The 71,188-nt window shown below is 32.0% G+C and overlaps 5 protein-coding genes across 10 annotated transcripts; 3 read left to right on the forward strand and 2 right to left on the reverse strand.

The window, feature by feature from the left end:
• Positions 1-1,579: 1,579 nt before the first annotated feature.
• Positions 1,580-21,600, forward strand: LOC140040911 (protein LMBR1L-like). The gene is made up of 11 exons (XM_072087183.1): positions 1,580-1,836; positions 2,383-2,476; positions 8,606-8,779; positions 9,676-9,779; positions 10,334-10,460; positions 11,708-11,776; positions 12,454-12,636; positions 13,361-13,596; positions 14,528-14,601; positions 15,388-15,545; positions 16,401-21,600. The coding sequence occupies exons 1-11, from the start codon at positions 1,765-1,767 to the stop codon at positions 16,670-16,672; spliced, it is 1,563 nt and encodes a 520-aa protein (XP_071943284.1). The 5' UTR covers positions 1,580-1,764; the 3' UTR covers positions 16,673-21,600.
• A 545-nt stretch (positions 21,601-22,145) lies between these two features.
• LOC140040914 (glucose-6-phosphatase 3-like) lies at positions 22,146-24,848 on the reverse strand. Its single transcript, XM_072087188.1, has 4 exons — positions 24,446-24,848; positions 23,942-24,051; positions 23,566-23,835; positions 22,146-23,167 (listed from the first exon to the last, which is right to left on the reverse strand). The coding sequence occupies exons 1-4, from the start codon at positions 24,661-24,663 to the stop codon at positions 22,686-22,688; spliced, it is 1,080 nt and encodes a 359-aa protein (XP_071943289.1). The 5' UTR covers positions 24,664-24,848; the 3' UTR covers positions 22,146-22,685.
• A 68-nt stretch (positions 24,849-24,916) lies between these two features.
• LOC140040912 (uncharacterized) lies at positions 24,917-50,746 on the forward strand. Of its 4 annotated transcripts, XM_072087184.1 has the most exons (20): positions 24,917-25,104; positions 26,805-26,993; positions 28,240-28,275; positions 31,225-31,339; positions 31,667-31,781; positions 32,158-32,280; positions 32,409-32,601; positions 36,026-36,099; positions 36,429-36,486; positions 36,914-37,021; positions 42,534-42,583; positions 42,773-42,901; positions 43,261-43,369; positions 43,604-43,630; positions 45,298-45,501; positions 46,328-46,506; positions 46,706-46,837; positions 47,030-47,128; positions 47,444-47,569; positions 48,636-50,746. In XM_072087184.1, the coding sequence occupies exons 1-20, from the start codon at positions 25,056-25,058 to the stop codon at positions 48,681-48,683; spliced, it is 2,163 nt and encodes a 720-aa protein (XP_071943285.1). In that variant the 5' UTR covers positions 24,917-25,055; the 3' UTR covers positions 48,684-50,746. The 4 variants fall into 4 exon arrangements, with proteins under 4 accessions (XP_071943285.1, XP_071943288.1, XP_071943286.1 ...); XM_072087187.1 differs by lacking the exon at positions 47,444-47,569; XM_072087185.1 differs by lacking the exon at positions 43,604-43,630 and having other exon boundaries at positions 24,918-25,104.
• An 822-nt stretch (positions 50,747-51,568) lies between these two features.
• On the reverse strand, positions 51,569-56,724 carry LOC140040921 (alpha-ketoglutarate-dependent dioxygenase alkB homolog 3-like). 2 transcript variants are annotated; one of them, XM_072087199.1, is made up of 8 exons: positions 56,660-56,724; positions 55,796-56,045; positions 55,381-55,428; positions 54,826-54,926; positions 54,308-54,399; positions 53,487-53,693; positions 52,868-52,966; positions 51,569-52,008 (listed from the first exon to the last, which is right to left on the reverse strand). In XM_072087199.1, exons 2-8 carry the CDS (start codon positions 56,020-56,022, stop codon positions 51,934-51,936), a joined length of 849 nt encoding a protein of 282 aa, XP_071943300.1. In that variant the 5' UTR covers positions 56,023-56,045; positions 56,660-56,724; the 3' UTR covers positions 51,569-51,933. The 2 variants fall into 2 exon arrangements, with proteins under 2 accessions (XP_071943300.1, XP_071943299.1); XM_072087198.1 differs by lacking the exon at positions 56,660-56,724 and adding an exon at positions 56,398-56,469 and having other exon boundaries at positions 51,570-52,008.
• On the forward strand, positions 56,500-59,374 carry LOC140040923 (BLOC-1-related complex subunit 5-like). Of its 2 annotated transcripts, none has more exons than XM_072087202.1 (5): positions 56,500-56,581; positions 57,013-57,137; positions 57,263-57,494; positions 58,444-58,543; positions 58,704-59,374. In XM_072087202.1, exons 2-5 carry the CDS (start codon positions 57,035-57,037, stop codon positions 58,932-58,934), a joined length of 666 nt encoding a protein of 221 aa, XP_071943303.1. In that variant the 5' UTR covers positions 56,500-56,581; positions 57,013-57,034; the 3' UTR covers positions 58,935-59,374. The 2 variants fall into 2 exon arrangements, with proteins under 2 accessions (XP_071943303.1, XP_071943304.1); XM_072087203.1 differs by lacking the exon at positions 56,500-56,581 and adding an exon at positions 56,599-56,688.
• The last annotated feature ends 11,814 nt before the right edge of the window (positions 59,375-71,188 follow it).

Consider the following 71,188-nt stretch of genomic DNA (forward strand, 5'->3'; position numbering starts at 1 on the left):
CTAAACATATAATAATTTATTAAAAAGGTACAATAAAAACAAATGCATCAGAGGCGTAAAGAACCCACGGTCAATATCATGTAAAATGTATATGGTATAAGTACTGTGGAAGGGGTCATTATTATTAAACTGGAAAATTCGGCTTATCAACAAATAAATACTTTCGTTTAAAATGTAAAATAAGACTGCAAAATTGGGCTTATCAACAAATAAATACTTTCGTTCAAAATGTAAAATAAGACTGCACAATTGGGCTTATCAACAAATAAAATACTTTTTTTTTCAAAATGTAAAATTAAGACTGGAAAATTGAGCTTATAAACAAATAAATACTTTTTTTCAAAATGTAAAATTAAGACTGGAAAATTGGGCTTATAAACAAATAAATACTTCCGTTCAAAATGGAAGAAAACTTTTTTTAAATATAATCCTTAAGCTCTGTCTATACTATCAAACTAAATATGATGTGCCCATATTATATAGACATGACGATGTCATATCACTACGATAATCGGGCATATCACTACCATATTTGGGCACATCACACTTTTTTTGTTAAACTAGTTGGGACAGTGTAGACACAGAACTATGTGATCGAAACATAAGTCGGAATTGGACTGACGCGATTGATTTAATTGGGTATTTTTATTAATGTAATGATTCATTAAAAATAATACCGATACGCGTTATGTATTGATCAATGGTGCAAAAAACCCTGAGAAATAATGTTATAACGCGATTTGGTGATAGCTTAGCAATAATACAACCCATATACTATTATTATAAATACCTATTACAAATCCATTCATATAACTTTTCATCGCGAACCGAAAATGTATAAATGTTATTCTACAGACAGTAATTACATATTCAAAAGCCATATTATTATTATTATCAATACCTAAATGCGATAGTAATAACCACATACATTATTCCCAATACAAGTTTGTGCGTTTAATTCTAGAAAGAAACGACTGTGCTGACAGGCCAATGACATAAATCACAAGTCCCAATTGTTCACTTGCGTTTTGATTGGCCGACCTGTTATATTAGATTAATGAAGACTGTTCTTACAACTGTCCAGTCAAAAAGTTACGCGGCGTTTTTTGTAAGAAATATTTCTTGTTTTATATGTGAATAAATATTATTTTTTTGTTACAGAAGTCACGTGAATACTCAATTTCTGTCACTTTAGTTAATTTTATTGCTAAGGTCAAATCTGGGGGTCACTTCATCACCCGAGATATTTCAATTGTGAAGTATCCTATTACAAACACAAACTTTAATGGACTGTTTCGATAATAATTCAATGAATATCTGACAGAAATGCTTAGGGATTTGTAATTTTAGCATGACATGTCCTAATAGACTCTTTCCCAGACGTTTTTTGGGTCTACTGTAGCAGCTGGAAGAATCAATAAATCATAGTGGAGTTTCCATTTTCACAAAACTGTCTGTCCTTAGAACTATAACTGCTGCTTGCTTTAGCTTCTGATTGAGTAGTCCTAATGGGACATAGCGGGCTAGAGCAGCAGCGTGAAAAAAAATAATGCGGTCGAGATGGTTGAGGAGAGAGAAAAGAACGAATGGATAATACGTCTAGCAGTGTCAAGGGTCAGATATTTATTTACATTTCAAAATCGTTCCAAAAAAATCTGTCAAGTTGTGAAATACATTCAGCTAGAAAATGTTAATAATGTGTGCTGTACCTAATAGAACCGTCATTTTAATGAAAAACCAAACTTAGGCTAGGTTGCCAACAGAATGGCGGGTGTAGAAGAACGAGATTGGAACCCAAGTGAACAGGTTTTCCACGATGCTGTCCGAGAGAACTTGGTAAGACACGAGCTCGCTAGCCTAGGCCCTAGGCCTAGTAGTATAAGTTAGCCTCACTCAAAAAAAGGGGAGTAGGCCATCCGCCTCCTAGCTAGGCCAAGGCTTAAGCCTAGAGTGGAGACCGGAGAAGCAGGCAGGTTGGAGCCTGCCTGGCAGTCAACTAGTCTTATGCCCTTAGATAGCCCAGTATACAGTCAGTGATAGTTTATGTAACTAGACATTAAAGCTTAATGATTTGATTATGATGAAGGAAAGTAACATGATGCTTCCCCTAATTAATAAATAATCAATAATTATAATAAATAAGCCTAGGCCTAGGCCTAGTATTATCTAGGCCTAGCTAGCCTACTGTTGTTATAATATTAATAATACAGTACTTAATTAATAGTTTATTTTATAGGTTAGAGAGGGGCTACTAGAGCCTAGCTACAACAAGTTGTTTTAAAATTATAAAAAGCTCACGCATGCACATTATTTATGCAAATAAATGTTAAAAAAACACAATTAGTTTCTATGCCTCTACAATGTGTTTCTCTTTTTTTTTAGATTGATTTCCTATTCTTTGCATTCCTATATATGGTGTCATATGCAATCATTTATAAATTCAAGCGACGCCCAGATAAGGAGGATTATTTCTCATGTGAGTATTTAGAAAAAAAGTTCATTACAGCTCAGCTCATACAGCTCAAAAAGGTTGCTGCCTATCTCTGTTCCATTTCTTGACAAATATCGTAAATAATAGTTTCTTACACTTTACAGTCTCGTTTGTGCTACATTTTTTGCATTCAAACAAGAGAATTTATTAAATTAAAATACAATCTACCAATGATGCACTTGTCAATTGTATGACCCACTATACGACCCCCGGGAGAGGTGCGTCATTTACAAATAATTACTGACGCAGGGGTGCGTCAAAAAACCTAGATGGTACGTCACATCAATAAACAAGGTGTGTCAATGTCCGTCACTTTACCACCCACCATATCATAAACAACATGGTCAGAGTGCGTCAAAATGGGTGCGTCATGGTCACCTAAAGGTAAGTCACCTTTTTGACGCACGGGTGCGTCATGGTATTTAAAAGTATGACGCACATCGGACAAATGACGCACCTCTCCCGGGGGTCGTATAGTTGGTCATACAATTGACAAGTGCATAATGATAAAGATTTTTAAATATTTAAAAATATCTAGGAAGACATATGAGTTAACTGTATGCACATGTTGAGGGACGCAATTTATTTTTTAGTTTATAAAAGATGTATTGCCCCAAAAACATGGGGGAAAAAGAGAGAGAGAAAAGGACAATTGGATAATACATCTAGCAGCAGTGTCAGGGGTCAAATATCATATCGAAATCACATCGTTGATTTTCTTATGGACAGATTAAATATTAACTTTATATCATTTATTTGACATCAACTGTAAACTTGTATCACATACAAACATTCAATACATAATTGTTAAGAATAACTATAGGAAGAACCCAACTACCTTTTGTTGTTTCAGTTCATTTTATGTACTGTATATTGTAATTATCAAATGTAAACAAAACATACAGAGAAATAACTTTTTTTTATTAATGCAAATTAATAGGTTTTCTGTGTAAATGTTTTGTATGTGAAAGCAATAAATTACTGCCAATCCATTAGTTTGGGCACTTGACTGAATAAAAAATACAGACGATTTAAATGGTCTAGCCTTAGGCAAGTTTTACATTTTTACTGGTCGCATTGATACAGAATTTAGAGTTCCTTTTTTATTAATAATTTAATAACATAATTAATCAACAGCTATTTTGATTTCAAGTGTAAACTGTTTAGTTTGATGCGTTGTTGGTTAGATGCTACAGTACCACCAATGTGTAATTGTCGGAGTACTAAATACTAATAGAATCAGTACACTCTAAATTTGTGACTTTAAGTATGTATACCCATCTGTATTAATTATGGGTAATTTTCCATGGAATTTAAATTTGAAACAAAAGGCCCCTATTTTGTTTTCTTCATACTCATCCAACAGCAAAAACTGTAGTGTAATTCTCTAATTTACAGGATGGTTGGATAGCATTATCTTTCTTTCTTTCTTTCTTTATTTACCCATAAATATAAATTATAAACATTGTAATATACAAATAATAATAATTATATCAAGGGAAGGGCTAAAAAATAGTTAAAACTAATCAAGTTCAGCCCCTAAACATTGAAATATAAATAGTTATATAAATAAATTAGGGCTACTTGTCTAAAATAAAATTAATATACATAAACATTTTTTTTTTTTTTTTTTTTAAATACACTTTCTCTCAAATATATACAATATAATTCTCTTATAAAATAAATAAATATCACTATACAAACAAATAGTATGTTTTCATTTCTTTTTTGAATTTGCTTTTTGTTAGAAACCTTAAATCATCCGGGATTTCATTCCAGAGCTTTGCACCAGAATACTTGATGGAATGTTGTCCTATGTTTGTTCTATATTTTGGTACATACAACTTTTCTCTAGTCTGAGACCTTGATGAATAACGAAAATTAATATACAAAAAATATTTAGGAGTTGTATCTGGAAATTTACCATGTAAACTATCATGAACAAATAAAGTAATTAAATACTGATGCTGCTGATAAATATTTAAAATTTTAAGTTCTTTGAATAATAATGATGTTGGTGCTAGTCTATCAGAATGAGTCAATGTGCGTATAATACGTTTTTGTGTTAAATATACTGGTTTTAAATGAGTTTTATAAGTGTTACCCCAAGCTTCTAATGCAAATGAAATATGAGGCAAAATAAAACAATTATATAAAAGCACCAAAATTGATTGGGGTACAACATATTTAAGTTTGTACAATAAACCAGCCTTAGAACTAATAATTTTATTAACCTTATTAGAATGCACTTTCCATGTAAGTCTATTATCTATATCTACCCCAATGTAAGTTGTAGCTTCAACTTCATCTAATTTTGATTCCTTTATGTATATCCCCCTTTACTTCAATTATTGTATGCCGATTACGAAATATAATATAATTTGTCTTTTTAGAATTAATTGTCAACTTATTAACATCACACCAATCTACTATATGTTTCAACTGCTCATTTACATTTGTTAGGTCAACAATTTCATGTGGATTAAAAGAACAAAATAAACTAGTATCATCTGCAAATAATCGTGTATCAAAAAAGTCAGAAGAGTTTACAATATCATTTACATAAATAAGAAACAATGTAGGTCCTAAGACCGACCCTTGTGGTACTCCACAAGTTATTGAATTCTCATTAGACTCTATTCCATTTACACTGATACATTGCTTCCTATTATATAAATAATTTTTAAATAAAGCTAATGGCAACCCTCTTATCCCATATGCACTTAACTTATCCAGTAGTATTTGATGATTGACTGTATCGAATGCTTTCTTTAGATCTAAAAATATTCCAACAACTATGTTTCCCTTATCTAATTTCTCAGACAAATTTTGTACTAACTCAATAATAGCAAGTTTTGTGCTGTACCCTTCTCTAAATCCATACTGTTGATGATATAATAAATCAAATTTACTTAAATAACATAAAAGTTGCTTATTTATAATTTTCTCAAATACTTTACTAAATTGTGGCAATACAGATATTGGTCTGTAATTCCCTGGATCTGATGGCAGACCCTTTTTAAATAATGGAAATACCTTTGCTTTTTTTAAGTCATCAGGGAAGATCCCTGTAGATAGTGACAAATTAATTATATACGTAAAGGGTCTAGATATATAATCTGCTGCATATATAATTAATTTAGGATTAATTTGGTCCAAGCCTACAGCTTTATTCTTATCTAAACCCTTTAAGATATCATTTACTTCTTCATCAACAACATAATTGAAAAATAATGAATTCTGGGGTACAGTTGATAAATATATATTATGATTTACATTTGTGTTATCAATACATTCTTCTGCAAGATTTTTTCCAATTGAAACAAAATAATCATTAAAACCATTAATTATTGCTGTTTGATTAGTTTCTATATTAACATTGCCATCACATGATTTAATTTCTAATTTATTAGGTAATTTCATTTTTTTCTTACCTCTTCCTAAAATATCATTAATAATTTCCCATATTTTATTTGTATTACCACACTTTTCTTCAAATTGATCTGAGTAATATTTCTGTTTTGCTGTTCTTAAGGTGTTTGTAAGACAATTTCGATATCGTTTATACTTTGCTAACATATCTACATTGTAATTACTTTTTATTACCTTTGAAAATAACCTATGTTTATGCTTAATTGATTTTTTTATACTAGAATTAATCCATGGTTTCTTTAGTTTCTTTCTTGGGTTAACAGTTTTTAAAACTAATGGTGCATGTTTATTACAAACTTCTAGAAATAACCTTTTAAACTCTGTGTAAGCAGAATTTACCTCTTGACTATCAAATACTTCAGACCAATTTACACTCATAAGATCATGTTGGAAGTGTTGGATTTTAAACTTGGAAAATTTTCTAAATTTGATTTGATCAGTCTGTTGGAAGTAGTCATTAAAGTTCTCTAACATACAAAAAGTAGCCAAATGGTCTGATATATCTAATTCTATGGTTCCTGAAGTTAAAAATCTAGAATGGATATTTGTATATACATGATCAATTGTTGTTCTTGAACTACTGGTTATTCGTGTATATACATTAATAAGTTGTATAAAGTTTAAGCAAGACAAGCTATTTTTTAGACTTAAAGCATCTGCAGCATTTAAATTACTTGCATTAATATCAAAATCCCCAATTAATATGCATTCAGTACCTTGTTGTTTAATATTTGCAAGTGACAATTCTAGGCTTTCAATAAATTCCTCAACGTTTGTATTTGGTTGCCTATATAAAACTCCAACTATGAGGGATTTATTTTGACCAACATCTATTTCCAGCCATAAAGACTCAGAATGATGTACATTATAATCAATAGCCGTATAATTAATTGAATCATGTATGTACGCTCCTACTCCACCTCCTCTTTGATTAATACGACATTTAGTTTCCAACGAGTAATTATTCATTTTAAACAAATCCTTGTTTGTAACTTGCCACACTTCCGACAAGGCTATAATTTTAAATTTACTTTGAACCAATTCCTCATAAAATAATTTAAATTCTTCAAAGTTCTTGTTAAGCGATCTAATATTAATGTGAGATACTGAAAACACTGATTGAGATTTATTATCAAAAAAATTACAAAATTCAGATGACGAATATGTCTTACAGATGTAATTGATAATCTAGATTTTGGTTAGCCATTAAAACCATATAAATAAATATTTAAGTACAGAAAAACTATTAGCATTATTATACAATTTTACCAATATCATCTTCACTATTAATAACAATCAACATTGAACCCTGTTGTTTGCGTACATAGATGCGCCCATTGTATGTCCACAAATACTTATAGTTCTTTGTCTTCCTTATATCGTTTATTTTTCCCATAAGACTACGTTTCTTTTGAGTTAAGTTTTCATTAACATATATGTGGTTTTTACCTGTCTATCCAAGCATATCAGTAGTTGTATTCCTAATCTTTTTCCTGTCATTATATACTTGATCACGCTTCTTTCTGCTGCAAAATTTGACAATTATTGGTCTGTCTGTTCTATCTCGATTACCAATCCTATGTGACGCCTCGATGTCCTCTTTTTTTATACTAACTGTCGATTTCCTTTAGAACTTTCAGTGCAATATCTTCAGTATTTTCATTTGCAATTTGTGATATACCTCTTATTTCAATATTCTCTCGTCTGCTATACTGATTCTGTTCATCCTGCTCTTTCTCTAATTTCTCCACTCTTCTCGTAAGATCTTCGTTATCTTCTTTCAGTTGTTTATTTTCTTGCTCAATGCTTTTCATCTTAACACAGTTTTCTTCAATTAGTTTGTTAAAGAATTCCATGGACGATTTGATTTCCCTCATATTTTCTAAGAGACTGGGTATAAACTTGACTTGGTCTTTTATATCAGATAGTTGTTTCAAAACTGCATCTGTTGGAATATCATCTGCCGAGTCTTCATCTCCAACTATTAACACCTCATCCTCTTTCCCTTTTCCTTTAACGGTCTTAGGTCTAGGCATCCTTGTTTGTTGTATAGCCTATTCCCACGTGTACTCTTGCTCACCTCACTCAGCTAGTCACTAGAGTGAACACTGCCTGGCTAGTAGCTTCCGGTTTGTGGCCTAGGCCTAGCTTTTGGATAACGTGTTAACATCAGATTCAAACCAAACCAGGTGCTAATTTTACAGAATCCCAACATAAATAAGATATAAATGACACTTAACCACAAATTCTGTTTATAAAATAATTAAAACCGGATAATTTTGGAGCCCTTGAGAGAGCAAATGTCAAACTCTGTTTATACTACTAAACTTTATGTGACAAAAAATATGTGATGTGCACATATGGATGATGATGTCATATCACTACCATAATTGGGCACATCACTCCTTTAAGTGTCATTTGAGAAAGATTTAAATTTTTTGTCGCATTCATTGAGAGAGTGGAGACTTAACAGAAACTATGACACTACAGACAGTAGGTCAGGATTGTTCAACCATGAACCTTGGGATTGGAAGGCAAACATCTTAACACTCTAAGGGCCTGTTCAGACCTATGGACCGTGTACAATACGAAAGCATAACTTTTATTTTGTAGTTAAATATGAAATTGTGTCAGTATAAACACAACTAGTAAAAACAACTTTGACAATATTGATTCTTTCAGATGATGTAGAGGATGCCATGGTATACAAAATCTCGCTTTGGATTTGTGTGTTCACTTTAGCAGTGTCATGTGGCGCAGTCCTTTTGCTACCATTTACAATTGCTAGCAATGAGGTACTGCTTCGATACCCTAACAGCTATTACATGCGATGGCTCAATGATGCTTTAGTTCACGGTAAGTAAGATAAGATTTGATAGTTATATACTTTCATAGGTTCCAGAGAAGATAGATGTTTTAGAGATTGTTTTTCTTTTGTATACAATTACAATGAATTCTTTATCATAAAGTTTCTTTAATTCATCAACATAAACATATAGTAAAAAGCATAAAAACAGCTGTAGTATTTGCTTTAGGTTGGTATAGATTTCCCTTACATTTCTGTCTGGCTTCATATGGATGGGTAATACATACTACTGCAGTGTAACAATTCAAAATAATGTGAAATATTATAAGATAACTGTATATTGCATTTATTCAAATCTGATTTACATACAAACAGTATGTCATGCAGTAAAAGCATAATTAAAATTCAAGGCTAATTATTACGGATAGTAGGAGTATTAGTAATTAATTTTATGAGAGAAATGACATTTTAAACAGATGACTCTGAGTTGGAATTAGAGATATTTGCAATTTCATGTGTTGCCTAATAAAAATATGGGTTTAAAAAATTATGCAGTATTTATTGAAAAGCTTTTTTTATTTTTCAATTGATATAGAAAAGACTTTTCTAACCGGTAGAAAGCTATTTCTACACTGACAAACCTTATGTGACAAAAAAATGTGATGTTGCCCATATATGGACATGATGATATCATATCACTGCTAAATTTGGGCATATCATTATCACTACCATACTTGGACACATTCACACTTTTTTTGTCAAACTAGTTTGACAAAAAACATTTGGATGTTCATCTAAAAATGTGTACAGTAGTTCCTGTATTATTCTGTTTTAATCCAAAACCAATGATTATAATTAATTAAAGGCAATAATTAAATGTTTCTTTATATAAACAGCGAGAAATAATTATAATAATTATTTATGTCCTTTTACTTATTATTTTCAGGGCTTTGGAATTTAATATTCTTATTTTCCAACTTTGCCTTATTTGTGTTGATTCCATTTGCTTATTTATTCACTGAGTCTGAAGGATTTTCTGGATCAAAAAAGGTATAGCTATTATTTCTTAAATCAACAGTCAATTCTCCAAAAATAGCTGGGCTCAACACCTAAAAAGCATTTGCCGAAAATTTCTGTATACGTACAGTATAGTGTTTAAAATAGGTACAAAATTGAGACCTTTTGGATTACGAAATGTCTGGGTTTTTGGAAAGTTCATTACAATACATATTATTATTCATAACAACTGTTCTTCAGATATTATACATTTGAAAAGGACATAATGCTTTGGTCCTGTTTCTGCTGCATAAAAAAACAAAATAACGATTATTCATTCACCTTATGTCAACTACATTGCAGTAACGTTTGAATTGACCGCCAGAGCCCATTGCATTTTGGGTAATGCTAATGATTTCTGTCAACAATCACCCACTGATTTAAGCAGGAGAAAAATTGAGCAGAAATGCAGTCGATATAAAAATTATATTTTAAATCTACTTTGAAAATAAACTGTTTATTCGGCACCATGCAGCAGAAACCTACCCTTTGTGAACAAGTATAATTGTTGATAGAAATGTTAATAGTTTTTTTGTCACCTTCTATAGGGCATCATCTCCCGCCTGTATGAGACACTCATAATGCTGTTTCTATTAGCCCTATTGGTTTTTGGGCTTGTCTGGATAGCCACTGCACTTTTTGATGGAAATGAAAAAAGCAGGGAATCTTTTACAAGTGAGTTAACTTAAAATATTCATTTTTTCAAGAACAACTTCATACAAATTTCAATGCAAATTTCTCTTACTTCAACACTTTTGAAAATTTATTGTACAGTATCTTTGTCCTTTTGGAAATTTTTGGAAAGGCAGTTGTGACATAAACTAGATCCCATAGGAGACCAAGATTCATAGTTATATATTATTATTAATATGTTGTCCCCCATCTAAATGATATTTTAATAAAATAATATTCATGTCATATATACTTTTTAGAGTATCAGTATTTTCCATCTGTTTTTCATGTCATTTCATTATTCATAGAGTTGGTTTCCAATCTTCAGCCTAGCTATTAAAATATTTATTCCATTGGCCCAAAATATTAATAAATAATATTAATTCATATACTGTAGTGCACATGAGCAGGCTCCCAATGCACTGTAAGTAAAGCTCTGTTTACACTATCAAACTTTATGTGACAAGAAAATGTGATGTGCCCATATATGGACATGATGATGTCATATCACTAACATATTTGGGCACATTGCACTAGTTTGATAGTATAGACAGATATTAAGGCTGCTCATTAGACTTGATATGATTTTATTTTATGTAAAATTGTCTTTGGTCTGTGTGACAATTTCCAGTCAGAAACGTGGAAATGATTATAATTCATTATTAGTAGACAAATTGCTGAAATCGCTGCAATAATTTGAACAATGAACAATACTTTCATTTTTATCTTATGTAATAAACTACACATTACCAAATGTTTATTCTGTATGGTTGGTTGACATATGGAGATATTTAAGTTAAATTTGTTTTATAAATGACCTTCAGAACCTGTCAGTTTTATATTAATTGTCTTTTACAATGTCATGTTTCCTTTATACTCCTATTGTTAACTTGATTGATTAGATTAAAATGTCACATATATTTGATTACCTGACTTTAGTGTTTTTAAAAATTCCTATTTTAAGAAGTTTATAATAATTGTTAAATTACGAATTTCCACTGGTTTGCATACTATTACTATACTGATCATTCAGTTATTAATTTATACTGTTCACTGTTTTTAATTATTCACAATTGTTTATTATGCATTACAATGAGTTAAGTATTGTCTCATGATTTTAATAATCTAGTAGGAAATAATAGTCTGGGGTGGATTCAATGAGGGCCAAGTCGGCCCAGCCCCCTCTAATTTCACAAATTTTAATGCAAAGATAGGACATTCATTCATTTTATGTACATTTATTTTTACAGGTGTTTGGAACTACTATCTTCCTTTCCTTTACTCATGCATATCAATATTAGGCGTACTGATGCTACTTGGTAGGTTGGTAGTTCTTCAACTTTAACATCAAAATTACATTTTTGCAAATAACTTGAGTTGAACCTGAGTAAGCGGTCACCCTCAAGTCTGGAAAACGTTTCAGCTTTGATTATAAACACACAATATGTTTGAATGGTTGATAAAATGACCAAACACTGTGGAATCACACACTTACTTATCCCAGGGTCATTGGTTCAAATCCTCGAGTCTTCATCTGACACTAATAGCCAAGGCAGTGTTAATCTACCTTGCCTCACACACATGAGACTTTGGTTTAGAAAGCATGTGTTTCTCATCCTGTAATTGGTGTAATTGTGTGCTTGCTGGTAAGTGTTAGTGGTGTGAAAATAAAAAAATTTAATAAATTAATTTGGAATTGAAAAAGGAGTTGGGTAGCCGAATGGTTAGGACACTCAACTTTCATACAGATAGACCCGGGTTAAATTCTCGACAACTCCTAGCCCACTCAGCTGTAAATGAGTACCTAGTTGAAAATACTAGGGAGGATAAGGCGGCGTGGAAAGGAACAGGCCACCATATCACATAATTCCGAGGCTTAGTACAATGAGCTCCTAACAGCTCATTCCCCTACGTTCAGAATAGACTCGCCTTTTCCTTTTACAACTTGAAAATCAGTATAACAACACATAATGTTCCTCATTTTATTTTTGAATAGTTTCAGCCCCTTTAGGATTTACAAGGATGTTTTCAGTGATAGGAGCCTTAGTAGTAAAACCGTTTTTTATTGAGGATGTCAAAGAGAAACTTTACACTGCCCAATTTGAAGAAGAGGACTTACAACGGAAGCTTAAAGGTAGTCAAGCGCCCTCAACATCTGATGGAAACATTTGCACGGAATGTAATAACACATGTTTTTTTTTAACCTCACAAATAATCACCACCATTTACTGTATTAATTCATATAAATAAAATATTTTTAATTTTTTTTTTTTAACCTCACAAAAAGTTTTATAATTATTTAAACCATACGCATTTTGGAACATAACATGTTATGACTGTCTTAATTTTAATTTTACCTGAATTTTATTGTTTTCACTATTTTTCATCTAAACCTCATTTTCAATCATCTGTATTTATAAACAGTATCACTTATATTATCATCGTTTTAAATGTTTAACTTTTTAATTGTTTTATGTAAACACATCATAGTCTTGTTTTATTTGGTGGCTTGTTTGGTATTTTATTGGATTGTACCTGATTTGTAAATATTTATTTGTTGTGGTGTTTTGTAATATTTTTCACTAAACTGTAAACCTTTTTAATTTACATTTGTCTATTCAGACCAAAAAAATCTTCTAATTCCATGGCTCTGTTGGTAGAACGAGTCTTCTGGTGGGATAAGGACTATAAACCAGTGTACATATCTGGCTCTTCTGCACTTTAAAGAACCTAGTACATCTTTCGAGATAAGTAGGGGGTTACTGTTGCATACAGACACTTATCATAACTGATCAAGAGGGCCCCTTCATTGTTAACATACACTGTTTAGAGTCACCCTCTATAAATAAGGTTAAATAAATAAAAATAAACAATTGATGATATTTTTCATTTCAAACAAATAGTTGGAAATTATGCAATCAACATGAATCATGAAGAGTTGCAGGAAAGACTATATGTAGTGAATCGACAACGAAAGAACCTGGAGAGACGGGTACAATCATCAGCATGGCAGCGTAACTTAGGTTACCCATTGTTGTGGATCTTGTTGTTTGGTTTAACGTTGATTTCCTTATCAATGGTTTGTTGGAACGTCTTCCTTATGGTATTCGGTCTTGACACGCTGCCAGTCAACATCCGTGTAAGTTTAGCTAATAATTTATTAAAGATCTATTGTCCCCCAAAAACATGAAAAATGAAGATTAATTAAATCAGACTTTGAATAGGTTATTTTGTAGTTTTAATTAAGTTAATCACTTCCGTAACAAAAAAAAACAAATAATGTTTTCTCATATAAAATGACAAAATAAATGGTCAAATTCAACCAAAACCCCATTGGCTGCCAGCCAATTTGACTATTTTTAAATACATTTTTTTTTTCAAAGTGGATAACTATTTTTCAGGGGGAACAATACATCTTTAAGCTTCTGATGAATTTATTGAAAATGCAAATAATATATACCAAAGATACTGTATACATTAAACAAATTCTTTATTTCCATACAATTTATAATTTTGAAATTTTTTAAAATTCAATTTTTGGTCAAGTGGATAACTATTATGTGAAAATAAAATTGCATATTCAACAACAAAAAATTTAAAAAATAATTGTTTCAGGGGGACAATACATCTTTAAGCTTCAGACAAATTTATTGAAAATGCAAATTATATCTACCAAAGATACTGTATACATTAAACAAATTCTTTATTTCCATACAATAAATAATTTATAATTTTGAAATTTTTTAAAATTCAATTTTTGGTCAAGTGGATAACTATTATGTGAAAATAAAATTGCATATTCAACAACAAAAAATTTAAAAAATAATTGTTTCAGGGGGACAATACATCTTTAAGCTTCAGACAAATTTATGATAATGCAAATTATATCTACTAAAGATCTATATATATATACTGTACATACAAATTCTTCATTTCCATACAATAAATAATTTTTGAATTTTGCACAGATTCAGCATATAAAATGATGTTTTTATATTACACAATGTTGCTGCAAATAATTAAAAAAAGAGTTTACTTTATATCTAATTTTGATACTTTTCTTCCTCCAGGAGGCAGGACTTGGCAAAGTTTCCTTCTCCAAGCTGGGAGCATTTGGATCTCTTCTTGAGGTTATCCTTATATTGTATCCTTCCTTTTACTAAGATTATAATTTATAAAAAGCAATTGATTATTTATACATTTTAAAACATTTTGCAATGTTTTTTTTTTTTTTTTTTTTTTTTTACACGATATTTATTGAGGGTGATTCATCCAGCAATTGCTGATCATTAGGGACCCTCAAAGGTTCACAAGACAAACATATACACAAGATGCTCTACATAAACAAAGTCTTTGGGAGTGGAGTTGTAATTTTGTCCTTAGAAAAAATCCTGACATGTGACGGGACTTGAACCAAGGACCCTTGGAGTGGTAGCCAAGCATCATAACCACCAAGCCACAACTCGCAAAGACAAATGTTACCATTTGTACTAGCCAATTACAAGATGTATAAATTATATCATGTTTATAAACTAAGTCTCATTTGAGGCTTAGCTTTGTCTACACTATCAAACTATTTTGACAAAGAAAGTGTGATATTCCCAGATATGGTAGTGATGTGCCCAAATAGGGTAGTGATGTGCCAAAATATGGTAGTGATATGCCAAAATACGGTAGTGATTTCACATCATCATGTCCATATACTGGGCACATTTTTTGTCACATAAAGTTTGATTGATAGTGGAGACAGAGCTTTAGGGAGTGGAATAGTCAAACGGTCATGAGTTACAACTCTGAAACTAAGTCAAGATTGAATCCTAGATGTTAGGATTGGAAAGCAAGCATGTTAACCACCAAGCTACAGTACCACTACAGTCTACTACTACTATTTTGCTATTTTTTTATTTGTTTTCCTTCAAAAAATGTTCAGATATTTAATGTTAGCTTCTGTGGTAGGATTTTACAGTGTTCCTTGGCTAAGTTCCCTTGTACCCAAACACAAGGAGACGCCTATGACCAAAGTGATAGCCAATTGTATCGTATTGCTCATTCTGAGTTCTGCTCTTCCTGTCGTCTCTAGGAGTCTTGGTAAGTGTGATGTCATCATAATAATAATTGTTAACATTGTAAGTAAAGGTGCAGTACACCTAAAGCTTGATTCCCACTATGAATGATCTCTATAGTCTGCACTTTGAAACAAGTAAAGCTTGGTTCCCACTATGAATGATCTCTATAGTCTGCACTTTGAAACAAGTAAAGCTTGGTTCCCACTATGAATGATCTCTATAGTCTGCACTTTGAAACAAGTAAAGCTTGGTTCCCACTATGAATGATCTCTATAGTCTGCACTTTGAAACAAGTAAAGCTTGGTTCCCACTATGAATGCTCTCTATAGTCTGCACTTTGAAACAAGTAAAGCTTGGTTCCCACTTTGAATGCTCTCTATAGTCTGCACTTTGAAACAAGTAAAGCTTGGTTCCCACTATGAATGCTCTCTATAGTCTGCACTTTGAAACAAGTAAAGCTTGGTTCCCACTATGAATGCTCTCTATAGTCTGCACTTGGAAACAAGTAAAGCTTGGTTCCCACTATGAATGCGTATGCACTTTTAAAACAAGTAATTTTCAATTTTGATACAGTTTAATGTTGTTCAGGGGCGGACCCTTGCGGGCATCCTAAATTTCACAAATTATTATGCAAAAGGTATTATATCAAATTAGGCTCAGCCCTTCATTGCACCATTTTTAGGCCCTGGACCCCCACCCCCTATTTCAAAATCCTGGATCCGCCACTGAAAATATTTAACTTTAAACCCAAAAAAGGTCATTAAAAAGTCCCATTAAGGTGTAGAAGGTACAATCACACTAGAGCCTAAATTATTATTATTATTATATGAAAATAAATTAATAACTTGACATTTTAACCTTAATTTGACCTTTACAGGAATCACAAACTTTGACCTCCTTGGAGCATTTGGAGAATTTGATTGGTTGGATAATTTTTATTTCATTATCGTTTACAATGCTCTGTTTGCGGTTGGGACATCATTATGCTTGGTGAATCGGTTTACAGCATCTGTGCGTAGTTATATATTCCAGAAGGCTCTTCAGTACATGTACAAAGTGCGGAAATCGAGGGCATCTGGTTGGATCCCGAAGGCACCAAGACTTTTGATGTCTAATGGAAGATTACCGCATGTTGCAAAAGGTGAATAAAAGACACCTGCTTGCAGTTTGACTTCAACACTTACTCGTGTAAAGAGCTACGTGACTGACCTCTTTTCAAAAGTGTTTGCAGAGAATAGCATTACTGCAGTAGCTTTGTTGATCATGTTCCGAAAATGTTGACTTATGTGTCAGTAAAGACTGAGACCTCGTCAAGATGGCCAGTAATATTTCCACGGTACCAGAGAATATGGACACATGTGTGCGAACAACTCCAACCTCAATGTAAAGGCTGATTCACACACTGAATTTGATGTTAAACAAACAACAGATTCACATGGTGGTATGATTGCAGCTTTCATAGTCTGGCGATTGATGTATTAAGTATTATCACTAGAATGGTGAAATTGTTTTTGATAATAATAACAATGAAATATTTGTTTGTTTGTAATTTTATGCAAACTTTTCCCAAATATTCTAATCACCTTGTCTGTTTGATCATTCCAACGATGTCATTGGTTCATGATGATGTCATTGTTTTGTGTCACATGCGAGTCAAAAAAAAAAGTTACTGAATATTTGTGTAGGGCGTTTATGATCATGATATTACATGCTAGAAATGTGATAGTATCATACAGATGCAATATTTTAAAACTAATTAATGACTAATTAAAAGACTAAAACTAGTTGTTAATTGGGTCATTAATTGGAAGCATAGTATTAGCTTTTAAAAATATATTATTGTATTTGGATGCATGGCTATATTTTGCTTCAAAAACATGTTTAGCAAAGAAGAATTAGAATTCTGGAAACAAAATATTTTGAAACGCTGTTTGTGAAAAAATTGTATGTGTTGACAATTATTATGTACTGTATGGAAAAACAAATAAATTACACAAATGCTTTAAACATTTCAAAATTTTAAATGCTGCCACCAATGTTAAACAGATAAATATTAGTTCTGAAGTATATTTACTATATTTAATGCCATGCTTTATTTTGACCAAAGTCAAAAAACATCAAAATTATGTGATTTAATATTTCAATAAATTAAAAATATATAAGTATTGATTTTTGACAATGAGGTTTAGAGTACAAAATAACAGTAACAATGTGGTTATTATGCTGGTATTTAAGATTACTGTAAAAAATGTGTGTTTTAGTTTTTAGCGCATAAAATGCATACATTAGGTATCAATAATATTAAAGTACAGTATTAGTGTGTAAGGTCTGCTATCTGTTCATTAAGTGTAAATTAAGGGTATTTTTAGGCTGTGTAAAATGGGTTGTAATGATATTAAACTGTAAAACTATGCTGCACTTTAGATAAAGCCATATATTCACACCTTAAGTTCATGTCGGAGCATCATAGCTGGGTAGGGTCTAATCCCTGCTGAGATCATGTGTTTTAAGAGAACACATGACTTTTTTTTTAGCAGTAAATTTTCGTAGGGCACATAAAATGCATTAATAGCAGAGCCATATCTGACCCATGTGTCGTCTGTTAAGGTCGCCGGCTCTATAACTATATTTGAGTCCTTTGCAAAACCCCCAAGGGCCTACCCCCTATGCTATCACACCCCCTATGCTCTCCCCACCCCCTATGCTCTCCCCACCCCCTATGCTCTCCCCACCCCCTATGCTCTCCCCACCCCCTATGCTCTCCCCACCCCCTATGCTCTCCACCCTGGGCCTATGAACCCAAAGCACTGACCAAAATTGTTCATATGTGTGTGAACTAAGATTTTAAATTTATACTGTATTATAATATTTTTTTTATTTTGTCAACTTTCATAAGCAATAAGTTTTAAATTATTTATTTTTTCTTTATTTTTGATCATGGAGATAAGAACTTCATGATCTAACCAGGGAGATGATTTATTTTACATCTCCCTGATCTAACTAAAGGTTGTAACACACTTACAGTATTCAATACAATTACTGGGAGAAGTGCAATTTAACATGATCTCAAGTAATTTTCTGAATGTGTGATTAAGAATTTTGTGGTTAAAAATTATTATGGTTAATTATATTTCAGTATAATATTGCATATTGAAGGCATCTTTGGGACCCAAGAAAGTGTCCCTTTAATAGAGGTTCACTGTATTGTTACTGCAAGAAGGTGTTCTACTGCAGCACACGATATTTAAACTTCTATAATCTATAATCTAGTAGACACTAACACAATAACAAACCATCCTGCCATAAACAGAAAAAATGGAAAAAAATTGTGGAAAGCGTAATGTTGGAAGACGGAAAACGTTAACAACAACAACAAACAACAATCTATAATCTTCTATATATTACTTACAATACAATTTTTGCACGCTTATTTTTTATTGATTTACTTTATTTCTGAAAATGTATGAATATATTGAAAAACACAATTTCAGGTTTATTTGATTGTATGTATTATTAGGTCATTTTATATGTTTAAAGTTGGTTACTTACGATACAATGTTTGTCATGCTTATTTTTTATTGATTTACTTTATTTCTGAAAATGTATGAATATTTTGTTAGTGTCTTCCATTCAAGGTAACCAATCATTAGTGAACTCGCAACTAAACAACCAATATGAAGGATTTATATATCTTATCACTAAAGTCCTGTCTACACTATCAAACTAGTTTGACAAAAAAGGTGTACAAATATGGTAGTGATATGTCTATATATGGGCACATCACAAAGTTTGATCGTGTAGATGAGGCTTAAGGTTTAGTTCTGATTTTTCCCTACAAAAACAATTCATTATAGAAAAATGTGTTTATTAAACCTGAAAGAAATTTACAGTTCTTTGTACTTTCAGATGAAAAAAATTGCAATTATTGAATTTTGTACCATATACCAAAAGTAGCTGTTTTTATTATTATTGAAATGAGTTGTTTTTAATGTAAATCATATAATTAGTTTTTCAGTTTATAATTTATAAAAATATGTACATTTTTTAATTATCATCATCATAATCAAGTTATACTTTTGCTGTTTACAAATTTATATAATTCGTGTTTAAGTTTATTATGAATACAGTTCAGTTGATATTTATTTAGTGTTTATATTATTATGTAAATTTTGTTTATATCATATACATTATGTTTACAACTGAGTTCTAGTTCTATTATTATATAAGTTCTTCTATTATTATATAAAGTGTATGTGTTGTGTACAGTAATGTAAGGTGTCGGAATGGTCAAACTATGGGTCTATAAAATGTGAAACATTTGAATGGCTACAGTGTCTAGGCCTACTATAATGTTATTTAAGGGCATAAGCGTTATCTATTATGTATTTGGATCTAAAGTAAGTGTACTGTAGGAAAGCTTTTTACAGATATTTCTGTCCTTAAAAAGGACTGGACTTGGTATGGTAAAAATATCTTAATAATAATAATCTTTTTGTCTGCAATTATTTCCAAGTTATTAATAAGCAATTTGCAGTACAATTATATTGCTATATTTTTGTTCCAAATTCCAAAATTCTAGATTGTCAACTCTACAAATGTTGTCATAAGAATAAAAAAAAAGTTGTCACCTTCTGTGAAATATGCATTGTATTTAAAGGCACCTTTTTTTGTGAAAGCATAGCAAGCAGCATTTTGCACTAAATTTGTGTTTTTAAATGAAAAAAGCCGCCTATTTTTATACTTTTTGTTTACATTTTGTATTATATAGAATTTCAAATTATATTCCAAATTAGAAATATTTAAGTTGGTTTTTAATTTTATAATGTAAATGAAATACTTTTGTTCTTGTAAAGTTAAGTTAAAGGCCAGGTGCGGGCAAAAAATTTCTATTGATCATACATTCCAATAATTATCGATCTATAGTTTCCCCTATGTTTCATAATTTTTGGGATTTTATTTGTGTTACACGAGCTTGTTGAAAATAAGCACTTTCTTATCAGTGGGGGGATAGTTCAAATTACACAGTAAAATCTCTATTCTTTTGTACACAAATTTTGTAAATAGAGAGGCATTTTAAAAAGCTATGAAAAATAAACAGTGTGGTAAAAAATGTTATCAGATGACTAAATATAGGTAATATAGCTTGAATATTACATTTCTGATATTTTTATTCAACTTCAGATTTTTATTTTCATGCTATAGCAAAAATTATCCACCGTATATCCACCATATTTTTTCACCTTCTAGGGAGTCACCAGACATGTTATTACATTAGGTTAAGTACCTAACTACTGAAAAAAAGTCTTCCTGGTTTTTATGGAAGAATTTTGCCAAATTTTGTATTTGACTATATTAAGGGAAATTCATGTTTTTTCGTCTCGATTTCTGTTACAAATATTTGATTTATGTACAGTTAACCAAATACTATATTTAAAATTCATGCCTGTACCTGAGCTTTAAGGTTATTTTCGTTGTATAAAAACTTGTATATTTTCATGATTTTGCAATATGATAAAATAAAACTCAATTATCCCAAATTAAACTTGATATGAATGCATCTTTCATATTGTCATGACGAGGCTCCTCCCACTCAGGCTTGCCTTTTGGAGGTTGCCATCTTCTTTTGCTTTCTGTTTTTTATTATACAGAAATATTTTGAAATAGAAATTTTGACTTTCTTTTATGATGCTCCGATGAAATTATTTATTTGTGCGCTACATTTTCTTTATTAAACCTGATTATGTTTCATTGTTTTTGTTTTTATCTTTTCTGCTTTTGAAGGAAATAAATGTTTATTATATGATGTGACAAGTGAGTGGTGGGCGGGGCATAACCTTTCAAGCATAATCTTTTTTTTTTCATCCTTACTAGATAATAACTACCACAAAACTACAGAATTACTACAGAAATAAAAGTTTCCTGAAAACCACACATGTTCAACAAATGTTGACAATTCTGATCATTTTTCAGGTAAATCAAATGTATTTCTTTTTTCTTTATTTTAGAAGTTTTGGCGGAGGTTCAGATGATTCTATTTATAACTGTATTTGAAAAATTTTTTTTTTTAACCATATTTAATGAGGGTGATCCATCCAGCTATTGCTGATCATTCGGGACCCTCGAGGTTCACAAGACAAACATATATACAAGATGCTCTACATAAACAAAGTCTTATTACAAGTCTTTGGGAGTGGAGTTTGTAATTTGGTCCTTTGAAAAAATCCTGACATGTGACGGGACTTGAACCCAGAACCCTTGGAGTGGTAACCAAGCATCATAACCACCAAGCCACAACTCCACTTGAGTATTCACTCAATAGTCTGCAATTTTTGGACTATATGGTTTGTTTGTGTATCCCACCCCACACTTGGGTTCTAAGTATGGCCATGCTTAGTGTTAGTGGATATTTGTGTTCTGTGCAACTTTGACCCCAACCATTGTGAAAAATGTTGAGTGTGTAGCATTTGCTCTTTCTTTTATTGTTATGTTATTTGTATTCATGTGTAATTTGCCTATATAATATAAATCATTTTTGTACAAATACAAATTAAATGCAATGCAATGTATAGTTTTTTGTATAATTGACGAGTTCTGACCATACATAAAAATGCAAAACAAAAAATAGAATTCTTTTATTTTATTATAAAAAATTAAATTTGGCATAATAATTGCAAACTGGTTTGTAATGGCATTTAGTATAATGATTTAGTACTGATTACATTCTCAGGATTATATTTAATTGCTTAACAGAGCTTTTAAACTCCTTGCTAATTACCTTGATTTCAGGTTTTGTGAGGTTTAAGTAATTAAAACACAATCAATACAATTACTGCATGCATTTTATAGAAAACCCATACTTTGGGATACCCTTATTTAGAGTGTTAGCAAACACTTTCTTGAGAAACGAACGAAGGTGAATATGTTAAAACACGACAACCAATCCTTATTTATGGGACACCTCTAATTGGTTGACACTTTGTTGGGTATTTGTATTTTTTAATAAAGTGTATTTATAGCTGGATTTCTAGATTGAATACTAAGACGATATGATCATAGGTTACACTAGGGTCAACCCTTATTAACAGGACATCTCTATTCAGGGGACATTTTATTGGTTCCCTATGGTGTCCCCTTAATATGGGTTTTACTGTATTTGTATTTTTTAATCCTTTTTATCTTTCATAAATAGCTTCACTAAGATTGAATTAATTATGATAACGCATGAAGCAATAGCGCCGTATTTCAAAGCTCCCAAACAACAAAACAATGTCGAGTCTTCAACATCCAGCGGGACCATTTCTATTAATTGACAAACCGACACCGAAAAAACCAAAGCTAAGAATTTTCCAGGTGATGACAGCGTTTCTTTTGGTCGTAGTAAAGATTGCGTCAATCCAACGAAAAATAACGAACCAAGATCACGCGAGATGGCAAAGAAAGCAGTTGTGTCGAGGTGCACCCATTCTGATTTAGGGCACCATTTGGCGGCTAGTTTAATAGACCATGTTGGATCATACCCAAGCTGTTCCATCAATACACACTGGCCTACAACTGAACCACCGATGAAGATGGTGACCATTGTGTAAGTCTTGAGGTCAAACTTTGTCACATCGATTTTGTTTATGGCAATACCAATAATCACTCCTAAAATAAAAGAAATATTTTGGGTTCTGGTTAAAAATAGACACAAATTAATATATATATGTTCATTAGTATCTTTGAGCATCATTATAATGTTGCAAGTTTTAGTAGAGTTGTGACTTGGTGGTTCTGATGTTTGGCTACCAATCCAAGGGTCCTGGGTCAAAGTCCTATCATATGTCAGGATTTTTGACAAATTACAAATAAGACATTGTTTATGTAGAGCATCTTGTGTATATGTTTGTCTTGTGAACAGAATTTCCACCTTTAAGAAGGATAGTGAATGAATTTTCTTATGGATATCCTTGGCAATTTGCCTAAATACTGTATATAAAAACAAAATGAATTTAGAACAAACTAACTAATAACAATACTAAGATTGCAACAGTAACTAAACGTACCAACAACAAGGCCGATGATAGTCTGATGAGGAAAGTGTGTTGCTATGAAAACCCTTGAAAGAGAGACAGTGAAACCCACAGCTGCTAACAATCCCCATGGTATAGCTGGACTTATAATCTTCTTGTCTGCTTCGCGTTCTTCCTTCAAGTTTGCCGGTTTTGGCGCCACCGACTGTTGAGCGGTAACAGTTTTCTCTAGATCTGCCGCTAAGGCCGCCATCATGATAAACCAGACAGCGATCGTTACCATGCAGTGGCCAGATGGACTACCTACAAAATATAAAACGGGTCAGAGCTAAAAGGTATGCAAGAACGATCTGTGTGAAGCACTACACTTTGTATGTATATACAATTAAAAATATTTGTTGTATTATACCTGGTCCAGTTTCACAAGTTTGCTCATATATTTTTAGATGAGGGCGCTCTCCATCTGAATATACATCTGTTTCCTGGACCCACCAATATGGACGTTGACCAAATAGACACCTATCCATAATTATTAATAAGAGTATCATTAAAAAACATAACTGAATTAAATATTATAAATCATTCAACATGTTCCAATAATTTAAACATTTTAGATCTTAGGCCTATTATTAATATATATGATATAGGCCTAGCCTAGGCCTTCAATAAATCTTGCTAAATTTCATGGTGGTCATTTGCATAATTCCCTTCAAACCACCTGGCTTGGTAAGACCATGGAGGTATGGTAAGACCCCTTTGCCTGGTGAAAATTAATGTATTTTTTTAAAAAAGAACACAAAAATAAAACCATTTCAGAAGAACTTTTCTTCACAATGAGTAAGCTTAGTAATTATTATGGCAATGTTTCTAGGCCTATTACTCAGAATCTAACAACATGAAATGACTGTCTTACAACTTTAGAATAGCATTCATCCATTCAGAAATTACAGCGGCCCAGAGAACTTTCAGGCCAACGACCTGGTTCAGCGAAAACACGATCGGAAAATAAAACAAAAACGAGCTCGGAGGGTCGCTTAAATGCGAAATATACAGCATTGCTGTATCATGCTTCGCCAGAGTGTTTTGTAAATTGTATATTACGTCGATTTCATATGAACACAAGTCATCCATAATGTATCGAAACACGAAATAATATGCTAGGCCTAAATACTGCACCGGAAAGTATCCCAGAGAGAGAAGTCTATCGGTTGTGGGAAGACGGAAACGGATTTCCACGTCACCACCACTACCAACGCGAGGTCAGAGAGCTAGCACACTTTGCGCGACTTTAGACTCATTAGATGATCTGCTGGATTGTGAAGTCTAACAAAAAGTAAAATTATTATTGGTGGCGCTATCCTAAAAACTAGTAATGCTGCCTAGCAACGTTTACTTTGTGGTTAGTTCTTGTTTGCTCAGCACACACATCGAGTAGACGTGAGAAAGTGCTTATCTGCTGCAAAGAGTGTGTGATCTCTGGTTTTCCATCTAATGAGTACGTTGACAGAAGCAAAGTGTTGACTATGAAAACGCTCGATTCAGTTCGAGCCCCTCTGAAACTGGCACATGATGGTTTGTATTTTGATTTATTTACCTTGTAAAATCGTGCCTGTTTGTTGTGTGACTGACTGTTGTGGTTTGTTGTTGTTTATTCACACTCTGTGACTGTTCTGTGTGTAACATGGAGTAAGTTAATCCTGTCAGGTGCGTGTTGGTATTCAATCACAGCGTGAGAATGGGTTGCCAATCATTTTATAACAACACATTAATATAGGCCCTTGTGCATAATACTTACTCGGAATTGTCCCCGAATTATCTTTTTTTTTTTTAATATGTATTAACTATTACCGGTATTTATTAATTATAAATAAATAGGCCTATGCCATTTATTTAAAATGTTGCATCCATTAAGTCTGCTCATTAATACTAATAGTATTTTAATACGCCGTGGCTAAAGATACGGTACCGTATTCTAACTTCTGTTTACTAAAGGTACGGTAAAATTGCATTACGTCATAATCAGCCAATGGGGTGCTGGTACGTGTGTGACGTCATCGTATAAGGACTTGGGATTTTTTTTCATATCGCGTCTGTTGTGTTTGTTGTGTAGAGAATCGCTATCGGCGGCGGCGCCAGGCTGCGTGGATGTGTGTGCGCTGCAGATGAGGGTTTTATTTTTATTCCAAATGGCCTATTTAGGCCTATATTTTTTATTAAACTTTGTTTACAATGGTGACCATAAACAACAAGCAAATGCAGACAATAAAGGGGCCCTCAAATACTATGATTTAGACAGTAGCCCCAGGGCTAACGAGTCACAGAAATCAGCGCACACATGCAGCTGGCCCCAGCCTGGAATCGCTTTCCCTCTACACAAACAAACTCATATAATGAGGTTATAGTAGGCCTAGCCTAGGCCTCTTTTGAAACGGTTTTCTGTATTCTAGAATTAAAATCAACATGTTTTGGCTTTTCAATAATAATAACAGACGTAGGCTACATTTAGTTTTTGTCACACACGACGGCGATAATAGCGATAAATAAAGCATAAAGAAAATGCGGTTGATCACTGTTTTCGCGATATGAAAAAAATCCACAAAGTCCTTATACGATGACGTCACACACGTACAGCACCCCATTGGCTGGTTATGACGTAATGCAATATTACCGTACCTTTAGTAAACAGAAGTTAGAATACGGTACCGTATCTTTAGCCACGGCGATTTTAATAAGTACAGTATAACAGTTATTCAATTTAAGCAAAAATAGATTAGGGAAAAAAAATATTTTACCTAATGCAAAGCAAAAATAAATACAGTAGTCAACTAAAAGTCACCTGCAGTCTGTCAGAATTTGTTTTTGTTTAATAACATTAACAATGATGCAAAGACATTTTTTTTTTAGCCAATCACATTGCAATAGTATAGGCCTAAGTAATGTTTTTTTTTAAATTATATTATTTATAATGATTATTTACCCCTCGTCAAATTTGTTTAGAAAAACAATTTCTATAAAAAATATTAATGAACCAACATAGGCGTATAATATTGTTTTAAAACGATTTAATAAAAAGTATTAAATAAAAATGTTCAGTCTCTGAAGCAAAATAAGGAGACAAGGAGTATTAGATGTTTACGTTTGCAGGTGAAATTTTAAAATTAAATTCAAGTGCAATTTTCTTGTTCAAAGTTATGATATTAATAATATACTGTAAATAGAAATCATATTCTTTATGACATTGACAATACAGTACTTATGTATGTTTTTTGTAGATACACCAATGGATGTGTCAGTTCTAATGCTGGGCCAAAATCATCAAATTCCTTTCAGAGATGAACATCGATTCAAAGGATTTCCGGCTCATAACTTCAGCGAAGCTACCAAGCCATTGATAGGTCCACCCCCAGAGGATGATGACTTTCTGAACCGAAGCTTCAGGAAGAAACAACACTTTGTCAAGGGTATGGAAACTTTGATATTAAGATAAGCCTAGCGTTTTATCACTTCGCTCTGTTTAAAAATAAGAAAACTTGGGTGTACAGTGAAATAGCATATCCTTTTATTTCAGTAATAATGTACTACAAAACATACTGTATGTACAATTTGCAATATTTGTAGAATTAGAATTCACAAACGTCTCGCCCAATAGTCTATGTTTGCAATTTCAACACAAAATCTATATGTACAGCTACAGTAAGAATTAAAGTATGACGGATCATTTCACCACTGCCATTTAGCCCACCTTATTTTCAAAATTATTACACTTTAAAAGTTGTTTATTATCTGTAATATATAGTGGTTTTATTAAATTTAGCTACAAAACAAAGTAAAATTAAGAGAAAATATTTTTTTTAATAAACACTTTTAAATTATGTCTAGAATCTGCTTCGCACGTCCCCTATAAATCTGGATAAAAAAAATTATCCTACCATAAGGAAAAAAAAAAATCGGGAAAAGAAGCGTAAAAAAGAGTAAAGTACTTTCACTTTTGATTAAAATACATTGTTTCAGCGCCGTGCTAATTTACTTTTTATTAGAGGTCACCATTGCCGTTGCTGTTGCTTGCGATATGAATTGCCTATTTTCACCTGAAAAATAAACGCATTTTGTTTCCTGTAACATGATATTGACGCGTGTATCGTACCGATACTCGGGGCACAAACGATTCGTACAAAGGACAACGCTATACAACCGCGTAGGCCTACCTATTGTTTAAAGATCTATTTCAGTTCAAATTGCAAATCGTATACAGTATACCTGTATGATCAGATTCAAATATAGCTTTTCTTCTTCTGCTATTTTTAACGTTGCTTCTTTTATATAAAACTTTACTTTACTTTGTATAATAAGTTCCCTGTCCACAAGTATATGCTATCAATCAATATTTTTACGTATCGGTATGCAAATCTCATATATGATCAGATTTAAATCCCTCTTCTTCTTCTGCTATTTTTAACATTGCTTCTTTTATATAAAACTTTACTTTACTTTGTATAATAAGTTCCCTGTCCACAAGTATATGCTATCAATCAATATTTTTACGTATCGGTATGCAAATCTCATATATGATCAGATTTAAATCCCTTTTCTTCTTCTGCTATTTTTAACATTGCTTCTTTTATATAAAACTTTACTTTACTTTGTATAATAAGTTCCTTGTCCATAAGTTGGTAGGTATTTGCTATCAATCACTATTTTTACTTATAGGTATGCCGCCAAACACAAAACATGAAAATGTTCCTGGTAATTATTTGTTAAATCACCTTTTAATTAACTGTTTGTTGTTTAATATCTAACATGACTCCCACAATCACTCATTTCAAATGTGTTACCTTTTCACTGAGCATGCAAAGTAAATATTATGCCTTGACCGATTCTGGTACAGTGCAATCAGCCGCCGTTCATTTCAGCTATCATTTTACCCCAAAATACCAATCCCTAGCTACGCAATGGTGAGTAAAGACGATAGTGAGTACAGTCTGTCTAACCCATGTACTCATTAATAATGATGAGTAAAGCTCTGTCTACACTATCAAACTTTATGTGGCAAAAAAAATGTGATGTGTCTATATATGGACATGATGATGTCATATCACGTCCATATTAGGGTATATCGGTACCGTATTGGGTCACATCACACTTTTGTTTTGTCAAACTAGTTTGACTAGTCCACCTTTTTTAACTTAATTTCTATGTATATTTTATATGCAAATGACAATAAATTGAAGTAATTTTCCACTGATGAATGAATGAATAGTGTAGACAGACTGCTTTAAAGTTGTGAATTTATGCGTTCAACTTGTGGCTGAAATGACGCCAATTGAGATATTCATTACTAATCCATTTAAATATTGTTATATCATTGCACTGTCTAATTCATCATTCATTAACTGCATCCAGATGATTTGAACCTAACACTTTAGTCACTACGCAATATTATTGCAAGAATCCTATATTGCATTGAAATTCCTTGCCATTACTCAGCCAGCATGAGGTATAAGGAAAGGAATGTATCTATTTTTTCTGGACTACCTGTATATAGAAACAGATACTAGATAGTATAACAGGTTACCGAGTTGGGAATAGATTTTCTCGGGCACTTAAGGCGTGAAATTTTATTATTATTTTACACTTTTTAAAATTTATAGAAATTGTAACTTACAAATAGTTTGTTTGTATTATTTCTCTGCACATACACATATACATTGAAAAAACAAAATTAAATTAGTAAAAAAAAATATTAAAAAATTTAACTGTATTACTTATGATTATAATACAATATATTTTGGACCAACAGTATTTAATTCAATTTCAATTAAAATTTATTCATGTTGTCGTACACTTTTACATTGTATACAAAAAAATACTGGATAAAAAAAAAACTTGTCATAAAGCTAAAACATACATTTACTATAAAAAAAACTTTCTCAAAAGACTAATCAAACTATACAGAATAAAATTGTCACCAATTTTCAAAAGAAACAAATTCTTGCTGTTTTCCATTTCTATTTTGATTTTCATGCATAAGGCATATAGTTGATATTCTATTCTAACCTCATATGCCAACACTAACTAAATTTCACAATTATGTCCATATTTGATCAGAAGAAGATTTGACATTTGTCTAAAATATTGATTGCTTCCATGGTGTTGATAAACAACTTAGACATAATGATTGATTGGAGACAATGCAATTAGTAACAGTTACACAGTTACACAGTTACACAGTTACACAGTTACAGATTTTGTATCTTCTTAACAATTTAATTCTCTATTCATGATCAAAAACCTACTAACACCATTCGATATCAAATTTATTTATTATGAATAATAAGAATTAATAATATATAACATTTTCTCCATAATTTATCATAAATCACTATTAAGCTGAGCAGTCTACACTATCAAACTAGTTTGACAAAAACAAAGTATGATGTGCCCAAATATGGTAGTGATATGACATCATCATGTCTATGGTCACATCACATTTTTTGTCACATTAAGTTTGATAGCGTAGACAGAGCTTAAAACCTTTCGATATCAAATTTATTGATTGTGATTAAAAATATGAATAGTAAATCACATTTTCTCCAAAATTAATCATAAATCACTATTAAAGTATTTATTTATTTATTCTTCTTTCGTTCACAGTAATTGGAAATATCATAAAAAAACATAATTAATTAAAGAAAAAACGAGATCAAAATTATAAATAGAGAAAATATACATTAAAAATAGAAATCAAATAGAAATTAACAAAGATGTATTGCTGTATAAGAATCAAATTCCAACTATAATTTTAAAAGTGTACAATTATTTTTTCGAGTTGATTGGGGAGAATGTTTTCATGAGTTGAAAGATTGATTGTTTAACTAAGCTGAGTTAAATGGAATAGTGACAAGGATACATTTACTTACAATGTGTTATGATATATTAACAATCAAGTTGCTTATTCACCTAACCAGTGGCGTAACAGCTATGAGCGATCACTGGCTAAACCAAGGGGCCTTGGATCCTTATGGGGGCCCCAGAGGAAACAGGCTAAAAACGCCTGAGGCATCCAACTTTGGAGGGCCACACTTAGGGTTCCTAAACAAGTAGCCTCGGGCCTCTATGTTACGCCAATGCACCTAACCCATTATTTTTACTAATAATACTTCAAGAGGGTTATGTTTTGAAGGTACTGTTTTGTATCACCACTTGCATGCCATTCCCATCTCCCTTAAAACCATAACTTTTTGTGTTTATTGGGATTCTTTTGTAATAATTTATTTATTTTTACTGCCTATTTTATATTGAAATTATGTTTTCTGTAAATGGTTACAGTATTTTATGATCTCACGAACTAATTAAAGGTTTTTTGAGTTTACTGCCTAAAAAGATGGAAACAAATTTTGGACCGAGTAATGTCGGAAGATGTAAAAGGTTAAGAAATGGAATTGACTGGTTTTTGGACTTTTATGTGTTTTTATGTCAATGTTACAAAGACAAAACATTTCAATTGAACACTATCTTTTATATTTATTCAATTATTTTGAATTTATTAAATTATTCTAATTTATTCAATATTGTATTTAACAATTTTATAATTTATTTCTATATTTTAACATATTCACATTTTTATTTTATTTAATGTTCTTATTTTCAACATTTTATTATTTCGGGAATGATTAGATATAAATTTTTTTACAGGACGTGTAACTGACCCAGTGCCAGACAACACTCTAGAATACGGTTCTAATAGATTGGCACCGAGTAGGGTCGAACCAGTCCCTTTGAAGACCTTGTTCTACAAGGAAGGCGTCACGTAAGAAAAATATATACATATAACAATGATGATAACTTGCACTGATAAAAGCACTACAAATTTTTTTGGCTGTTTTACTTTACTGTTGTGATTTAGCTTTTTGCTTATTTATCTTGTATCTCCATTGAGATCCAGCCACTGATAGTAACCATAGCATTGTCATTTTTTCAGTAATTTACCTTTTTAAAGAAAACGCTGTGTAATTGTTGTATTTTACACAAATGTTTTTACACAAGTCTTTATCTATCCATCAACACTGGCTGATTATGATCATTACTTTGGAAATATACAAATTTAGTAAATTTTAAAACATTGGATAATTTTCAGGTCAGCAGAAAACAGGAAAAGAGAGGCACAATTGAAAGATGCAATGGAAGATATAGCAAGAAATAAAACAGTTAAGATGGAAAAACAACTGACAGCTAGAGAGGAGAAAAAAAGAGTATGTAACTTAAAACTAATAGATCATGAAAATATAAAAAACCTAATTTGTTCACTAAATAAAATGAAATGTAAGATATTTAGGACAAAGAGGTTAGTTAGTTTTCGTTTGCATTTTTGCAATAACATTTTTTTTTATACAGTACAGTATACTCAAAGAATTAAATTATCAATCCATCGTCACAAACTCTGAACGAAAAATTTCTCCAATCAGAGCGACTTATTCATTTTTCTTTTCGTATAATTTTCTATAATTTTTATCTATGTGGTTTTGGGACGTCCTCTTGGTCTCTTGACTCTAGACAAAGAAATTATGTTCTGATTAAGTGTATTAAGTTTTTGCAATTTTGCAATATCAAAATAATTTGTTCATTCAGGACTTACAGATGTTAATAGATTACAAGCCATGGGGGAAACCTGGAGGTGGAGCGCCAAAGCCAGATCAGAATATTAGAACTAAAGCTGTTGATGCAACGGTGCTACACAATGGGAAATCAGTGGTAAGCAGATATTTTAGTTTGGATTTTGATTTACATTTACAAAATGCCCTGGGTGCCATGCCATAGAGGTATAACATTTGATAACTTCAGATTGTGACGTTAAACAATTTATTAATGTTTTTTATCAGGAGAAGTTTCTTACGTTTGGAAAGCCAGGACACGGGGCACCGTTACGCACAAGTTCCGGTAATCCCATCACTAGTATTCGCGCTAATAACGATATTAGATTCTGTGATCTTAAAGGAATGAAGGAAACCGTTAACAATCATGCACGATACGCCATGCCCTGCAAGGACGTACAATCGTACGCCGAAGAGCTAGGTAAGTTTCTTTTCTTTTTTTAATGAATCTACTATTTATTGATTCGCACATAATTGTTTAATTTAAAAATGGAAACAGGAAAAGAATCTTTAGAATTCAAAATAATATGCAGCTGATCAAATTATTAATAATACTTCAAGAGCTTAAATGTATATTATGCTGACAACAGCCATGTTTACCGATGACAATCAAAATATTGTTTAAAATTAATCAGGTGCACTTATTAATAATTATTAATACGTCTTGACAATGTACATGGCTGTAGTAAGTCTATTGTATTCCGAAATTAATTAACTGAAGTTAGTTTTATGGAATAGCTTAGCACGCAGAATATATAACAATAGTATATTTTTTTAATTAAAAATAAGAATATTGCTTTATTTATTTAAAGTAAACGGCAGTTAATTGAATTGAATTTAATTTAATTTAATGGAATATTGCTTAGTGCATAGGATATTACAATTTATGATATATTTATTTATTTTATTTTATTTATTTTATTTTATGATATATTTATTTAAAAATCAAAAACTATGAATACTGTTGTATTTATTTAAAGGAAATAACACTGTTGACAATACTTTTTAATGATGGAATAACTTAAAAGCATAGGATATAGTACAATATACGGTATATATTTAACAATAAAAACAAAAGTTTTGTTTTATTGATGTATTGTCCCTTGAAACACAAAAAAATGAAGGTCAAAATATACTAAATTTTGATTAGCCATATCAAAAGTAATATTAAAGTTATTCACTTTAAGTCGAAAATTCGAGCCAAAAACAACAAGTTTACGTAATTTACAGGTAAATTTATTTGATTACATTTCGTCTGGAAAATCATCGCGAGCGAAAGTAAACAAAGATTTCAAACTACGAGTATGTATTATGCATGATGCTAATTAGGATTGTTTACAACTCGTCATGGTTGAGAAGGTATTTTCACACAGATCGCGAGAAAGTTTTATGATTATGCATACAGAGTAGCCAAACAAGCGCGTTGCATTATAAGATATGTTTTGATCCAAAACTTTGACTGGACAAAAAAAAAAATTTTTTTCGAATAATTTTTGGTGAAAGTTAATACTGTAACTATTATGATACTTCAAAATGACCCACTTTTTTTCGAAAACTATTTTTTTAATTTTTTTGGAATTAGTCAAAGGGACAATACATCTTTAACAAAAAAAAAAATAATACTGTTTTATTTATTTAAAGCAAATGGCAGTTTTATGGAATAGCTGTGACGCACATGATATACTGTATTACAATATACGGTATATTTATTTAACAATGAAAACAAAAGAATACTATAAGATGGTCATAAAATAATGTGACATTTAATTTCATTTCTTAAATCATGAATACAAATTCATCTTCAGCTCTTTATTTTGATTAATATTCAAACTTATTGAAGTAATGTTAGGCAGCTGCAAACCATTCTAATGAGATATAAATAAAAGCTGCATTCAGACTTGTTAAGCTCTGTCTACACTGTCAAACTTAATGTGACAAAAAATGTGATTTGCCCATATGAAAATGATAATGATGTCATATCACTACCATATTTGGGCATATCACTACCATATTTGGGTACTGTACATCACACTTTTTTTGTCTATTTTCACGCTGCTGCTCTAGCCCGCTACGTCACATGAGATGACTCATTCATTAGCAGCCCACGAAATTCAGAAAAAAGAAGGTCGGCAAAAAATTGCCGACCTTAAATTCGCCAAGGTCGGCAGTCTCGGCAGTTCTAAAAATAGAAAATTCACCCCAAGGCCTAAACCTCTTGCTAACCTAATAAAAGGCCTAGCTAGGCCTAGCCTGCCTAGCTATATGTTATGCAAAAAGAACTAGCAAAAAATAAAATATAAAAACCTAACACTAAAATCTACAAGATAAATTCTATTTAATAATAATTGCTGAACATCATGGTTCTGGAGCTTGCCGTACACAGAGCATAGTTGCTTGCTTGGCATAACAGGGTATTCCCCTACACAGGTCTGTGGCGCCCAGCGCTGTGCCCAGCCAGCTTGGTTGATAGGAAAGCATGCAGCTCACACACAAAATGATGTAATGGTTGAGTGAATTCAGGGATCATCTTAATTCCATGGTTTGTTAACTAAACACAACATGGTGGTGAATATGCCTGTTAAAATTTCAATGATACGATCCCTTAAAGTACCATGTTGTTGCTAGGAGGCTTGAAAGGAGGGATCTAGCCTAGTTTCTAGGTCGGCAATCTCTTGCCGTCCTCTGACAATTTAAGGTCGGCAATAAGGTCGGCAATTGCCGATTGCCGACGTGAAATTCGTGGGCTGCATTAGATGAAATCAAGCAGCAGTATAGTACTACACTTTGACATTTTTGTTAAAATGGAAACTCGACTATAATTTATAGGTACCACCTGTTGAATCCAAAAAACGGCTGGGAAAAGAGTCTAATGACAAATCCCAGAGCATTTCTGGTATTTATGAGTCCCATGATATTACTATAATTCACTGTCAGATAATCATTGAATTATTATCAAAACAGTTCATTGAAGTTTTTGTTTGTACTGTAATAGGATACTTGAAGTATCTAGGCGTGATGAAGTGACCCCCAGACTTGACCTTAGCAATAACAATAAGCGAGCAGCGTTTTTTGTAAGAAATATTCTTGTTTATTTTATTTTTTTTTTTATTTATTCGACTTCTCACTAAGTTAGTGAAGTATCTGGACCAACAGGTGGTAAACACCTGTAAAACGGTCCAGTCCCAATTTGCACAGTGGCTGTGTGTGACAGTGGCTGTGTTTGTGTGGACTAGTAGTACACAGGGGTAACCCCTACTTGTCTCGAAAGATGTACTAGGTTCTTTAAAGTGCGCATGAGCTATGTGTACACTGGACCTACGGTTTATAGTCCTTATCCGAGAAGACTCGGACTAGTTTTGTCAAACTATAGTTTAATAGTGTGGACAGAGCTTTATGTTTTACAGGGAAAATAATAGAGAATTATATAAAGCAAGATAATGGTCCGTCTTCCATTCCAGGACATGCCGAAAGTGTGAATGTACAGTAGCTGTCTGAGTATTATATCTGATTAAGATTTTGGATATACTGTAGTAATAAAACATAACATTTGTTTTCCAGAGATAAATATAATATGTTATTTAAAATTAGTATTAAAACAAATGTGGTTAAAAGGATGAACATTTTTTAATTTAAATGATTGTTTTTGGTTTAGATGTACAAACATGTTCATTTTACAAAAAAAAATATATTACTCATTATAAATTAAAAATTTATTTTTATTTGTAATTATTTAAACTATTTAAATGTTATTTAAAATTAACAATAAATAAATGTGTTGGGATTGTCTTTGGTTCAGATGAAAAATATTTTACTTATTAACTATGATAAATTGCATTCATTTTCAGGAAATATGGCACTTGCAAAGAAAACTCAAAGAGAAATAGAGCGTTACCAAGAAAAACAAGAGGAGAAAGAAACGGTAAGATTGTCATAGCAACCATTAGACTACTCAATCATTGCATGGAGGATGATCATTGTATATACTACTTTCTGAAGTATGTTTTTGTAAACTGTAGTTGTTGCTATGGAGATGAAGAAAGGTTGGGGTGAACCATTGTTATGCATCTAAAAATAGATGTCAATGTTTATTAATAAATTACTTTATTACTAAGTTAGTAATAAATCATTTTATTTTGGAAAAGACAACCAATTTTACCTGAAATTTAAATTGTTGAATAAATTTATACAGTAAATATGTAATTACATATATTGTGAAAAATATTTTTTAAAAAGTTTTTTTTATTTCAGTGGAAGCATGATCCTTTTGGGATGCCTGGAGGTGGAGCCCCAATCAAGACTAATTCAGGTACAGGTCAAAGTTCAAAGCACATTTTTATGTCTTTAGGATCAAGTTAACAAGTTGTGAATGCCAAAAATTAGAATATTAATTTATTAAAAAAGACCTTTTTTAAAGAAATGTTATCTCTATCCTACATGATTTTCAGGCCACAAGTAGTATTAAGCCTTGTCTACACTATCAAACTTTATGTGACAAAAAAATGTGATGTGGCCATATATATGGACATGATGATGTCATCACTACAACCGTATTTGAGCACATCACTACCATATTTTGGGCACATCACACTTTTTTTGTCAATCTAGTTTGATAGTGTGGACAGAGCTTTACACATCATGTAATGAAATGTGTAGAATCATAAATGTTGGTATTTCTATTTTTATAGTAAATGCATAAAATTGATTTTCATTAAAATCAAGTTCTATTTTTAAAGGCAAACTGCAAACTCGTCATAACATAACATTGATTAATGATCAAAAGGAAATGAGAGATACTGAAGAACGGCATCAACGAAAAAATGTAGTAATGTCAAATCGTAATGGTGAGTAAAATGTACAGTTTTTAATAAAGGTCATGGGTCATGTAGACTATGGTGATAATCGGCAAAACATTAAAAAAGTTTACCTTTCAAAAGAACTAAATTAACCACACATTCCATATTGTAAAGCTCTCGTGTCTATATTATCAAACTTCATGTGACAAAAAAATGTGTACCCATATATGGATATGATGATGTCATATCACCATATTTGGAAATATCACTACCATATTTGGGCACATTACACTTTTTTTGTCAAACTAGTTTGATAGTGTAGACAGAGCTTAATAATAAGTGAGTAAGACTAGATTGGCTGGCACATGTGTATAACCTGTTAACATTAAGTTAATGCGTGTGTGCTTATGTGATTTAAATCCGGTGATGAAATTTTACTGAACAATATAATGTATTTCTCCAGAACTTGTAGTTGAGCTTTGATTATTTAAATTAATGAGCATATAAAAGAACCAATTAGGTTAGTATAAAAAATAGAGAGAAAAGGAAATTCATCAATTTGGCAATTCTGATATTTGTTAGGTTTCTACGACAACTTAGTTGACACGGTATCCATGACAACAGTAAAATTGTATCATCTGCATCTGTTCTGTTGACAATAATAATCCTACAGCCACCTGCAAATTGTTTTTTATGAGGCGGTTTATCAATGTAATTTGACTAGCAACTACCCCCAACTGCTCAAAATTAAATCAATCCAATTTGAACAATACTAAATTTGATAATGTAAATACTGAAAGTGTAATTTCAAATGAAGAGGAATTGTGAATACAAAACAAATAAGAAAAATTTCTTTACAGAAATAATTGCATAGTTGCGTATTGTTGTTTGTTTTAGCCGCATGTTGGTTGTTTTTGATGTGTTAGATGTGTTGTATGTTGCTCCGAATCAACTGGCTAGTGGTTTGAGATTGAAATATACCATTTGTGTTGAATGGCTGTAACATATAGTTTATTAATTTGATGTACATGTAAATCTCTGTCCACACTATCAAACGTTTGTGACAAAAAAATATGATGTTTTGAAGAATTTGTTAAAGAATCTCTTTCCAATATCATGAAATCACAAAATAACCTTGAGAGTAAATTAGCTGAATCTATTAAATTCAACGAAGAAAGAATTATTGCTCTAGAAAAGGCTCAGTCGCGATACGAAGCTAGGCAGGCGGAATTCGTCGACGATTTGCATACAGCTCACAACACAATTGCGTCTATGCAGGCTGAGCTAAACAAGGCTGAACGCTTCTCCAGGAGAAATAACATTCGCATTGTAGGAATCGCTAAATCTGATAACGAAAACCCAATCAACATTGTTGAAGATTTCTTAGCCACTCATTTTAAAATTAAACCGACGATTGAGAGAGCCCATCGAGACGGTCTAGGATTCCAAGGAAAGCCGCCCCATATACTCTTTAAAGTGCTATCATATGTTGACAAAGTAGCAATCCTCAAAAACCGACATAAACTTGCTAGTCCAGGTGCCTACATTATAGACGACCTAACTCGCACGGACAGGCAAGAAAAGAACAAGTGGAAGACCCAAGTTAAAGCCCTGTATGATCAAGGAATCAAGCTTAGGTTCAGAGCCGGGAAATGGCGTTCATCAACTGGTATCCCACATGTGTTTAAGTAGTAACCTGTTTGCACAATGATGAACTCTATCCAGCTTCATCTATCCAAGAAGAACTTTTTTTTTCCTTGACTTTACATAATTATATCATTTTAAAATATGCAATATCGTTTTTCCGTTAGCTGTTCATTATTACTATATTACATCGTATTATTATATCGGGAGCTCCTGTTTTAATTTGCTCCTGTTTTAATTTACTTCTGTAAATGCACTCTTATCATATCTTGTTTTTTTGTTTTGTTTATGTATTATTATTATTGTTATTATTTACTATATTGTTTCCTATTACCATTTACTTTATATTCAGTGATGCTTCTCAAATTGTTAAATCGCTGTCAAAATGATGTCTGAGAATTATTTTTGTCATCTCCCATTCCATGATTTTATTATAGATTCTGATACTATTAACCATAGTGATATATCTAACATTATTATAAACCCCCTTGCTCATACTGAATATGATAAATTTGATGAACATTCCGAGCCTCTTGCCAACCAATTAAATTCTAGAAATTCGACACTCGAGGATTGTATATACTATGACACTAATCATTTTAATACCACTTTTAGAAATGTTTCAAATTCCCTAATTTCTCTCTTTCATGTTAACATTAGAAGCGTTACAAATAAAACTGATTCCCTTGAACAATTTTTAAATTCAATTAATTTAAAATTTTCTATTATTGGTCTCTCTGAGACGTGGTTGAATGACACGTCACCTACTCCCTTCTTGCATAATTATTCATTTATATCTAAAAATAGGCAATCTGGTAAAGGTGGTGGCGTAGCTTTTTTCGTAAAAAACGATCTTAATGTTAGAGTTCGTCTTGATCTATCGATTTCTCAACCATATGATTCCCTTTTTCTAGAAATAGTACATCCTAATAAAAAAAATACAATCGTTGGTGTAATTTACCGTCCTCCAGATGGTAATATTGATCATTTCTCCAAATCCTTCGATGAACTCTTAAATAAAATAAATTCTGAACATAAACCCTGTCATATCATGGGCGATATAAATATTGATATCATAAAATATCAAAATCATATTCAAACTAATAATTATATTGATATGTTACTTTTTCGCTCATTTTATCCAACAATTTCAAAACCTACTCGAATCACACCGACTACCGCCACCTTGATTGACCATTTTTACACCAATATTATTGATACAAAAATACATTCTGGTGTATTTATTTTTGATATATCCGACCACCTTCCTATCTTTCATATAGTAGATGAAAAATTATACCATACTGACACCAACAATGTACCATCTCGTATAATAGATATTGATGCTTTGTGTGGTGATTTGGTTGAGGAAAATTGGTCTGAGGTTTACGATTGTGACCAACCCGTATCTTTTGATAAATTTCTTAACACATTCTATAAAATTCATAATAAACATATTAAAAATAAATATAATGTATCAAATAAAATTAAAGCAAAACAGTCTTGGATGACACCTGGCTTAATTAAAAGTAGCAAAAAGAAACAAAAACTTTATAAAAAATATATTTATTCTCATGATATTCAACATAAAAGTATATACACAAATTATAAAAATATGTACACTAAACTCTGTCGAACCGCCAAAAGAATGCATTATATATCAAAATTTCAAAATGTAAAATGTAACCTTAAAAAGACCTGGGCTATAATAAATTCTGTATTAAGACCAGAAAATCGAAACAATTTCCCATCCCTCATAAATAACGGTTTTGAAACAATTACATCAACTAAAGAAATATGCGATTCATTTAATAAGTACTTTTCAACAGTTGGTTCAAATTTAAATAATTCTATGCCTGACCCTCATATTGACCCAATCTCATATTTACCAAATCCAATTTCTCAATCCTTTTTTATAAATCCTGTTACAAAAGAAGAAATAATAATTATTGTCAACAATTTAAATCCTAATAAAGGATCTGGTGACGATAATATCACTTCACGTACGATCAAACAAATACTGCCGTACATAATTGACCACCTTACCTTCTCTATAAATTGTTCATTCTCATCTGGTGTATTTCCAAATTTATTAAAAATAGCTAAAGTTTTCCCAATCTTTAAGAAAGGTGACAAGGGCCAAGTTAAAAATTACAGGCCTATCTCCCTTCTTAGTGCTTTTTCTAAGATCTTAGAAAAACTCATGCACCAGCGACTCTATGATTACCTTACTAAATTCAACATTCTTTATACTCACCAATATGGCTTCCGTCATAACCATTCCACATCCCATGCAATTCTGGATCTTGTTAACAACATCACCTCATCTCTTGACAATAAACAATTTTTACTCTCCGTTTTTATAGACTTGTCAAAAGCTTTTGATGTCATTAATCATAAAATTCTTCTTGGTAAATTATTTAATTATGGCATTAGAGGAATTGCATTAAACTGGTTTGAAAGTTATTTAGTAAACCGTAAACAGTATGTTGCGTTAGGCTCATTTAAATCATCAGTGGAGGCTGTAAATTGCGGAGTGCCTCAAGGGTCGGTTTTAGGACCACTACTATTTTTAATTTATGTAAATGATCTTTCTAGATCAAGTGACACTCTGAAAGTCATATCCTTTGCTGATGATACTACGATTTTGTTTTCTCATTCTGATATCAATGTCTTATATAACACCGTCAACACTGAACTAAATAAAATGACTGACTGGTTCATCTCAAATAAGCTTATTGTTAATGTACAGAAAACTAATTACATTTTATTTCGTACTCAACAAAGACAAATTGATTTCTCTAATCTTAATATTTACATTAACAATAAAATTATTGAACGTAAACCTGAAGTACTATTCCTCGGAGTTTATCTACATGAATACTTGAGATGGACCAGTCATCAAGCGTATGCATCTAAAAAGATATCTAAAGTAATTGGCATCCTTTGTAAATTAAGACACTTTTTTCCACAACATATCTTACTCTTGTTATATAACACCCTTATACAACCTCATCTTCTTTATTGCAACATTATTTGGGCAGCCGACTACCCATCAAATTTAGAAAAACTTAATAAACAAATTAAACGTGCTGCCCGTATTATTACTTTCTCTCACTATCTCGCCCCTTCCCAACCTTTACTTAAAAAACTCAATATTCTTAGTCTACATGATCTTTTTACAACACAAATTGCTTCCTTTATTTTTCAATTCTTTAATACCAAACTCCCTGTGACAATGTCTAATCTATTAAGTCATCATACAAAATCACACAAGTACTATTTACGTATCGACAATAAATTTCAGCATCTTGATGTACCTCCTTTTAGACTGAAAATTTCCGAATATTTTATTTCTGTTTCAGGACCGCGAATCTGGAATGATCTTGATGATAAACTAAAGCATTTTAAATCTCTTTATACTTTTCGTAAAAATTTTAAAAAATATCTTATTTCTTTATACTAATTTTAATATTATTATGATTGTAGTACACTGAAAGTATCTATTTTTATTTCATCGTTTTTGTTTTTATTTATTATTTTATGTAGTAAATTGTATTAGTTTAAATGTATGTGTATTGTTTCTGGGGTCTTTCTCGAGACAAGAAACTTGTTTTCTTCTAGAGAAGACCCCAAATGATGGCTCATTACTATGTTTTCATTTATATATATATGGACATTGTACAGTATTTATATTTCGTTTTTAATTTTCTTTGTATTGATGGCAGCAATTGAATAAATAAAAAGAAAATGATGATGCCATATCACTACTATATTTGGGCTGATTTCGGCAGAGCTTTAGAGCTCTTTTTGACAATTTTAGAAATTAGTATATTATGACTTTTATGTTTGTAATAGTATGTTGATTTTAATTGTTGTTATTAATATTTTGGAATTATGTGAAATTTATTTTCAGACACAGAAGTTGATTCAACATTTGTTAATAAGCGGCGTCCACTTTACGAGGTAAGTTCAGCTTTCAACTAAACTTTTTCTTTTAAACTTGAATTAACTATAAATAATTAATTATATTTTTTTTTCATCAACATCTATAAATCTTGTTTTGGACTATATCTGTATGTTGGATGAATTGACCTTTCTGCTGTTTCTAAACATTACAACTTTTTAACATTTTCAAACTATTTTTATTTTCAGAAAGAAAAACCATATGATCCTTGGGGTAAAGGGAGTGGAGCTCCGAAACGTGATGAGAAAGGGCGTTTAATGCGTCACACTTGGGGAAACGAATTAGGAGTTACAGATTTTATTGACCCCTCAGCAACAGTGAGTGGTATTGATTAACCTCCCAACGGAACTATATAAATAATTATTTACCGGCAACTTCAATTCATAGCGTCTGATTGCTTAATTGCCGATCTATACAGTAGTTATTTCCATGCTCTCGAACTATAGACCGAACTGTGCATGTCTGTTTCCACTATCTTCAATACAGTCGAATCCAAACATGCTATATTTTTAACCATGGCCCTTAGCCCAGTAAATATTTGTTTACTATAATATAACTATTATTTTATTGGACTCAACTTTTCTATTGTTATCTCTTTCTATAAGTTATTTCTTGTTTGTAAACTGTTTTAGCTCTGTAGACAATAACATGTTCACATTAATTCATGTTTGTATAGGGTGGTGCATTAGAAACAAAGTCATTCGGAGGTGGGGGCGTCAACGTCGATGAAAGAGGTGAAAAAAGAACAAAGTTTTCTGTTACTTTAGACCATGACAGAACTGGTGGTAAGTATTTTGAATTAAGTATTTACATTTAAATTCCTATACACTTTATACCATAGAGATATTATTGCTATGCTAATACACACACAGTATAAACATATTTTATGTATTTGACACAAAATACGGTGCAGTCCAGTAACAAAAAAATCCAGAAAATGAAAACTTAGGTAATTAATTATACTCAGTCTAGAATATTCTTAATTATTTAAATGTAAATCATTATATTTTTTTCTGAAGGTTTTCGTAAAGCTGTTGGCCAATCAGGTATCAATTTCTTATAATTTGCACATCTGCAAGGCACTACTTCATATTCATGTGATTTCTATCATTGATATAATGAACTTTCTACTACTGTGGTATAGTCTCATACTATCCTCATAATTTATTATCTATCACTTTCATTGTTGCTGTGTATCTACTGTTATGACTGACGACACACTAAAGCTCTGTCTACACTATCAAACTTTATGTGACAAACAAATGTGTCCATATATGGACACGATGTCATATCACTACCATATTTGGGAATATCAATACCATATTTGGGTATATCACTACCATATAATACCAAATTATCACTGGTTGCGCATGCCAATATTATATTATGATGCACTTATCTAAATGCTCACTTCAGGTACATCAGTCTTAACTCTCAATTACAATTACAAAATATATTACTGTTTTTTTATAACAAATTTGCATGTATTTCCAAACTTTTGTGAATGGTTTCTAATGAATACAGACAGTCACAAAATGTTTTCCTCTTACTTACAGTAGGACCTGCTTCTATTAACACATTTTAAAAATTGAATTCATTTCATTATTTATTCGGTCTAATTCAATATATACATAACAAAAAAAACTGAAATTGGGGAGACCAGGGTCAACCTAAGTGAACTTAATCACTGTAGCTGAGCCGGAATGGAATAATAATTGTTGCATACTGGTTGTTTTAATGTAAAACAACATTATTATGTCAGCCATTGACCTTTGGGTCAACTATCTTGACCACCTGAGCCCTTAATGAAACCAGTGATACACTTTTTTCATTGTACTACAGTTAACTCTCCCAATATCAATTCATTAAAAACTTGAAACTCCTAAAAGATTCTTGAAATTTAACATTTCCAAGGTGGAATTAACTCTTTCTCATAGTTTAGTTATTTAATATAATACACTTTATATAATACCTAAATAAATTCCTGTCATTTGATTGGATGATTGTGGGTCACATGATGTGCAATAGTACGCACTATTAAACGATCGTACAATTATTTGTACCATTACACTCATAAACATTCATTATTTGTATAATAGTATACTATAGTAATAGTATAGTTATAGTATACAGTATTAAAAGTGTTTTGCATCTTTTTACTAACATTTTTAAAATTTTCTTAAATCTAATTCAAAACAGGTTTTTTTTTCACCCATTAATTTGTTGTGGTTTAACATAATGCACTAACTTCATGCTTTTATAGTATTCATACAAATAATGTGTACAAATGTAACTTATTTATAAACGTTGGATCTTCCACTGAACAAAAACAAGAACAGTAGGTTAATAAAATTTATTGTTTAGTAAGTGAGTGGCCGAGCGGTTAAGACAAGAGAACCGTAATTAAGTAGTCATAACGTTTGCAAGGGTTCGAAGCTCACTCGCTCTATGGTTGGTGGTAGAACGAGTCTTCTCGGATAAGGACTATAAACCGTAGGTCCAGTGTACACATCTTGACCATGTGCACTTTAAAGAACCTAGTACATCTTTCGAGTGCGGGGTTACCTGGTGTACTTAGTACATCACAGCCACTGATCATAACTGAGCCCTCTGGGAAACCAGTCTTTGACTGAAGAGGTCACCCAGTATAAAATAAAATATTTATTAATGATTCATAATATTATTTAATCAATATACTATGTGTATTTCACAGAACCAATTCTTAAAGAAAGTGATCGGACAAAAGTAGCAGGAGGCTTTGACCCTTGGGGGAAACCTGGAGGTGGTGCTCCTCTGAAGGATGAGAAAGGTAAAAAAGCTACTACAATCAGTGGAAAAATGATGACAGATAAATTTGGATATGAAAGGCCGAAATTTGAAGAGTTGAGAGCAAAACAGGAATATCTATCTGAACTTCGTAAGTGTTTTTTTTCTCTCATGCAACTGCAAATGACAAAAACGTTTCTGAATTTCAAAAGTAGATTTTTAAAAATATGTTTATGTTTAGTTAAAAACTGTCATACAGTAATATTTGAAAATAGCATGTACATTGTTAATTTGATATTATTTGATAATATTGATTGTTGATTATTATTCGATACGATACGAGGAAAAGTTTATTGCAATTTCAAATAAAAAATTTAAAATTGAAGTTTAACAAAATTATTGTGAAAATATATAAAATATATCTCTTCAACATAATTAATGATATAAAAATACGTATTATTCACATATGGGACATCAAAAAAGAAAAACAATAAAATAAAGATTGACGTAATAAGTAGAAAATGAAGATCTGCCATTAACTTGATAAGGAGGAAAATATTTGATACAAAGTATGAACAGGTTATATTTTAGGCAGCAGAAACACTCACAAATATAAAATATATTATACAAATAATGAATGTTTATGAGTGCAATGGTACAAATAATGGCACGAGGTGAATGATGAAAGGTTATATCAACGAGGCAAAGCCGAGTTGATATAACCTTTCATCATTCACCAAGTGCCATTATTTGTACCATTACACGAATACAAAACATTCATTATTTGTTTTATATAACATCTAGACGTTTTTTTTTTCGTACACAAAAATGTTTCAAAAAGTACTATTTAACGATCGTTGAATAGTGCGTACTATTGCATGCCATGTGACCTACATTTGTCCAATCAAATGACAGGAATTTATATAGGTGTTATATAATATAGTATAGTACATAAATTGTATTTTTAAATTTAAAAGAAAATGGAATAAGTGAGCAGCAACAATTAAGAAAAAGCTTAGAAGATGAAATGAAACAAGCAGGTAATGAGGTCGGACCATGGATCAGGGAAAAAGAGGTTGGGTACCCAAAGAAGGACCCTATCACTGGTGTACTGCTTCCGAAACAACACAAAGGGGCTTCAGATGTCACTAAACAAGTAAGTAACTTTAATTTAAGTTGATGACTACTCCAGAACTTATGACAAACCGAGTGGAAAAAAATTGGCCATTTAAAAAAATTTAACAAACTGGAGTCCCAAAACAGGATGGCATGTATTCATTCACACTACCTATTAGTTGAAATGTTTATATTGTTCCATAAAAGTGAAATGTTTTTTGCTTATTTTGTTTTCGTAGAGAATGGACATTCGTCGACCTGCTAGGCCATCACAGGTGACCATATACAGCAGCGATCTTGAACGGCAAGCCATGGAAAGGCAGTTGAACAAGGCTGTAGAAAAGCAGTTTTCAAGGGATTTGTCAGCTCAGGTAAAGTAGGCCTAATGTTTTTCAGTCATGTCTGTTGTCAGCAAGACACATCAACACAAATCAAAAACAAAAGAATAAAAAGGCAGGCGCGGCTCCCGCTTTAAAGTATAGAAGAGGGTGTGTGAAACCCCCTCTGAAAGAGGTGAGTTTTGAGAACAGATTTAAACATTATCTTGGTTTGTTTTTATTTAGCATCATGCCAACTTTGAACGTGTTTGGGGTAAACCAGGAAATGGTGCACCAAAGGCCACTAACAACCGTCTATCTCTTGACATGGAACGAGATTATCAGGTAAGCATGTTCCTTTAGCCGACAGTCGAACTGTGTTTGGTCTAATATGTCTGTTTTTTTAGAAATTCTGCCATTTCAAATGTTTTGATTAATTATAGCCTTCATTTGTACGATCAGTTTTGACATGTATTTGTATCTGCTGATATTATCTCAATCTTTCTTGGTAACATCACCAAAGTAATCTTATTTTCCACTATAGATTCATTCTTTTAATGCTTGCTGGTTCATTTACTAACCGCTCATTAGAATTCTTTCTTACATCTGCATTATCTATTGCATGAAATAGTTACATTTGCATTACATGTGCTTCTGTAGGGTGATAGGCAATACCAAGCACCATGGAAGCAACCCCATGCTACCATTCAGGTGAAGAAACCCTGGGCTCGAACCACAGCCCTTGAGAATCGTTTCAATCGATACTCTGAACAAAATCTACCGCAGGTAATAAAGAAAAATGAGTGTACTAACATAATATTATTACGTAATTCTGATTTAGGAAAATTAACAATTCTTCTATAGTAAGCTTGGTTCCCACTTTGATATAACAAAAGGACTAAGTGCACCGCATGCAATTTAAACCAATCACAAGATGATAGCTCATCCAAACTTAGCTTGTGATTGGTCAGCTCACTTATTTTGTGCCTACTGTACGTCATTGAATTTCGTCCACGTGGGAACCAAGCTCAATTAACATAATTCTTTAAACATAATTCTTATTCAATATTATTATTTGTTGTTTGTTTTTTTTTAAAGGTTTCAGATTAAAAGATTTTTTATTTTTCCATAACTTTTTGATGACATATTTGTACATATCATTAGTTTTAGGAAATAAATTGATTTTTATTGATTTTGATTAAAAAGAGACAGCATTTCTTTCTGTAAGAAAGTTTATTTTTTCTTTGTAGCAGAAACTGTGGTATTTAACAATTTCTGCTAAAAGGAAAAATTAAACATTACCTTGTATTGGGGAAAGACACAAAAGTGGGAAAGAGTACATTTGTCATTACAAACATTATTAATCAACCAATTTTTTTCAGTCAAACTGAAATATAAACTAGGGCCTAGAAAAAAAAAAAATTAATAAAATAAAAATATATGTGTATATTCATACATATATATTTGGATTGATGGAAAGACGTTGGCCCCATGTACATATAGTGCCTGTTAAAGATGGTGCACTATTCAAAAAAGTATTGGATCGTCTCGCAGAGTGTCGATCTGGTAGGCGCTGTACTGATGGCTTCCTTTCTAAAGCTCTGTCTTCACTATCAAGCTAGTTTGACAAAAAAATATTTTAGTGATATGCTTAAATAAAGTAGTGATGTGACATCATCGTGTTCATATATGGGTACATCACATTTTTTTGTCACATACAGTTTGATAGTGTAGACAGAGTTTAACAGTTAGGCTTGAGGATCAGAATAAATACCTTTACTAATGGAAACTAGTACTAGTAGTTTAAAATTAAAGTAAAGACTAATAGTCTGTTGGGATTTATTTTTTTCAGCGAGCAGTTCCTGTACGTGCTCCATGGGCAACATACAGCCTACAATAGGAATGATGATAACCAGTAAAGAAGATATCAAACATCTAGTCATCCAACTTCTAATTATCTTTATATATAAGTTTAAATTTGTAAATATTTCAATAAATATTCAAAGGACTATCAATACTTTTTTTTTGTAATTAATGTGCTTTTTTGTACAAATATTTAAAAAGTTTAAGTTGTCTCAGCATAGTTCACTGTTCTTTGATAGCTACTGTATAAAGCGCAATAATATGATATAAAACACAAATAAGTCTACCATTATTATCTGTGTAACATAAATTTATATAAAGATCATGATGTAGTTCATTGTTATTTTGTAATTTGTAAAACCATATTCCTGATTCTTAATTACTGTAAAGTGTAGTAAATCTTCATAATAAAATTAATCCAGTACATTTTAACAGAAATAGGGTTAAAATTATGCACACATTTTGTTGTTAATGTCCCCTGCATTATGTATATTCTAGATTCTCTCATTATTCAGGAAGAAATATTAAGGAATAACAGTGTATTATGTCACATGAAGATGCAATATTTTATATTATTTTTAGTTATGCTATTTAGACAACCAAAATATTTTTGTAATTTTTTTTATTCGCCAAATGTTTTACACTAGTTTTATATTATTTTTGATAGATTTATTTAAAGCAACTTATAAACATACTAACAACATTTTATATGACTTAATTTATGTTGGTGCCGTATCCACTAGTAGCAATTATATCGGGAGCAATTTTTATATTTAGTATGTATAGTTTATGTATTGTCTGTTGCCAGTTTTATTGTATATGTATTTGCAGGGTTTCTTTTGTTATGATCACTTACAGTTAACTAATGTGAATGTATTACTATATTGGGGGAGGGAGGAGGTGTCTAAACGTCCAAAGAAGCAAAAACAAGAAAAAGGTCAAACCTTTAAGCTCTGTCTACACTATCAAACTTTATGTGACAAAAAAATGTGATGTGCTCATATATGGACATGATGATGTCATATCACTACCATATTTGGGTATTTCACTACCATATTTGGACACATCACCCTTTTTTTGTCAAACTAGTTTGATAGTGTAGACAGAGCTTTAGAAAATAAAATGAAAATGTATTTGTTACTCTAAGCATGGGTATATCAATGGTCAATCATCTATTGTTATCAAATCATTTTATACTTTTTAAAATAAGTATTTATATTATAGTTCATTCTAAATACAAATAAATTTGTAAAAACTGTTGTTTCTAGAAAGACATTTAAAAGCCAGACCCTTTAGATTAGCCACCTTCACAAAATTAGTAATATATTAGATCAAATGAATTGTATAAATGTTATAACATTTTTGCTTGTGGCGCAGTATGCTGGACGTTGGATTAAAGATTGTGGTTCGAATTTAACTCTCGCCACACTGCTTGTATCCTTAGGCAAGACACTTTACTTACATTTGCCTCTCTCCACCCAGGTGTATAAATAGGAACCCGGTTAGATCAAGACACAACTTTGCGCTGATTACTAGCTGCATTATGGGAGTATGTTTCCATACGTGTTTGATCAAAAATGATCGGGGTAATAATGTGCAGTGTTTGAGAGCTTGCTTATATGCGCTATATAAGAATGAACTATTATTATTATTGTTCAAGTCCCCCACTGTTTATTATATACTGTACTGTACATTACCCTATAATTTTAATTGTCTGTCTTCCTTGTAAAAACATGGACCTAGCTATAGAATTTGTACCATACAATGTATAGGTCCATGGTAATAAAAGCATACACCATTCCAGTATTAGTAGCTAAAATGAATAGTCTTGACGCATCCCTCAATTAAACACCTTATCATGAGATGATAGGTCTAAATTAAACACATGTATGTTAATCACCGTCACTTATGTGCCATGAAAATAAAAAATAAAGAATATATTTCATACTTTTCTTGTGAAAATTAATTAAATATTGACTCTTATAGAGCCACATTAACCAGTTGAATAAAAGGGTCGAAATTTGGCCAGTTTTCCGAAATTTTCCCTGTACAGGGATTTATTCGAAAATGGCCAAAATATCCACTTTTTAAAATTCAATAATTATGCGATAATATTGCCATATATATTAAGTTATAATCATCTTATAGAGCCATAGTAACTAGTTATGTCAAAAATAAAAACGTCGAAATTTGGCCATTTTCCTAAAATTTTCCTGTACTATAGTACAGGGATTTTTTCCGAAAATAGCCAAAATATCCACTTTATAAAATTCAATAATTATGCGATAATATTGCTATATATGCTCATATATTGTGTTATCATCATTTTATAAAGCCATAGTAACTAGTTATATGTCCAAAAATATAAGGGTCAAAATTTGGCCAGTTTCAGAAAATTTGTTTGAAAATGGCCAAAAATCCACTTTTTAAAATTCAATAATTATGCGATAATATTGCCATATATGCACATATATTATGTTATCATCATCTTATAGAGCCATAGTAACTAGTTATGTCAAAAATAAAAATGTCGAAATTTGGCCAGTTTCCGAAAATAGCCAAAATATCCACTTTTTAAAATTCAATAAATATGCGATAATATTGCCATATATGCACATATATTATGTTATCATCATCTTATAGAGCCATAGTAACTAGTTATGTCAACAAATAAAAATGTTGAAATTTGGCCAGTTTCCGAAAATTATGCAATAATAATTGCAATATACAGTATGCGCATATATTGTGTTATCATCACTCTATAGAGCCATAGTAACTAGTTATGTCAGAAATATAAGGGTCAAAATTGTTTTAAATTTTCAAAATATTGATTTTTAAAAACATGTAAACTGTATTGAGCCTAGTAACATGCACAGAACACATTATGTGATTCTGCGCATGTCACATGATATAGTAACTAACTATGTCAACAAATAACAAGTTTGGCAATTATTTTGTGTTATTATCATCTTATAATGTCATACAACCAGGTTAACATCATTCATTTTTGCAATTTATTAAATAATTTCACCATGGTCTAATAGAATATAATAAAAATGGATAAAATGACATAATAACAGTGCCATGGTTAATATTAGACCAAGGAGTTGTAATTAGGACCCTCTGATTAGAATACAAATTATGGAGGTAAAAGAATACAACTGCAATTGAAATTGTTTGGAAAATAAATAAATATGATTCTTTGTTATTTCATAATATTATTAATAAATAATGATTTTAATTAAGGCTATTATTATGCTGGTTATGAAGTCCTTAACCTTTGACCTTCATCTTGGATATATTGTCCTGAATGTCAGGTTGATTCTTGCGTCTCTGTCATGGTACTCCCTCGGAACTCGGTGCTACGGAAAAAACAAATTAGCTTAAATATATTGATAGTTAATTTAACTACTGCCAAGTACTAGATAAATTGTAGCTCTGTCTACACTGTCGAACTAGTTTGACAAAAAAAGTGTGATGTGCCTAAATATGGTAGTGAAATACCCAAATATGGTAGTGATATGACATCATCATGTCCATATATGGGTAAATCACATTTTTTTTTGTCACATAAAGTTTGATAGTGTAGAGAGAGCTTAACATAATATATACAAGTTTCAAGTTTCATAACATTTATTTACAAACTCTGACATAAAAGATGATAAAATACAATGCAATAACATAATGATATAAGGTCAGAGTTCGAAGGTGACCTGAAAGATGAAGAAAAACATCTTGTATTCATATTGCCACCATCTGAAGTTGGGAGGTGATTTTTTTTGTCAACATCGATCTCTATCTATTTTCGAGATGTAAGGAGTGCAGTGTGTGACGTCATTAAGCGGTATCGCATGATGGCTATGTGAGGGGAATCCCTTTTCCATTCATAAAAAAATTTTTAAATGATGACCACAGATGGTCGTACAATGGCTTAAATATCATAAATTTGCTTGTGTGTAAGTAAGCCTTTTTGTTATATTTTAATGCAGAAAACCTACATACACATCAAAATTCCGTTATCTTTGTAATCCGGGAGAAATTGTGAAAACACCGGAGAACAACTTTAGGCCGGGAGACGAGTCTAAAATATGGCAGTCCCCCGGCCAAAATGGGAGTGTTGGCATGTACGTGTATTGCGCGAGCCTTAAAAAAAGAAATGATAATGAATAGGACATTTAAAAAAAATAAATACATTTTAAAGAACAGTTAGTTGATTCTTACCTGCCAGTCTTCTTGAACAGATCCTGTCATCAGTAACAAGCTACCGTTTGTCAAGTTGATTTGCTTCTTGTCAGTAAACTCATAAGTATCTTCAGGACACTGCAACGAAAATGAAATTATCACTTAAGTCATATAAACTTGTTATATCTCACTTAAGATAGAGGGCACCCTTTTTATTATTTATCATTAGATTGTAGTCACTAAAGCTATATCTACACTATCAAACTAGTTTGACAAATAAAAAGTGTAGTATGGTAATGATATGCAAAATATGGTAGATATGACATCATCATGTCCATATATGGGCACATCACATTTTTTTGTCACATAAAGTTTTAGTAAAGTATTGTAATTCTGGAAAAATGAAGGTTTCGAGTTAACATCTTGGTTGGGGCAGCTTTTTCTTATTCTTACAGATCTCGTCATCTTTATCGTTTCTGAATTGATTAATTTTTAGTATATCACCGAACGGTTTAGAATTTGTTCTGTACCTCTTAATTTATAAATATAATATATATGGCATACTGCACAAAACCATATTTATAGATTTATTTAATTTTCAGATGTCGTATATAATACATATAGATATCTATGACACACTCAGAAAACATAAACTTACCGTAGGATTCTTTCGTAACTGAAAAGCTCGCGTTTCTCCAAACGACAGCGATGCTATTGTAGGATTTTTACCAAGAGAGTATTCACTATCACTATGCCACGCAACGCCATCACGTCCATCTCGGTACAAATTTCCCAGCATTGAGTTGAATTTTAAGTCAGTCTTTTCTTTAATTCTTGTCCGCAAATCTTCAAGCACAGGATGCCACTAATTGTGAAAAAAAGGGTAATAGAAATTTATTAGTAACAGCAGTAGAAATTGCTAACCTTTTATAGAATATCATGGTTGTATCATGGAGGTATAAAATTAGGTTGTATATTACCTTTAACATACCATAATATACTCAGTTTTGTATATTTTACCGATCATTATTTATTGCATTTAATATAACGCTCAGTAATTACATAAAGTGCATTCACTGGCACTGTGTACAAGATGGTAAAATGGAAAAAGAAAGTTTAGAGTTTAGCCACTTCTCTTAAGCTCTGTCTACACTATCAAACTAGTTTAACAAAAAAAGTGTGACGTGTTCAAATATGGTAGGTGATATGCCCAAATATGATAGTGATATGACATCATCATGTCCATATTATAAGGGCACATCACATAGTTTTATCACATAAAGTTTGATAGTGACAGAGCTTAAGAATATGATTGAGAGGCAATTTCTATATATATATATATATTTCCCTCTTGTAGTGTGGTGGCAGAAATACTAATGATGGCATTATCTATTCTGTCAATTTATGAATTTTAAATTTTGATTTTGAATTATTGTGTTTATTTACTGTACATAGAAACATAGAAATTATAAACCTTACCACTTTTGTAGCCTCTTGTGTTACACCTGAGTATTTATATTTGATATCCCCATACCAGACTGTTAACCTAGGCTCTTCAAACTCTCTATCATCTATAAATAAAATTTAAAATATAATAATAATAATAGTTCATTCTATAACGCATATAAGCAAGCTCTCAATGCGCTGCACCTTATTACCCCGGTCATTTTTTGGATCATACACGTATGGAAACATACTCGCATAATGCAGCTAGTAATCAGCGCAAATTTGTGTCTTGATCTAACTGGTACCCATTTTATACACCTGGGTGGAGAGAGGCAAATGTAAATAAAGTGTCTTGACTAAGGATACAAGCAATGCGGTAAGAGTTTGATTTGATTTGAACCAGAATCTCACGGTCAGTAATCCAGCGTCCAACACACTGTGCCACACGCTCTCACTTCAAATCATATTTTCCTAATTAATGAGTATGAAATCAAATTGATTTAATGTAAATATTTGGTTTATATTTCATTATAATTTATCAATTCACGTACCCTTTTTATTAATCTTCTGTGACCATGGTAACTCATCAGATAAACGGTTAAATATTTTTAAAGCCTCATCCTTTTTCAAAAAATCTGGATAATATTCAATTCTAAAAAGTATTGTGAAATGAATTATATAATTGTATATTGCATAATAATAATAATAATTATTTCTAGGCATTATCATTTTTAGGATACTGTATACAAAAAGTACAAAAACTGCTTTTTGTAGACAGAACAGGGAAAATGACTCTTAACTTAAGCACTGTCTACACTATCAAACTTTATGTGACAAAACAAGGCTATATACAATGGCTGCAGTCGCATGTTCAAATTTGAGTTAGTGTTTACCAACCAAACGACTGATATAATGAGCGGTAGAGTCGCGCTTGCACACAACTAAAAATGTGATGTGCCCAAATATGGACATGATGATGTCATATCACTATCTTATTTGGGCATATCACTACCATATTTGGGCACATCACACTTTTTGTCAAAATAGTTTGATAGTGTAGACAGAGCTTTATTCTGGTACATAATATTAAATAATAAGAAACTTACATAGCTTCTCCTGTAGGCTCGTCACTGATTACATACTTTCCTTCACCTCTAACAAAATAAAAATTAAAACATTATTAATTGGATAAAAGCAGTGAAAAGTGTCAACTGTATACATATTATTTATTATAAATGTATATATATTTTTAAAATTTTTTTAGTAAAATTTAAGAATAATCTAAAGCTCTGTTTACATTATCAAACTATTTTGACAAAAAAAAGTCATCACATTTTCTTGTCGTAAAACTTTGATAGTTTAGACAGAGCTTTAGATTTACAGAAAGTGTTTTCCAAAAGTATTCTGTAGAGTGTTATTTATGGTGCACCAGCCTTATAGAAGACGTTTGAAAATAAATCAATTTGTTATCAAGCAAAGAAAATAAAATATATCGTCTTATTCTTAATAGAAATGTCTTACTCAATGACATCATATGTTGTAGGCTGCCTTTTATCAAGGTTTTGGTCTGTGAATGTTAGTCGCTCCCCTCCATATGGCATATGTTGTGTTGAAAACCTGCTGCTAAGTGATTCCTGACTGCTAGCCCCTACATTTCTTGGTGGTGGCTTGCCGGGTCTGGCTACAGCCCGTCCCCTACCAAAAGAAGCACCTTGAAGTCTTTGTTGATGCTGACGTTTGTTTGACATACCACCAATAAAATTAATGGAGACTGAAAATAAAAGAAGAAGAATTATTATAATATTATGCAAGCTAGAATGGAATATTAATTTAATTATCATTATAATATTCCATATGTTCAACTTTTTCCTCTAGGCCTATATCAAAACACTAAGCAGCTACACCGCAGTCGCCTCCTTCACTCATGTGAGACGATGGATCTCGTCGTCACAATATTTGAGTTAGTAGAGGTACTGGTAGGCCTAGGCCTAGCGATGACGTGTACCACACTGTCCGACGGAAAAAGTATAGTATTTAACCAAATAGAGTATAAAATGCACTTATAATACATTACACACATTTAATTACAATTACTTATCTATGATAACAACAACATTAAATACCAGCAGTAGTAATTATATGCAAGAGCAAAGCTCAAAACATTGGTTAACTGGGAATTTCCACTATTTTTTTTCTCAATCTGTAAGATAACATCCTCTAGAGGGCAGCAACACTAAACCATAATACAAAACATTTTTTTGAGCAAACAAAACAAAAACAAGTTCTTTAAAGGGATTCCCCTTTAAAGTAAGTAACGTCATATTGTTGCCGGTGTCTAGGCCTATGCTGCAGTGCAGCCTGTTGCTACTGCGGTTTCGTACCCACCATGTATTTTCCGTGTAGCGTACTAACGAGTAAACTACTACTAGGCCTAGGCTGGGCCCTAGCCTACTTTTTTATATATTATATAGAGAGACCTGCAGGCGTGCCGTCGTGGCGCGCGTGGTATTACTAGAACTTCTCTTATTAGGCTAAACTAGGCTACCTAGGGATTCCACCTAGATAGAGGCCTAGACCTCCCTTTATTAGCTAGTAGATGTGTAGCTAACTATAATAGCCTCCTACCTATAGCAAGCCTGGTATTATTGTCAGGCGTTTCTTGTAAATGTAATGTCTTTGAATATTAAAATAATTATTAATAAATTATGAAAATGTGTTGTTTAATAATAATTTCACAGATTTCTAATTTCCCATCTCACTATGGGAGCACAGCAGAGCCAAAATCTGCACTCTCTTCCTCCACTCATATCAGAGGATGTTCCTTACACATCATACTCAATTGAAAGACAAAAGACACAGAAAGGTTTGTTAAAGTTCACCTATTAATGCTACAACTCTTTAGTTACTACAGATAACATGTACAATTTCAAAGTACAGTATTAATATTTATAATAATTTGTGTACAATTTTTAATTCCGATGAATTTAGATTCAAGAGATGCTCCCCAGAGAGTTCAGTCGGCGAGTAAGTCATGTGACATCACTCCTAAAGCCAGCGACATTGTTGTAGTCGCTGATGGGTCATCTCCAAAACGAGATTCCGGTTTAAATGCTGAACTGCAAAAGATGCAAGATATACCAACCTTTTTGCCAATTATGAGAGGAACCCTGAATGTACCAAGTATGGAAGATCCTAATGTATTGGATAAATTAGATTCAAGGTACAGTACAATTTTTTTATGCATATTATTGTACATTTTTTTGTATTTTTTTTTTTCTGTAATGTAACTTTTTACTATATGTACTACAATCATTTCAGACTTGTTCTGCTTTTTGTAATGTTTTTTATATACCGGAATAAATAAAAAAAATATAAATAGTGGTACATTAGTAAAGTATAGATACTGCAAACACAGAAATAATAATTAAATTTAGGATTTAGAGCTTCCCAAAAGAATCAAACCATTGTATAATAAACACAAAATTATGTTTATTTGTAAGCCAACTAAAATATCAAATAATTTTGAATTTCATTTTATAAACAGACTGCATTTTGTTTGACATCATGTCCTGGGAGCGATATTTCTTTTCGTACATAAGTTGGGGACCCCTCGTGAAACGTCACAAAATAAACATGAATATTCATTAATCATATCCATAAGGTGTGACGTAAGAATTCAGCTAACTACAATTCGCTAATGCAAACGATTTCTGTCGAGCCTTCTGTGTAGTCGAGTGGATAAGACTATGGACTTTACATGTCGATGTATGGGGTTCGACTCCCATGAGCTACTTCTTTTACTTTATAGTGAGAGAGAGATTATTTAGAGGGTTAGGTTTAGTTATATTTAGGAAGTAGTTCGGCTATCTTTCACATGGGGTCCCCAACTTATGTACGAAAAAAAAAATCGCGTCCTGGGACCCCAAAAACAACAGTCACCATAACGTGATATGTCTGGGGGCCCCCAGAAGAACTTACATAAAATTAATATTTTTTTCTATACATACAATGAATAGATATAACTAATTAATAATTGACTAATTAATCTATTGAATGGATTTTAAAAGCCTTTAGTACACAATGTTGAAGACTGGGCTTTAGAGTATGATTGTAAGGTATGTGGTTTATTATTGAACATTATTGTAATTTGTTGGCGTTTTTTTTTCTAGTAAACTTTATGCACTTTCATTACGATATCAAGAACATTTAAAAGCATGCTCAGAAGCAGTGACCTTTGACCAGAATTCCTTAACACATCGAGTGAAGGAGGTAAGTATGTGTGTACATATTCACCAGTAGCACTATGCAATTGGCTCATGGAGGTGTAAAATTATGATTTAGGGTTCCTTGTACCCCTTGTACCCTTTCCCTCCCCTCCCCCATGTCCTGCAGAAAAGTAAACACCAATTATTTCTAATATTTTTTTCAGATTGATACAGAAATTATTTCAATAACAAGTACACTATCTGAACGACAGAAGAAATTCGCAAAATATGCTGAACATATACAAAAAATAAACGAGATGTCGTCAACAGTAAAACGTATACAGATGTCTGTCGATCAACTTATACCGACAATGAACATGTTGAATTCAATGCTACCGGAATCTGAGAGATTGGAACAGTGTAAAATGAAGAATGAGCCAACTGAACGAAGGTAGCATAGCACGTGGTGCGGAAGAACATTACATTAGACTTTAAGCTTTGTCTACACTAAAGTGTGATGTGCCCAAATATGGTAGTGATATGCCCAAATATGGTAGTGATATGACATGACATTTCCATATATGGGCACATCACATTTTTTTGTCACATAAAGTTTGATATTGTAGGCAAAGCTTTACTTTCATTGCGTCGTCAGCACCTTTTTATCATGATTGACTGATATGCCAAATGAAAGACACACAAATTTGATTAAAAAAAAGACTACCAACTGAGCATCTTAGCCATCTAGAAAGTGAAAATATTAATATTATGAAATACTGTAAATGTATGTATGTTCTGTTTGTTGAATAAATTTATTGAGTAGAGAGCATTTCTTGTGATGTATCACTAAATGTATGTAATTTCAGCCATTAGTAGGCTAGCATAAATAAAAAAAAAATTAATATAGGCTGTTGCAATATTGACTGTAATAAAGTATACATAACAATCATAGTAAACCATATGCTTTTTTTAAAGGTCAGTTGTACGAAAAATTGATCATACATTCCAATAATTATTGATCTATAGTTTCCTCTATGAGATTTTATTTGTGTTACATGATCTTGTTGAAAATAAAAACTTTCTTAACCAGTGGGTTGGGGGTGGGGGAATAGTTCAAATTGCACAGTAAAATCTCTATTTTGTACACAATTGTTGTCAATATAGGCATTTTTTAGACTATGAAAAATAAACGATGTGGTAAGAAATGTTACCAGATGACTAAATATAGATAATATAACTTGAATTTTACGTTTCATTTATGTACAATAATCAAATATTATATTTAAAATTCATGCCTGTACATGAGCTTCAAAGTAAGTAAAGCCCGCCACCTATTATATAGCGAAAAGTTTTTGCGGGAAGGCCATCGCATAAAAAAGTATTAGTCGACATTTCAAACCCTTTATTTGTTAATATTCTTAGTTTGAGCATGTTCAAGATTAGTAATTTAGAACTAAAATGTGTAAAATCGAAAGAAGATAATAGGCTAAATAGTGGTAAAGATGAACTTTAAACGTCACAAACAAAAAGAAACTATTTGGATCGAAAGAGCAAAAGTTCTAACCAGTGTCTGGCCTGGCTTAATGAGTAACCACCGCTGATATCTCATTATTACGGTATTCAATTGCCGTGTGTATTGGCGTCGCAACTAATAGTTACTGTTCTTTGGAAATGGAAAGTTGGAATAGACTTTATGTGGTATAAATGAGGTAGTATTCGGTGGAGTTTGATACCGCAAAACGTGTACATGCATCGGACAGTTTAGAGATACTGGAGGTTAACAAGATCGTGAAGTGAAAGACATTACAGAAAAATACTCGCAATATTCATTCGAGACTAACATTAACATATTGAATACATTATGCGTGGTTCCCACTGGCGACGCAACACAAGGACGTAACGCAACGCAAGTGAATTGACCAATCACAAGCGATGGCTTATTCGCTTAGTGTTGGTAACTGTCTATAACTTCGCTTGTCATTGGTTAAAACGCTTGTCTTGCGTTTATGTCCTTGCGTTACGTTCTAGTGGGAACCAAGCTTACGTGGTAAATTAACGGTACGATGTATAACTTATACTCGTCCTATTTTACTTTACGGCCATCGCACCCTGTAGGCCTAGTTGACATGGCATTCTCAGTGTTCTGTATCTCTATATGACATTGTTTTTCCCGTCATAGGTATGCATTACGTAATACGTATCACACGCGGTGCCTGTATCATGGGTGGCCCAGATTAAAAGTTAGGTCAGCATCTATAGGCCTATATGTAAAATATGTGATGTTGTATCATGGAGTTTGATTGATACTGGATACATTTAGTAGATACAGTACTGAAATCAGCTATAGATTAAGTAAAAGGCTATTTCCGAATTCGACTAGAAACCAAATAAAACCATGTACCCGAAATAATACGTTATTATTCATTAGAAATTCCTAGCAAAATTGAAATCCTTTGGGGCACAAAAAACAGTGCATTAATGATAGGCCATAACCAAAGGCAGCAAATAGCGAAAGACATGGTATATTGATGTGGTGGCCCTTTGCTTTTCCTAGTGATATATAGCCTACACATCATCAGTCGTCCTTAACATTAATATAAGTTCATACATGACCTACATTTAACTGTATATAGAAGTTAAATTGAACATCTTCCAAAAATATTCAACATTTTCCACTTTGTTAAACATTTAAAAATATTTTAAATATAATTAGTTGATATGATCTTGAGTGTCTGTTAGAAGGAGACAATGTCTAATTTTTTTTCTGTGGGAACATTCCCGCGGCCAATCGCCCTTTTCAAGGACATGCTGAAAACCTAGGCCTACTTTATTTAATAATAAAAATGTTGAGAAATTAAAAGTGCAAAATGTAGATATTACGTAAGTACGTGTTGAAATATAATACAACTTCAACATTTAAATTAGTATACAAGAACTTTTTACTTTCAAAATATGATGAACGTTAAATATGTTGATTGTAATTGTTTGTAACTACTGTGGAATAGCGTTGAACCGAGAATTACTTGCGTATTTTTTCGCAAGTATTCTCAATGTAACGTCTCAAATTACGTCAGAGTAGGGCAAAACATCTGACCAGTTAAATATATACTTCATAAGACCAGTTAAGATCGGATAAAGTGGTTTAAATAGAAATTGTAGCTCTGTTTTCTTTTATTTATTATTAGTTTATGTATTTTTTTTCTTTTTCGTATTTATTGTTATATCTTGGGCTGGGTCAAACTTAAAGTGTTTCTGACTTATATGACCCTCACCCCACATGATTACTTCATTGTATTTATTATCTAGTATGTTATTGTGTATTGTGGAAATAAATTAAATTGAAATTGAAATAAATATAATAAAATATTATAAGAAGATAACATAAAGAAATAACATCTATTTCGTTATTGAAATTAGCGGATGTGACGTAATTGATGTATGAATCACTGGAAATTAATAACATAATTAATAACAATTGAAACAGAAACCCACAGTTCGTTGTTTATGGGAAATATGAATTAATCACATTATGTAAGTTAAGGCATAGGCCTACTGTTAAACAGGAAAATCATTGTAAGTTCGGAGGACGACCAATCAGAGAAGAGTATAAGTAAAGAGTTGAAAGGTCAAATAATGTGTGGCATTATGTAAATGATACCATCGATGATTACGAGTAATTTACATACTGTAATAAACGTAGTAATTTAACGAAGAAAACTCTAAAGCTCTGTCTACACTATTACACTTTATATGACAAAAATGTGATGTGCCCATATATGGACATGATGATGTCATACCACTACCATATTTAAGCATATCTCTACCATATTTGGGTACATCACACTTTTTTTGTCAAACTAGTTTGATAGTGTGGACAGAGATTTCAATAAAGCAAGATGTAGCAACAGAAAGACGGTGCGAGAAAGAGGAAGGAATGATGCTAAATAAGGACAGGACCTACCGACCAACCGAAAATGTTCATATCACTGCACAACGAAGGCTGTTTGAAGCGTCTCCGTGTAAAATATTGAATATAAAATACAAAAAAAAAACAAAGGCTGGGTTTTCTATTTACATAATTATCAATAGGCCTACAATCCGGACCGACCGATAAACAGCCAATGTACACCTAATATGCTTAAATGTACACCGCTGACTCAACAAAATGTTATTGTAAAACGGTAGCAATAGCTGGATTACAAGAAAACGGTCTCTTTGTGTTCTACAACAGAAACACCATTTACAACTTAATTCAAAGATTTACTGATCTAAATGATGACACGTGTAAAACACGAAATAATGTACGAACCGCAACGAACCGCAAAATCACAACCAAAGAAAACCTTGTATCAATAAGGACACGGCTTCAAAGAAGATTAGAATCAATTAAATTAGATTGGTGAAAAATTTTACCAATTCTAAACTTTGTTCAGCACCTTTGTCCTGTCAAAACGACAATGATTGATATAAAATGTGAATAGAAAATCAAATACTCTTGCTTTTGTTCTACACCTAAATAACACCTGGATTCAATTTCCGTTGAATTTTACTGAGAAAAAGCTCCAATAAAATGGTTAATGAAAAAAAGAATGGCTTTGAGATAAAAAAAAAATCCTTAGGAGGCATAATGAAATGGTGTGTCTGTGGTAGATAACTGTCAAATCAAGTAACGTCCAAAATCTCGGTGGTAAACCGAACACATGGTACTTGCAGTTATACGATTACTGGCAAAAGCTTAGCTAAAGGCAGTATTCAAACTCCATTTTATACAAGTTTATTAAACATAACCTACATTTGTCGTAAAATAATTGTTAAAGCATAAATACCCGTGTGAAGCAGTAGGCCTACTTTACAGTCCGTATCGATAAAAACTGTATTTAAGTCACAAGCTACGGAGCGGAAGACGGTTCCGTTTACGATCGACACTATATTTTCGTTAAACAAGTGCATAATCTATTACACAACTTATAATTTTAAAGCTTGGTTCCCACTAGGCTGCAACGCAAGGACGTAAACGCAACGCAAGCGAGTTGACAAATCACAAACAAAAATTCGGATAATCCATCGCTTTGAATTGCTAAAACTTGGTTCCCACTAGAACGTAACGCAAGGACGTAAACGCAACGCAAGCGGTTTAACCAATGACAAGCGAAGTTATAGACATTTAGCAATCACAAGCGAATAGGCCATCGCTTGTGATTGGTCAATTCAATTGCGTTGCGTTACGTCCTTGCGTTACGTTCTAGTGGGAACCAAGCTTTAAGCGTGGTTCCCACTATAGTCCATGGGATTTAGCTAAAAAATGACCCTTTTCTCACACAAATTGCAAGAAAAGGTTTTTTTGATGAAATGTGTTCTTTAGACCCTACTGAACATATTTATCAACGTTAGGACATTTTTCGACAACGGGAAGTAGCCTAATTTGCATAATTAAAAATGGCCGCCATTTTTGATAACGTACTCTGTATCTTGAAAACCGCTAGTCACAGATACTTAATTATGGTGTCAAAATCGTTAGAATATATGTTTTTATATTCACTTTATTGAAAAAGTTTGTCCAAAAATGAATGGAAGTGCTATTTCTAACATTATTGACCTTTGACCTTGAACTCTCATATCTCAGCAACCACTAATCGGAGATATACAAATTAGGGCTTAAATTGTTCAGAAACTACACATTTATATCCAGTCTAATGGCATGTTTTTGCAAAAAATGGCGGATTCTAACATTATTGACCTTTGACCTTGATTTATCATATCTTAGCAACCACTAATCTGAGAGACACACAATATGGCTCAAACTGTTCAAAAACTACATATTTATATTTAGTCTAATGGCATGTTTTTGCAAAAAATGGCCGATTCTAACATTATTGACCTTTGAACTTTGCACTACATAAAATCGCATAACTTTGAAAATATTGTACATATGAAATTATTTTTAGTGTCAAATTATTCAGAACATACATGTTTCTATAGAGTCCAATGACACATTATGTCCAATAATGGCCTATTGTATGGTTATTAACATTTGAACTATATCCCGGAATCTTCTTCATGTGGACATCCATTAGAACATGTGATTTGGCACTCTAAAATGTAAGAGTTGCAATGTTGACTTATTATGTTTAGTTTAAAGTAGGCCATGGTACACTAAATTTATAAGCATAAACTATTGCATTCATCCATAAACTGCCTACAAGTTTACACGTTTGTTTATTTTATTTCTTATCGTTTTCGCAGCTGAAGCTGAATTACAATATATTTATATTAAAAGCATTAAAATTGATGGTTAAAAAATGGTAAAAATTAAACCACATAGAAACATGGTACATACACAATACATTCACGTAAAAAAAGTACAAAAACAAGTAATAAAAGGTTAAAAACTATACACGACTAGTAGTCGTACTGTATATGGTTATTGAAATAAATAAATAAATTCCATAAGAAACTGAGGTTTTTACTGTATACGGCGAAAATATTGCAAGTGGTGGTCAGCCTAATTATGAGTCTCGATAGCCAATTAATTAAACTAAACTAAATATGTTGCATTAATATCGATCTTTTAAAATTCCAGTTGTCAACAATGCGTCTATTAGTAGAAAATGCCTTCTTAATAAGACTATGTTTCAACCTAAAAGAATGCCCTCAAGAGTGATGCTATCCTTAGCAAAATATAAACTAAATAATCTTTAGAAATTTGTTTTTTTAATATGCCATTTAATGGCAATTTAATTTGATCAAAATATAAATTACTAACTTGAAAAAAACGTTAATAAACCTGCAAAATGGCATGGCCTATTTAAAGTATGTACAATGTAACAATATATCATAAAAAAAACTACATTTTTGTTGGCTCTGTTAATAGTGTCAACACCAACTTTCTCCTGAGTAAGATGTAAGACCTAATTAAAAATTTATTAATAATCCAAACCTATAATGTATGTATACATAGTCTAATATTTTTTTTTTTTAGTGAATATTTCAGTTTTTAAATTTAATTTAAATCAACTGGTTACATGCACTTTAAATTACCACCATATTCTAAACAAGTAGTGCCAAATCACATGTTCTAATGAATGCCTACATGAAGAAGATTCCGGGTTTAAAAATCCTTTTCAAATATAGTTCAAATGTTAATAACCATACAATAGGTCATTATTGGACATAATGTGTCATTGGACTCTATAGAAACATGTATGTTCTGAATAATTTGACACTAAAAATAATTTCATATGTACAATATTTTCAAAGTTATGCGATTTTATGTAGTGCAAAGTTCAAAGGTCAATAATGTTAGAATCAGCAATTTTTGGCAAAAACATGCCATTAGACTAAATATAAATATGTAGTTTCTAAACAGTTTGAGCCATATTGTGTGTCTCTCAGATTAGTGGTTGCTAAGATATGATAAATCAAGGTCAAAGGTCAATAATGTTAGAATCCGCCATTTTTTGCAAAAACATGCCATTAGACTGGATATAAATGTGTAGTTTCTGAACAATTTAAGCCCTAATTTGTATATCTCCGATTAGTGGTTGCTGAGATATGATAAATCAAGGTCAAAGGTCAATAATGTTAGAAATAGCACTTCCATTCATTTTTGGACAAACTTTGTCATTAAAGTGAATATAAAAACATATGTTCTAATGATTTTGACACCATAATTAAGTATCTGTGACTAGCGGTTTCCAAGATACAGAGTACGTTATTAAAAATGGCGGCCATTTTTAATTATGCAAATTAGGCTACTTCCTGTTGTCGAAAAATGTCCTAACGTTGATAAATGTGTTCAGTATGGTCTAAAAAACACATTTCATCAAAAAAACCTTTTCTTGCAATTTGTGTGAGTTAAAAGTCTAAATCCCATGGACTACTAGAACGCATTGCGACGTAGCCTATTGACGCAAAGTGGTGCATTGCGTAATAACAAGTAGGAGGAACCGACGGCGCAACACTGCTGCAAACATCGCAGGTTCGATTTCACGCAGGCGGGGGAAAACACAATGATTGGAAGGGCATTTTCTTACGTTGAGTGATTGCGTTACGTTGCGTTGCTCGTGAGAACCAAGCTTTACGTCGCGCTTACGTCTTTGCGTTGCGTCCTAGTGTGAACTAAGCTTTATGGCGAGGTACGCAATATACGTTACAACATAATATTATTACACCAAATACGTTGATGATGAAGTATCATAATTAAAATTGATAGCTTACCGAAACTAAACATTCAAATCACAAATTGTACTTGTCTATTCTAATTAACGCGTTTCAAGAGAAGTTGACGGAAGAGCCCTAGGAAAAAAGCACACTGTATATCTCGTATACTTTACTCAACTTGAATGAATGAATAATAGAATGCAGTTTCACATTGTTATTTAGCTTAGCTATTTACTACTATTTTTAGATTTAGTGACGTCATTAGTATTGTTTTCACATATAATTTTAATCATAACAAATTTCAGTTAAAAAAAATATATTAATATAATACTGTATCTTTAAAATAATTACAGCTCTCACACAAATTGATAATTAAAATGCGTCAGTCCGTGGAACAGGATGACCGCACCCCATCTCTTTCTCAAGACCGCATGACGAAGCGAACTTATTTTTTTCAATAGTGCTGTAAATACTCTGTATAAATGAAAAATGTCAGACGCTGTAAACCAAGATAACATATGTGTAAGGCGAATACCATTAAGGTTCAATTTACTTTACTATTTAATGTTACTTAATGAGCTGAACTTTACCTACTTAAGCTTTGTCTACACTATCAGAAAAGGGTGATGTGCCCAAATATGGTAGTGGTATGCTTAAATATGGTAGTCCATTTCCAAGTCCATGGGCACATCACATTTTTTTTTCACACAAAGTTTGATAGTGCAGACAGAGCATTTAAAAAACAAACAAAGAATGATTAAATGTGGGCCTATTCTTAAATTGTTACCATCAAACGAGATGTTCTGCTAAATTACCTTAATTAAAAGGAAACACTAAGTTAACATAATCACGATTTTGTATTTCTTGATCTTACACCGCATCCCTAAATAGATCAATATGATTTGAAAAAGTGTTGAATTAACCTATGTATGGATATAGACCCGAGAAGATATGGATATAGTCCCGAAAAGATATGGATATAGACCCGAGAAGGGTGTAGATGGTTATACATCCGAGAAGGGTCAGTGATTAACATGTGAAAGTAAGTTCTTTCTAAGGCCTGTAATTTGTGTGAATTTAGCAGTATAGAATACGTTTTATAAAAACGGTCACACACGCGTTTTCTTTTGTCACTTTTGTTCAATGCCTTTTATCTTGGCGTTGACGTCATTTCACCCATGTATTTTGTGGACAAGTCAGTATTTTGTACCTTTGATAAAGACGATACATTACATCCGGGATACCACGTGGTAAAAAGCAGATGGTCACAGTTGTGTCAAACTTAAACTTGTTACTGTCAAATGCGATTCCTAAAGACAATGGTCTAGACCCACGATCTTGTGCCGCGCCTACAAGACGGTGACATTGGCCTACACTTTGCGCACAGGAAATCAATTCCAGAGTTCTCTTAACTATCATCTAATAAATGCATCGTTTTTAAAATCTCGTAAAATCTATATTTTTCCTTGCCTGGTTAATTAATTAATTTCTCGTGATTTGGTTGACGTCATTAAACTAATCTTGCAATCCTTCTGGAAAATAACAAATATCAACATCCTGTGAATGTCTATCACCAGTGGCCAATGGTGGATATATAAGTTTTAGTAGTAGTAGTGGACATGTCATTAGGTCACATTAAAATCAAATGTACATTGTAACGTTTACGCGAAAAGCATTGATTAAAGGATATCTTTAAAAGAAATGAAACCATTTGCGATACAGTAAAAACCGATATTAAGGGACGCCTTTGGGGACCAAACTAAAGTGTCCCCTTAATAGTATATATATGTACTCAGGAAAATGGCCCTTTAATAGAGGTGTCCCAAAAAGGATGGGTTCTAACTGTATTTTAAATTATAATATTACTTGATAGGCCTATAGGCTATATCACGTGACAAGCTACCCTGGATAGTCACATGAGGAGTTTTAAAAGAACCCAGGCACTTCATGCTGATGCTAAAACGGAACTCGACAGAGGCGCTAGGGCAACGAGTTGACAGAGATAACCACAAATTGAAGGATAATATAATATTCATAATTATTAGATTTAGGTTCTTTAAAATCAGTACAACGTAAAGCTACTGTAGATAAAGTTTTTTCTAAGCCTAAATAGGTCGAATCGGCCCATCATAATATTATGGAAATCAGTCATTTTGTTTCGATCTACCGGGTGGGGGTGATGGCTCATACCCTCCTCCTCAATTATCAACACAAACGCCACCATGACCGTCGTGAAACATCCTAATATTTTCTCTTTCCGCGTTATTTTAATCAATCAATCAATCAACATTTATTAATTTCTATCAATGGTAAACAATACAATACAATAAAAATTGTAATATATAATGAAACAATAATAATTAATAAAGGATCTTGCAAGGAGAAATTTCTTGTCACGCAAGACACATAAACGAAAAGAAAAAATGCATTTATAAAGCTACCTTGATTTAACATAAAAAAAAGCCATAACATAGGCCTAAAATTACTGTAAGTTACCGTAGAACAGTAAAGTATTTTAAATATATTGTATAATCCGGGTTGTAAAATGAAAACAAACAAATGAAAATGTGTGAACTATTTTAAAACGGGATAGATGACAATGATGATCCTGTCAAGTGTATAACAAAATATACGAAAATTAATGAAAAAAGGAGTAATACAGAATTCATATAAAAATGTTACTTATGAACTGTAACGACATTTACAAGTTAAATAATACGATTTTATGTAATATGAGATAATATGAATGTGAATAAAAGTGGTGTTTGCGCCACAAAAGAGAAAAAAAAAAGTATTTTAAATCATTAATTAATTAATGAATTACATTATGGCATAGTTAATTTGATTTTATTTAAGGCCAACAACATTAGTAGGCCTATGTACATTATAAATGGCCTGTGATCTGTCAGCCCAAGTTTCGGTATAACTATGTTGAATGTGAAAGTCCACAGTCAGCTGTGACATCCACGTTTCATTTCTCTACCGGCAAAGATAGGTTGATGCTCACGTATAAGCAGTATCTAGGGAACTGGGATAATATTGGGGTCAATCTACCTAATATCGGTATAACTAACGCTGTCAGGTCCCGTATCAACCTACTCGTCTTCAACAATAGGTAAACTCTCAAAGGGCCTAACTCTGGGAGGGAGGGCTGTGAAAATGAATAAGTAGAACAGAGAGTGCCGGAACCAATTTCATGCACAAAATGTAATATATCGTAACAGAACATAGATTTGGGAATCGATAAACTCAAACTTAAGTCAACACATGTGTGAACAACCCTGAGACAGAAAAAGAAAGTTAATTTTATGAAGCGGTAGTGTTGATAGACGAAGAAAGATGAACATACACGGATGATTTACGCTAACGATGGACAAATACATTCAGTTGGACGGATGTACGTGATATGGAGCATCATCTTCAATTACATTAATGTATTGTTGTTATGGTAATTAACATTTAATGAATTACTGATAGTTAAGCTCTTTGGAATGTTCAATAACATTATGAATGTATACAGTTAACGACTACATTGACGTCCTGATGTATGAAAAATTTTTATTTTTTTTTTTATTTTCTGGGTTTGAATCATAGAATTTGTTCAATGATTGCAATAAATTTAATTGGGGCCATGACAATTTTAATGAATGATTTTAATTTACAAATGTGATTGCACAATTTTATAACGCTGAACTTTATGAAATTTTTACATAAAATGTCAGATAATGTGCCAGTGACGTCACAAGTTCCTGGACATCCCTCGATATCCAGGGTTAATTTATTAAGCATAGAAATAAGTGCAGTAGTTAACTATTTTCTACATAATTTAATTTCTAATAGTGCATGTTTTATGTATTAAATACCATGAACTTGGAATAGATTCTAGATACTGAGTGATGGATGTTCTTGTCCAGGGGTACGAAATAAATTTTGAAGACAGACATCTAACCAGGAGCAGTTCGTTAAATATGATATATATTATCAGTACTAATAATTCCATGGTCAAAATCATCAGTTCAATTTCTGATTTGATTAACAAAAAGTTCAAGTATGTGGTAGTTGTATTACATTTTTTTTTTTTACATTTGAAGATCTATCTGTGGATATCTGCGAAAAATATGAATGAATTAAGTAGAGATTAAAACGTTTGACTTTTCAATTTCAAAAATCATACGAAGAAACTAAAGAAAAACACTAACTGAATCAACAAAATAATATTAGATATTGATAGATGAATTTACCTATATTAAGCCGTTAGTAAAGTACCGGTAGTATTCCCATATCTTGACTAAAAATGGTAAAGTATTAGGCCTATCCGTACTGGACGTTATTTACAATACCCTCCCCGGTTATAAGCCCATATTATAGATTTTCTTGGGAATCACCTGAGCTAAACACGAACAATAGAATGACATAACTAAACTACGGCAGGTGAGTTGGTGATGGACAATGCTGATACGCTTGACCTCAGGTGACCGATTCAAATGTTCTTCTATCTGTTCTCAACACCAGCTAACCAATAATCGGAAGTCACGTGACGTTGGTAGCA

This window comes from Antedon mediterranea, chromosome 2 (genome assembly GCF_964355755.1).
Source record: "Antedon mediterranea chromosome 2, ecAntMedi1.1, whole genome shotgun sequence".
NCBI classification, from domain to species: Eukaryota; Metazoa; Echinodermata; class Crinoidea; order Comatulida; family Antedonidae; genus Antedon; species Antedon mediterranea.

Bases quoted from the DNA above. Each gene is read 5' to 3' on its own strand.
- LOC140040911 (XM_072087183.1), top strand. From the start codon at position 1,765: ATGGCGGGTGTAGAAGAACGAGATTGGAACCCAAGTGAACAGGTTTTC. The intron at 1,837-2,382 runs GTAAGACACGAG...CTTTTTTTTTAG, and splicing joins ATGCTGTCCGAGAGAACTTG to ATTGATTTCCTATTCTTTGC. The intron at 11,777-12,453 runs GTAGGTTGGTAG...ATTTTTGAATAG, and splicing joins AGGCGTACTGATGCTACTTG to TTTCAGCCCCTTTAGGATTT.
- LOC140040914 (XM_072087188.1), bottom strand. From the start codon at position 24,663: ATGGATGACTTGTGTTCATATGAAATCGACGTAATATACAATTTACAA. The intron at 23,836-23,941 runs GTATAATACAAC...TATATTTTGTAG, and splicing joins AACTTGTGAAACTGGACCAG to GTAGTCCATCTGGCCACTGC. The intron at 23,168-23,565 runs GTACGTTTAGTT...CTTTTATTTTAG, and splicing joins TATCATCGGCCTTGTTGTTG to GAGTGATTATTGGTATTGCC.
- LOC140040912 (XM_072087184.1), top strand. From the start codon at position 25,056: ATGAAAACGCTCGATTCAGTTCGAGCCCCTCTGAAACTGGCACATGAT. The intron at 47,129-47,443 runs GTAAGCATGTTC...GTGCTTCTGTAG, and splicing joins ACATGGAACGAGATTATCAG to GGTGATAGGCAATACCAAGC. The intron at 47,570-48,635 runs GTAATAAAGAAA...TATTTTTTTCAG, and splicing joins CTGAACAAAATCTACCGCAG to CGAGCAGTTCCTGTACGTGC.
- LOC140040921 (XM_072087199.1), bottom strand. From the start codon at position 56,022: ATGTCAAACAAACGTCAGCATCAACAAAGACTTCAAGGTGCTTCTTTT. The intron at 53,694-54,307 runs GTAAGGTTTATA...TTTCACAATTAG, and splicing joins CACAAGAGGCTACAAAAGTG to TGGCATCCTGTGCTTGAAGA. The intron at 52,967-53,486 runs GTAAGTTTATGT...TTTTCGTTGCAG, and splicing joins AGTTACGAAAGAATCCTACG to TGTCCTGAAGATACTTATGA.
- LOC140040923 (XM_072087202.1), top strand. From the start codon at position 57,035: ATGGGAGCACAGCAGAGCCAAAATCTGCACTCTCTTCCTCCACTCATA. The intron at 57,138-57,262 runs GTTTGTTAAAGT...CGATGAATTTAG, and splicing joins AAGACAAAAGACACAGAAAG to ATTCAAGAGATGCTCCCCAG. The intron at 57,495-58,443 runs GTACAGTACAAT...TTTTTTTTCTAG, and splicing joins TTGGATAAATTAGATTCAAG to TAAACTTTATGCACTTTCAT.